Source organism: Perca fluviatilis, chromosome 11, assembly GCF_010015445.1.
Source record: "Perca fluviatilis chromosome 11, GENO_Pfluv_1.0, whole genome shotgun sequence".
Classification (NCBI taxonomy): Eukaryota; Metazoa; Chordata; class Actinopteri; order Perciformes; family Percidae; genus Perca; species Perca fluviatilis.
In genome coordinates this window covers 28131011-28201918 of record NC_053122.1, presented here as the reverse complement: position 1 = coordinate 28201918, position 70908 = coordinate 28131011, and the positions used below count along the sequence as shown (strand labels likewise).

Below are 70908 nucleotides of genomic sequence, written 5' to 3'. Positions count from 1 at the left end.
CTAAGTAAGATTGGGCATCAAAAATTACGATTCCAGTAGAATCGTTTTCTTTATTGGAATCGTTTGGAGGATGTGGTTTCAAATCCGATCGCCGCTTCCCAATTTAACATGCGCAAGTTTTGGTTTCCGTAGCGGCCAGGCGCCTTGGAGCACAGTAAGCAGCGCTCTAGTCTGGCTTTATTTTACATTGAAAAAGCCCTTGTAAAACGGCAAACCACAACTGAATTAAAACGAAAACGTTCCTCTTATTTGTGAAAATAGGCATGTGACCCGTTTCAACTCAACTCATTCAAAGAATCTGAATCGAGAATCGAATTGTTAAAATCCCAACGATGCTCATAAGTTGTTGCAGCACTGTTTGGGTTGATGCCATTTGTAACACAGATCAAGCTGTAACATTTAACCAGATTTGACCACTCAAGAATTGATCAAAATGGTCAGAAAACCCTCCAAAATACCTTAAGACACCAAGGGGTCTCAGGTGTGCCTTGGTAGGTTATTACTTGTCTGTTATTGTTATTACATGTTTGTCACTAGGTGAACATGTCTGTTATTGTTATTACACGTTTGTCACTAAGTGAACATGTCTGTTATTGTTATTACACGTTTGTCACTAAGTGAACATGTCTGTTATTGTTATTACATGTTTGTCACTAAGTGAACATGTCTGTTATTGTTATTACATGTTTGTCACTAAGTGAACATGTCTGTTATTGTTATTACACGTTTGTCACTAAGTGAACATGTCTGTTATTGTTATTTCACGTTTGTCACTAAGTGAACATGTCTGTTATTGTTATTACACGTTTGTCACTAAGTGAACATGTCTGTTATTGTTATTACACGTTTGTCACTAAGTGAACATGTCTGTTATTGTTATTACATGTTTGTCACTAAGTGAACATGTCTGTTATTGTTATTGCATGTTTGTCACTAAGTGACAGTACTAGAGGATAGATTACAGATATTTAGAAATGATGTTTGGGTTCGGGTCGGGCTCGGTCACATCAGCGCGATAAGGCATTGAACATTTTAAATTTAAAAAAAGCTTATTATTTAGGTGCGCGCGTAACGATACACTAAAATTAGTGATATTAGTGAATGGATTTAGTGATTCTAAACATCTGAAATGCAGAATTTAGTGGGTTACAACATTGTTGTTTAGACACTGATGGCTAGCGCTGTATCGTGCCTCTTTAAATAGCAAGGTTTTTTTTTTCTTCTTCTACCAAAAATGTTTTGTGCTGGTCAGGAGGTACTTGGATGAAAAGAAAATTCAAAAAGGAGCACATTATTGTTAAACATTTGAGAAAACACTGTCATAGATAGTCATGCTGCCCGATAAAAGACGTCCTCACCAGAGCTCCCTCGGGGCCAAACATCTGCAGGAAGTTGCCGATGAACTCCCTGGACTTCTCCTCCCATTTCTGGATGAGGTCGATGCTCTTCTCCTCCACCTTCTGGACAAACTCTTTGCTCTTCTCTTCCACGTCACGGACCTTTCTCTTCACCTTGTCCACGCGCTCCTGCAGGTGGTACTTCTTCTCCTGATGAAGGGCGGGGGACAACAAACCGGTTAGAAAAGGAGACGAGGTGCGTCACCCCGACACTCACACACGTTACTCCAAAGCTGAGTTTCGTACGTTAATGAAGCTGACGTTGAGCTCCTTGGCGGTGTATCCTCTCTGCAGGTTGCGTCTGACGTACACGTCGTAGTCCCGGACTATGCGTGTGATGATGTCAGAGGTGGAGATGCCCTCGGTCCGCTGGGTGGGAGCAAACATACCTGTGGAGGGCAGAGGGGGGATGAAAAGGTCAGTAGTCACCGGATAGAGATGTATGAATAGTTAGCCCTTCCATTATAGGACAGACTACGTTTACACGCACGTAATATTCCGGTTTTTGCCCTTATTCCGAAAATAGACAATATCCCGACTAAGCTGTTTACATGTAGTCTGGCTATCACCAGACCCAGCTCAATCTGTTAAGGTTGAACATTAGTCTGGGGAGTCTGCTCTGTATTTTCTACTGCACATGAGGTGTTTATCAACGGGCGTAGCTCAAATGACTCTGTACGCAATTGGACAGTCCTTCAACCAATCAGACCAGCGATCAACGGGTTGCTACGCTTCGGTGGTCGGCTTGTTGAATGTAAACAAAATGCTGCTTGGCCGCTTCTCTATCGCCATCGTGTTAAACCCGCCGATAGCGCGCCAGGTGGATAAGCCAGTTTGTGATTGGTCCCCGCAAAATTGTGAGCGGAGGCAGGATAGATAAACGTACAGGTTTCCAGCCTGAGCTGCAGGGCGAACTCAAATCGCCGGCAGTTTGGGCGGCGTTTACCCAGTCTAGTTTACATGGCTAATGAAAGTGAATATTACAATACAACCCAGACTCCCGCTTTCATTCCTTCAACCCGCTTCTTGAAAAGGTCGGCGTAGCGATGTTCGTGCACATCCAAAAACCTGTTGATATCCAAGTCTTTCATTATGTTTAAAAGTAGCTGTGTTTCTCCTTCTTATCCCAGCCCTGCAAACTGTCGGCTGGTTGGTTTGTCTACAGCAACCATAGCAACGCACAGAGCTGGCCGTAAGCCGTAAACAGGCAAGTGGCCGTAAACTGTCACAAACTGCTGTAAAACCCCCCGATTGAGACGCATATATTGCCAATGTACTGTACACATGTCCAAAGAATGCTTATAAAACCCAAATAATACCGGCATATCCCACGTCTAAATTGGAAAATGCTGAATTCGGAGAAAGGCCTTATTTGGAATATCCAAACGGAATATGCCATGTACATGACATGTATCAAATTGGGAATACTGTCATAGTCGGAATAATAGTGGAATATTAGTGTGCATGTAAATGTACTCAGTGTGTGCACGTGTGTCTGCATGCATTGGTTTATGTTCTTAATAGTGCACAAGGTTTGTGCAAACTATTACATGTGGACACATTACACATTTGGGAGGATACATCATTAGTACGACTATATACACTGTACTATATTCCACTGACCGATGTTCCATTTTATTTAAAGTTACATAAAACAACAAAACATGGGATCAAAATATTTTTATATACAGTATATATATTTTTATAGTTTAACATTCAGTACTTTACAGTACCATATGTGCATTGGAAGCAGCAGTAGTAAATACTGAACTGTATCCCATATCCTCCTTAGCCGCTTTCCGACCGGAGGGATTTTTGCAGTTCCTAGAACCCTGTTTTCTCGGGTTCCGACTGGACCAATTTGGGGATTTTTAAGTTCCTCTGGCCACAGGTCCTGTAACTCTTTCAGCTCCTACTTCAGGGCAGGGTCTTTTCCCTTTTCTGCATAATGGTGGTTAGATGGCTGTGTTATAATAACAAAAGGTCAGTTCGATTGGCCACTTGGCCAGCGTGAATGAAAATGGCAAACCGATTTTGGGGGAGAGTAGTTAGTAGAACTGTTTAGAAATGGACTGTTCCTAATAACTATGTTCCTGTAACTACTTGGTCTTGAGTACCCCCCCCCCCCCACCACCACTCTTGGTTCCTTTGCCACTCACCAGCTTCCTTGATGTGCTTGTAGACGTCATCACTGCCTGCTGAGGAGTATGGGATGTCGTCGTGGGCCACAAAGTCAATCTGGAGAGGTCATCAAACGGCAGGGAAAAAGGTCACAGAGGATCAGGGGACGGCGGCTTGCCAACTCCTTCTTTTAAGATTATTTGATTTGCTCAACAGTTCTTGGTCTCTCTAACTCAAGATTTCAATGAATTAACCAGACAGTATCTCTGAATATTGTTGGTTTGTGCGTTTCTCGGTTTCAACCACTCACGCGATGTTTTGTGAGGAACTCTGGCGTCAGCGTCCAGGGAGCGTTTCGCACCACTTCGTCCACGTAGCGACAGTGACTGATGGCGTCGTATCGCTCATCCTCATTCATCACGGTGAAGCCCTTGTATTTGTGGGTCAAGTCATCACTGCACACTTTGAATGGTTAAAAGAAAGAGCGCAAAAATTATTGTTGGAAATAGGGCTGCACGATATGAGGAAAATGCCAAATTGCGATTATTTTGTACGATGTTGCGATATGATTCACGATATTGGAGGGAATGATCCATTTTTGGGATCATCCTTTTCACTGAAACACAAGTAAAAATGTACTATAGTCATGTAGTGTGATTTTTGCAAGAATCTGTACCAAACAAAGATTTTTTCTTTAGTCTGTAGGATGGGATCTGTAGGCCCAGGACGTCTCTGCAGCCCCACAATACTTCATTCAGAATGCTTAGACACATATTTTGCCTTTAACAAATATTGCGCCCCCTGCGATTTGGATATTGCACTAGTCCATATTGCAATTTCCATAAAATTGCGATTAATTGTGCAGCCCCTGTTTGAAATGCATTAATAAAATGATTTAAATTCAAAACTAAACATTTGAGTAAAGAATGAAGTTTATATGATGGCGAGAGGGAAAGCACTCTGATCTAATGTTACTTCAGCTTACTATCTTTTACTGTATTGCAATGAAAAAGAGCTCCGTTTATCCTTCCCATTTTTATAAGAGAGACATAAAACAGTATATACACAGTCACAAGAAGCAGGTGGTGGACGACACTCATAAGATGTATAAAATAGACCTACAGATGAAGCCACCTAGGGCGCCCGGACAGCTCAGTTGTTAGAGCGGGCGCCCATATATAGAGGTGTACTCCTCAACGCAGCAGGCCCGGGTTTGACTCCGACCTGCGGCCCTTTGCTGCATGTCATTCCCCCTCTCTCTCCCCTTTCATTTCTTCAGCTGTCCTGTCAATAAAAGCCTAAAAATGCCCAAAAATTAATGTGAAAAAAAAAAAAAGTTATCTATCCTTTTCCCAGTTGTGTGACTTCATCAGACTTTGCACTGTCTCGATTGTCTTTCGGTTTTATTTCAGTCTTACGCTTACGAAAGAAGGAGAGGTCTCCTGCTGTGAAAGCCTATACGGACACAGACATTCACAGACTTACCTCCTACGATGAGGTGTGTATTTGGGAAGAGGCATTTAGCCTGCATGAGTGCCCTGGCGTGACCTGAGTGGAAAACGTCAAAGATGCCGTCTGCATACACGCGCACCGGTCTGTTAGCTGAACGAAAGAGAGAGAAAAAAAAAAAAAAAGAGACAAGACATAAAGAGAAAGGAAGATTGATTGATTTGTTTTGTACAGAGGGGATCTAAAATGTACTCGTTTGTTCACATGTACAGCATGACTGTACTCAAGACGGAGAGGAAATGTACTGATATACATAAAAAGGTGAGTGGTTTCGTGAGACCAAGAGGCATCAACCCGACTATGAAATTGTCACCGAAAGATATATCAACTGACGGACTGAAAGAAACAGACTCACGATGTGTTCCCCTCTTAGCCTCCTCCATGCTGACTCTTACGTAGGGTTTATCATCAGCTGGCACCAGCTCATCTGCAAAAGGTGCAGGGTGCTTCAATCCCTAAAAGACGCCATGGCGACAAAAGTTAAAGATTTCAGTGATTATGGAAGTTTTCTATTTATTCACACACAAAAGTATAGCTGGACACCACAGTGGATACATCTTACTTGCCCTGGTTGGATAAAGTTATATTATCACGCTCTAATTTTGTAATATTCCTTCCTGAAACAATCCAATGTGGAAATCAAGGGTGTTGCTGTTGTGGTTACACAGCTGATGACATTTTTTTTTTAAGCTAACTTACAGCCAACATAAAAGGTCTAACACATGACACAGGAGATAACTGAAAATAAGTTTAAAAAAGATTTTGTATGATTATGGTGAATACTTGTTGAACATTAAGTTCTACCTTTTCATCCTTGTAACTGTAAATCATGCACATAACGTGCATATATAAACCAGAGTGGCTTGCACATGCAGAGAGCCTGTAGAAACTGCTGGAGAGACACGCGGCTCAATGACAGCCAAAGAAACCAGCTGACTCACCACGGTACATCTGGGGATTTTCCCGAGCTTCTCTCCCTCCTCGGCCTCCCGACTGGAGGCCTCTCTTCTCCTCTTTCTGGACAGCAGCAGCCCGCTGGAGCTTTGGGCCTCCATCTGGGTCAAATGCCAAGACAAACGCAATTAACGACACCATACGTCGCTTACACTATTACACCGTTTTGCCATTTTCTAGTAGGACTGAAAATGGGACACCGATGCAGACACTCCGTTTTACTCTGTAAAATGTGCCCACGTTTTGAACAGTATGTTACATAATTATGGTAACGATACTGTATATAGCATACAGTACTGTAAATCTAGACAGCAGTGAGGTTACGACAGGTGACATATTCGGAGTCAACTTTGACACAGTAACGGGGGCCGAACACAGTGTGTGCCTTCGGGCTCAACCAACGGGAAGCATTGGATCACAAATAGCAGATTTCACGGAGACTCATTTGAAGGGTCAACTGAGATGAAAATAAGCCCACCTGTTTCAACAAAGAACAGTTTTGTTCCGAAACACACAGGAAACTAAATACGTCCAGCCTGCTGTTATTTCCTAAAAATAAACGGTGACTAAGAGTAAGTTCACGAGGCATCAGGAGATCCAGCCCTGCTTCACCAGAGTCAGCAGTCCACCACAAGTGGGGGAAAGTTTATATTAGATGTGGACCGATTTCAGCTGACTATATTCTGTACATAACAGCCAGCTGGGAGACTTCTTTAAAAAAAATGTAAAGTAAAAAAAATAATTTATAGGATTTTAACAGATCAGTTATTATAAGTAGGCCTGAAAATGAAAATAACTAATCACTTTGATCATTGCTTGATCTGCTGATTATTCTCCATTCATCTATTAATTGTTGGGTCTATGAAACACTAGAGAACAGTAAAATATAGCCCAAGGTTAACATTGACATATCTTGTTTTGGCCAAACAACACTCAAAAACCCCAACAATATTCTATTTAATAATATAGAAAACAAAGAAAAGCATTAACTTCTCACACTGTAGAAGCTGGAACCATCACGTTAGTGATTTGGGCTTAAAAAAAAACGACTTCATGATTAATCAATTATCCAAATAGTTGCTATGCAGAACGAAATAAACCTGGAAGAGTCTAAGTTCAATGATCAGTGTCTGAAAAGAGTCTATAACTCTACTCTCTTTGAATTTTAACACCACATTAAGTTCTCCAAACAGAGTTTCAAACACCTTTAAAGATCCCACCCACAATGACGATAGGACATCCACCCTGTCTGTCTTTATTTTAGTGGAACAACAGAAAACTACTGCTGATATCCTATTACAAGGGCTCCTGTGTTATGGGTTAAGGCTCTGCCCCATTCCACACATTCCAACACGCCAACAAAAATGATGCCACGGGTCACTGAAGAATGGATTTATTATTTTGAAATGTCTAGCCTTGTCACTTCTTTCGCTCGCTATTACGTCTTAACAACTCATGGCTGGACTGTTGCTGCCGTGTCCGTTATGAAAGTGTGACTCAGTAAAACGGACGTTGCAGTGCAGGATCCTGGTGGTGACAGCTACCTGATCCAACACTGGGCACTTGCACAAGCAAGCCTCTGCAACAGCTTTGGCAACAGCTGAGCTCAGAGTGAGAAGCCCTGCAGGGCTCTCACACACTGAAAGAGGAGATTCAAATGAACAGCACAATGTCATCATAACTGAAATAGGCTGCTATTATAAGAAAGTAACAAAAGGACAGTGCCAAGTCTTGTTTAACTAGATGCTTTGTAAAAGAGGTCCATGATAGCCCCTGTAACCTTGCATAAGTAAGACACTGCATCTAAAAAAAATAAAAACAGTCTGAGAGATTTTTTAAGTGTGAACAAGACTTATATTTAGAGCAGCTACCAGTATTCAGGGCTGTCACGAACACAGATTTGCATTACTGATTAATCTGTTGATTATTATACTACTATATAAGTACTGAAAAATGCCCATAACAATTTACAAGAGGCCAGGGTGAAGTTTTCAAATTGCTTCTTTAGTTCAACCAATTCCCAAATCCCAAAAGATAGTCTATTTACAATCATATAAAAGCAAATCACAACATTTTGAGAAGGTTGGGACCAGAAAATTATTTAAATGTCGCATGATAAAAGACTTGATGATTAAATGATTAGTGATATAAAATACTACTACTAATTGTTTCAGCTTTCGAGTACTTCATGTTACTCACAGTGTGGACACGGTTATTGTACTTTCAGTAGTTAAAATGCAGAAATCAAACGTCCATTTTGCTGAGGTCACTGGAATGCTTTGCTGGCTTTTCCACGGTCCCCGGACCACACTTTGAGAACCAAAGTCTTCAACTGCATTTCACACAATGTTCCCGATGTCTGCTATTTCGCTTACTTTAATAGGTCACTTAAAACACGTCACGCAGACATGCCAAACGTTAACCTGAGTTAGCACAATATGCATACGCATTACTGCACTAATGCCAGAAGTTATTAAACCAGTGACTCGGCTGAGAGGAGTTGTACTGGTGACTCTGGCTGTGCAGCTCAATTGTCAAAAATCCTGGCTTACTGGACGTTTTCGCCTCAGGCAAAAATCCTTAAAATCAATATGCTAACTACCCTAGATATTAATGTTAGCTAACGCATGACAGTTTATTTAAGTTTCTGCTTACTTACTGTTTAGTCTTTTGTCCGGAATGCTGCTTTGCAGCAGTGGGCAGCTTCCTAGCCTCGTAATGCCAGCAGGCAAGATAGCTAACGCTGCTAGCTACCGTCTAATTCTAGCTAGCAAGCTAGCTGTAAAGCTGGTTGGCTTGTTAGCTAACTTTAGCAGTTAGCTCGCTGGTTAGCTGACACCAGCAACAACGGTGATTACGAACAACCCTGTGAGTCCGACGCCCTCCTGGAGCTCGCTGTGTTGCTGACCGAAAAGTGCAACTACCAGAAGGAAAGACAGATTATCAGCAATGACAGCTTGTACTACAATGCTGACAGGTCAACAACCCAGGAACTACAAAACTTTGATAGGAATTAATTAGTCGGACATTTCCGGTGTTGTACCGTGTTGCCACCTAGTGGAGAGTATACGACATGGTTGTATAAAGAGTACGTTATACGACATACGGACACTTCATTTGATAATTTCCACAAATGCTACAAAGGTAATTATGTAGTAAATAGTGAAGTAGCTATCTAGTGTGTGTGTGTGTGTGTGTGTGTGTGTCTGTGGTTTGTGGTGTGTGTGTGTGTGTGTGTGTGTGTGTGTGTGTGTGTGTGTGTGTGTGTGTGTGTGTGTGTGTGTGTGTGTGTGTGTGTGTGTGTGTGTGTACAGAGCCGTTACAGCATTTTTAAATAATTATTTTTGACATTATTCCCACAGACTGTATATTAATTATTCCACATTAATTATATTATTTACACCTGTACTTTTCCTGCTGTGACATGACACGTCCTGTAGTTTTGGACTTTATTTTTAAAGCATTTTTATACAGATTCTATCCATGTTTTAGAAATCTGTTACTGCTGCACACTAAAGTTAAGTTATAATTTTCAAATAAAATAACACTATACAGGCTTGTTGAAATCCACCACATGCTTTCCATATTAGGCCCAGATTGAAGTCTTGGTGGAATGTAACTAAGTAGCCTACATTTACTCAAATACTCTACTTAATAGACATTATCTAATTATTTTTCACAAAACCGTCTCCATTCAAACAATGTTCATAGTGCTGATGCATACTTAAAGCTATAGTGCATAGTTTCTGTCTTCCCCATGAGGAATTGTAAGTAATGACAACAACACTCACCCCTCCTCCAAGCAGCTGCTAGTAGCCGAGGAGGACAAGGAGGATTAGAAAAACAAACATGATGGACCCTTCAGAAGAGGTTATTATCTTCACTTGAGTTTCTGCGGGGGAAAGTCACCGGACGACTCAATCTTCTGAACATCGCCATACTGAGAAATACAGAGAGAGTTGTGTGGAGCTGATAGTCTTAATTAGTAGCAACTCATTTGGCAATGGCTTGAATGTAACTGACGTTCATTAATATCAAAAAGTTACACACTAAAGCTTTAATGTACTGCCACGTTAGGTTGTAGAATTGTTCTTTGGCCACTTGGGGGCAGCAAACATCCAGTTTATCGACAGCACTCATATACGTAAAGTTCAGGTGTATTGATATAAGAGCTGTAGAGTAACAAGAGCAAATGGAGAAATTACCAAATGTGATTTGTTTTTAATTAAACAACACTATTACAGCTTTTAATTTAGTTAAATAATGAATTACTTTTTACTGTTCCATAGTAGCTATAACCAATTTTCTGAAGAATGAGTATTTTTGATACTTTAAGTAGATCTTGCTGATAATACTTACATAATGTATTGTAATTTTATTTATACAGGGCCAGTGTACAATTAAACATTAACATTTTATAAAAACAAGGAGAGATGCATTGCACCAGGTTGTAGCACAATTGCTATTTAGATAGATAGATAGATAGATAGATAGATAGATAGATAGATAGATAGATAGATAGATAGATAGATAGATAGATAGATAGATAGCACTTTATTGTCCGTGAACACGGAAATTTGTCTTGCAATACAAGCTCCAACAATTACAACACCCACCGTATAGTCCCTGGGCAGGTAGATAAAACGATAAATATTCAAAACAAAACATCAGATCATGCAATTTTACAGACATTAGCATTCACATTCACACCCAATTACAATAATTCACATACAGAAAGTTGCAGCAATAAAATTATCATGGGTTCAGTCATTTCCACATCCAAAAAAGTCCCTCAACCCTTCCCATTCACAAATATGTGCAAAGTATAGTGTAATAAAATATCATAGGAACAAAGCTGCTCAATCAAAATCCTAACCCCACTTCTTCCACCACTGATGGAAAGTGTGGTTGATATGTGGCGTAGCTGAGGATAAGCTCAGGCTTATACCAGTGATAAACCTTGTCTGGCCCTACACTGTACCAATACCACCTTAGAGCCAGCTGTGTTAATACAATCAGCTGAGAGATGGCTTTATCATGGCCCATACACAATCCTGCTCTGGCAACTGTTATCTTCACCACCCACAGATCGTCTTTCTTGTGTGGGCTGAGTAAAAGAAGTGGACTATGTGGGCCGTCACTGGCCCAGACCAAATTTGCTACTCTTTTCAGCCCATTTGACTCTGCAAATCTTCTTCTGCAGCAAGCAAGAGAGACGTTTCATCTGCAAAGTTACATAATTTTACAACAGGAAAACAAAGCACCACCCTTTAACATGCATAGTGGTAATCTGGCCCAAGCACAGAGGTTAGCATAGCTGTGGAATGAATGGTATAGAGCTAAAAGCATTACTCTTGAGCTGACCCTCTTGTGTCCTGCAGAGAGCTCCAGGACAAGGTGCAATTTCACTTGAAGATCAGAGGGCCACAAGTTACGATAATTGATACCCTGAAGGTGGTGTTAAAGTTGTGCAACAAAAGCTGCTGTACATTGCAGTAATGCAGATATTCTGTGAGCTATTCTTCATAATTGCTTTGACTTAAAATAAAAAATAGTCGAGCGACAAGGTGATTCACTGCTATTAAAAAGTGTTTAATGCCACCAAGGAGAATGATTTCGGGTCGCGGGTAATCATGTCTTAATATAGTGTAACTAACAGCCTGGATGTTACATATTTACATTTTTCCATCTCAAAACAATGGAGATATGATTTAGAATCTCATTCAACATTGTAAACATTTTGTAACATGTACTGTTTTGTCACTTTTTTAAATATTGCAGCATGATATCTCATTCTTCAGGGAGTTTATCTCTTCAATTTACTGTCAAACTGCCACAAGGCTTATCCAGATTCACTGTATCCATTGGTAACAAGTGCTACACTAATGGCTCAATTTGTTTATTAAATATTGCCAATATATAGAAGTTATAAACAAGTGCTACAATGTCAAATTCCTGAGTGCATTATATGTTGTTGTTTTTCACCCTACTTACACCTTCTGTAAAACAGGTTGATTTATTTTGTGAGGCGTACAGGTAAAATAAATGTATATCATTTTAAGGTAACAGGTGCCCTACCCTTCCATTTTTGTCATGTGCACAGAGCAATTACAGTATGATGTTCACCATTAGCCACCTGGCAGAGCCCCTATAGACTCCCTGGCTCCTTCTTGAACTCTTTGATCGCAGTTTTACCTGCTGGTTTGAAGGATAGAATTTCCTTCACTGTTGAAATGACAAACACTGAGCAGGCGGGCAATCCCTGAGGAAAAAATGAAAATGAGGAAAGTTAAAAGATGACTTGAACATGTAATAAAATCACTGTGCTAAAAATATAGGACCTGGCTGAGCTGGGATAGGTGTTTGGCTTTCAATTCTGACAGAACACCTCCACTGCGTGTTCTAGCCAGTGGGGCAGCTGAAACAAACACACACACACACACACAAAGCATTTGACTCTAATGGATTACATCATATATCATCAATTACTACCATCAGTAATCCAAGTTCACATTTGAAATGTGTGGTTGTTTCTATAACATGGCCCCACCACATTATATTCTGGATCACACTGGTATCCCATTTTTTTTAAATATTTTTTTTTTAATTCCAAACATTTGAATATTGTTTGTTTTTGTCTTGATTGTGAAATCAGTTTCCCAACATTTTGTCTCCAATTGAGACGGGAAGGAGACAAAGTATAATACAAGGGAAAAGAGCTTTTGGTCAGAAATAATAATAATAATAATATAATTTCTAAATGTATTTGTATAATGTATGTGTATTTTTAATATCTAGGCATTTAGAAATATGTGTAAAACAAAATAAAAAAGATGTCTGAAGTCTCTAAACAACAATTTCCCAGGCTGTGTTACAGTGACTTGGTGTTTGGACAAGCTAGCCCATAATTCCTGCATATTTCTAGGGGATTTAAACAGCAGTTGACTTGGCTCACCCTCTATTTTTTGACTTCCCAAGACCAAAGTTAAAAGGACATATCCAGCTGTTTTGGGACAGAGGGTTAATTTTTACCTTCCAGGCATGTTTTTGTCAAGAATTAGTCTACAGTTGCATGTCGCCATCTTTGCATATTTGGTCCATAAATTCAAGAGAAATTCAGAACATGTTGTTTGTTTGGCAGCTATAGATTTAGAAAGACATAATGTTTTTTAATTGATAAAGGCTACCTCCACTGATGGCTTCATCCAATCCAAGACTATGACTCCATAGAAAGAGCTAAGAAACTGGACTGCATGTGCACCCAGAAGGTGACCTGCTGTTACAGGACTGTGCCTTGTGGCTTTACAAGGAGTCCCATTTTGTTTGAAGTTGGTCTTTTACTGCTTGTTCATCCTCAGTGTGCTAATGAGCTCGTCCACGTCTCAACAGAAAATGCATGAGGGGTGGAGTCAAGCCTACTCGCAGCTCAGTGGCCAATGGAAGGGCCCCGGTATTAACAGCAGTATTTATGAACAGTTATGTTGTGCAGTGGATTAGAACAGGACTGGGTGAGATGCAACAACAGGTGAGCAGGTTTCTTTTTTCACTCTAGTAGCCCAGCCAAGTTTAAAAGTAGAACTGTACAAATAAGGCAACCCTTGCTTTGCATTGCTTATGCTGTGTAGAAAATGTCCGCGAAGAAGAATTTTGAAATTGTTATAAATGAATATCAGACATGAAATCATGGAAGGTCCAGTAGCAACTTCACAGGAAATGTAATCTTATTGGCAGGTGATTTGTTTCTATTCAGGTAGTTTTTGCTTTGCCAGCAATATCTTCATATAGTGGTTAGTGTCTGTGATACTTTTGAGTGTCCCTGCATATCGATTTATTTTGTAACCTTTTTTGTGCTTTCAATATGCATTTACTTGCATATACATGCTTAATAGGCTTTTGTGAATAACAGCAGCGATGTAAGGCAGAATACTAAATAATGAAGGTTGTTTGTGATATTGCAGTTGCAGATGTCCAGGATGATTTCCCAGGTGTCCCTGTTGAGGGCACTATGCTATGTGCTATTGATGCCAGGTTTGTCTATGTAAAATTAATGAAATTCTTATTCCATCTGACCTTTGGGAGAACCATACCAATAAAAAGTTAAAATGACAATTGTAGCTCTTGACAGCACTGTTGACATAGTCACAAGTTGTCTCTTTTAGTTGCTGTGTAATGCTTTGCAGAGTTAGTGTTATTTTGTTTGGGGGTGTCTAATATATTCTCTGCCTCCCTCCAGGTTTGCTAGAAGCAACATCTCTGATGAAAGTAAAGAATCCTGGAGGTAATTAATCTGCCACCTTCTTGCAGATTGTAATCACATTATGATACAAGTGTATTTTTATATGTATATTGAAGTTATGATTTAAGAAAAAAAATACTGTACTTAATGTATAAGTGAATGTATTTCAAGACATAAAAGTAGTACATTAAATTGCAGCTGTTTCTGGAAAAACACTGGCACTCTGCTTTTAAGACTATTATAGCTGGCACTAACTTTCTTCATACAAATAATAGTTATCCTGCTAATGTTTCAATAATCAATAATACTGGTACTATGAGACTTTAAATGCTAATCTTAAAAATAAAAAAAAATAAAAATATTGTTTCCCCCATATAATTATTGACCAGGACTCCCTGGAAGAACAGATCTAGTCTCTATGTCACCTGGGTTATGGCTAAAAAACCGAATAAGTAAAATAAAAAAGACTTATTCTGTGTTCTTCCACAGGAAATCCGGTTAACATTGGCTTTGCTCAGGCACATAATTTCTTGACTAATTCTCGACCTAAGAGGAACATTGACCCAAAGTGGTACAGAGGCACTCCTGATTTCCAGTCCTACTACCGATACTACAACAGTATTGGGCACATTGAAGGGGTAAGTTGAGGTAGATTGGAGATTCCGACGTATGTGATACTTCTTGGATTATTCAGCCAAAAAAAAAAACTTGTTTTCATTTTCTATGATATGTTTTTGTGTTTTATCAGCTCTACGAGATCGACAGGATCAGGATGTTGTATCAGCAGATGCGTCACTTGGAGTTGACCTATGGCCCGGATGCCTCCAGTTACCAAAGTGTTATGGGTGTACTGACTACCACCGCAGCACCATCTACTACCTCTACTACCACTCAGCCTCCTCCCCCTCCCACCACCCCTGCTCCTACACCCGACCCTCTGGAGAAAGCCCAGAGAGTCTATCTGTGTAACCCCAAAGATCCACTGTGCAAACCTCAGATCGTCTACCTGCCAACGGGGGCTGTTCCGGTACTGTGTGACCCACGAGTCAACCCCGCCTGCAGGCCCAAAACAGGGGAGGAGGTAAAAGCTGCTGCTCTTCCCCAACTACCCCCGGCTCCTCCTGCTCCCAAAAAGTCTGTCCCGGTCCCCCCTCCTGCTATCACTGTTAAAGCTATGGAGTACGACTGTGACCCATACTGGGACCCTGACTGCCTCATCGATCACCCTCCCCGCCCCATCCAGGAAACTACCACGCCAGAGGCCCCCACTGAAGAGAAAGTAGAGAAAGAGGAAGTAGCAAAAGCCGAAGAAAGTGTCCCTGAAGCACCAGCCACCCAGAAAGCCCCTTACTTTGACCCTTATGATTTCACACGTGACCTGTATGACCCCTTTCGTTATGCCGATCCAGCTCCCGAACCAGAGTAAAAACAAATGAGAACCTTCTATGCAGCATAAGACTACCACATTAAATCACAAGACCAAACCAAGGCAGGACTGTGAGCAAATCCACGTTAAAAACAAAGGCTACAATTCAAATCATGCAAATGATCCAATGTTGTACAGGACAGACATGTAGACAATGCTTTTACAGTATGCTCGGTTTTTCCACATGAAAAACCACACTTTGACTCATCTTTTCATGGGTGTTCATAAGAAATGCACAAACAATTTTGTATTGAATAAAATCAATAGAAAAAGAAGAAGAATTGATTGACTACTGGTAATAAATATGTGTGAATTTATATTTTATTTAGTGTGTTATTATTTGCATGGGTTTGAAAACTAAATGCACTTTATTCCCTGCTAACATTTGATTGTTTCCCCCCCACATATTCGACAGTTATAGTTGGTAGTTACTTTGAAGATTAAGGTTTTTCTTGAAATAAGTTAATAAAATCGGAAGACATATTTGAAACAACCAAACACTACTATATAAAGTGGCTAAAATTGGCTCCAGTACAGGAAGCTGCAACATTAAAATGCTGCATACGTGTTAACACATTAGTAATAATTATCCAGTAGTATAATCATTCGACACTCTGGAATTGGACATTCTGCATAATCAATACTTAGCTAGCCCATTATTCTCTCTTCTATATTTTTCTCTAATAAAGCATGTAGGCCTACTTTTACTTTCAGCTTTTAATGCAGGACTTTATGTGTGATGGATTATTTTTGTAGAATAATATTTTTTCTTAAATAAAGGATTGAAATACTTTTTCCATGACTGCCGCCAACAAACAGTGGATGGTTATATAATAGATTAACACAACTCATCAAACAGAGAGAAATTCTCCAGGAAAATGTATCTCCTCCTGTCAGTAGGGGGACTCTACTTTAACGGTTGTTCTTCTTCGCGGCGGAGTAAACTACTGGCCTGGCTCTCTTCTTCCAGCATCATCAGTCTCCACCACCATCCCTTCCCTTCAGACCGTAGACTGTTAATATTAATACAGTCTACGCTTCGGACCTAACGCATACAAAACTGGATTATATCGTCATCTGTCTACCTAAATCTAACGTCTGATATCAGGTATTTTATCATGCCTCCATAACTGTGTTGCTTGTATAGCTACGTGCCAGTAGACGGACAGTAAAGCAGAGAGGCTCGGGCGTTGGTTTAAGACTCTACCGTTAGTCGCTCATTGTGACAGTTAGGCCCGCCGGGTGCCATGGAGATTACCGTTAGCATGCTAACGTTAGCTCTCTGTGCTGACAGACAGTGTAGCCATTAATTAGCTAGATTATACAAATGTGTGACAAATAATTGACCCAGTTGACGTTCACTAAATAAGCGATTTATGATGAAGAATAGCTAGTTTTTTTTAGTTTTTTTTTTTTTATCTGCGGTTGATGACAGCGGTTGGAGCGTCTCGGTTGTCCATCTGTTCTGAACACTCACGGCACAAATCTAACAACATAATAGGATTAGCATTAGCACATCATTATGACCGGTTTGTAACGACGCTGAAGTTAGCTTCCGATTCGCAGCTTCCCTATTGGACAGTTAGCTAAGGTTAAGAGGAAAGTTAAGGGAAACGTAACTTACTTTGCTGAACGACTGACCCTCTGTTTTTTTGCACCTCTTACTTTCGTGAAAGCTTGTTAAGACATTTTAGGTAGCTATAGCATTTAAGATGTCTGAAACCCACTTTGAGATTTGTGAAAGCTTTATTCTATTTGTGAAAATGCAAAAAGGGAGATGCCACTGCTTCCCCCGCCCCCCGCATCAATTTCACAATAAAGGGAATTGAATCATCTTTAGCCTCTCTAGGATAATGTAGTCTTGATCTGGATCTGGCCCAATGTGGTCTTGATGCAAAACAAGCATTGAACTCTCCATTTTATTGCATTTCACAAATAGAATAAAGCTTTCACAAATCTGAAACAGTGATTTAAAGAGTGTGTGTGCGTGTGTGTGTGCGTGTGCGTGTGCGTGTGTGTGTGTGTGTGTGTGTGTGTGTGTGTGTGTGCGTGTGTGTGTGTGTGTGTGTGTGTGTGCTGGCATGACTATCTACACCATCATTTAAAACGCTGCTTGCTCTGACTTTTAATATGTAACTCATAGAGTCTAATAAACTGAGAATATTTATTTGTAAATACAACTGAGGAATTCATAATAAATTACCTAGCCTAATAGCTTAAATTTAGTCTTTATATTTTTTGGAATAATACACCCCCTCAGTCATTCGCGGTTAGGTGTGTCATTATGGAGAAAACAGATAAAGAGAACATTGTTATCAACAGCTGGCTGGTGTTCACATGTTACCAGTATGATAGGCCCAGGGCTGCGGTGTAATACTGCAAAACTACTGGTCCAAACATCAGAGTCTGGGTATTGCAGCGCTGATAGGCCTATGTGGAGTTTGCAGCTTTGCATACTGGAAAAACTGATTCTGGTGCTAATGTTTAATTAAAAAGTGTTTTTGACCAGCTTGGTAAATAAAGATAAAATTGCATCAGATAGAGTAGGGCTGCGACCAATTATTACTATTTTATTTGTTTTCTCCATTTTTGGTTAATTGACTGATCAGCTAATCATTTTGGCTCTAAAATAGATCTGCAGTAGCCTGAGAAAACCCTGACGAACTTCCGGCAAATTTGAGATGTGCTCTGCAAGTCAGTCTGGCCAGGAGTCCATTGAAGCCCATTTCCAATGTTTCCAAACCGAGGCACCAATCACAGCCGCTGATTCGGGCTTTACACGATGACGACAGCGCAGCGACGGCGAGCAGCTTTTTGTTTACATTCAACATTACGGCCGCCGAAGCGCAACAACCCATAGATGCCCATGTCGCTGCTACGTCACCCAGATCGTTGGTCTGATTGGTTGAAGGACTATCCACTTGCGCCCAGAGGCATTTGAGCGGCGTCCGTTGGTGACGCCCCCTCTGGAAATGGGCTGTGAATGAACCTTCCCCAGACCCACTCTCAGTTACAACTGAGAAGGGTCTGGTGTCAACCAGGCTAGATCTGCCGTGTAGTTTTGAAGCATTTGCAATTGAAGTGAATTTTTTTGTGTGGCTTAAACGTAGAGCTGGGCAATATATCGATATTATATCGATATCGTGATATGAGACTAGATATCGTCTTAGATTTTGGATATCGTAATATGGCATAAGTGTTGTCTTTTCCTGGTTTTAAAGGCTGCATTACAGTAAAGTGATGTCATTTTCTGAACTTACCAGACTGTTGTAACTGTTCTATTATTTATCTTTGCCCACTTAGTCATTATATCCACATTACTGATGATTATTTATCAAAAATCTCATTGTGTAAATATTTTGTGAAAGCACCAATAGTCAACACTACACTATCGTTGTGGTATCGATATTGAGGTATTTGGTCAAAAATATCGTGATATTTGACGGTCGCAGGGCTGATTCATAAATTAGTTTATAGATACTATGCACCTCAATGCTCACATGGACTCACAGGGCACTTAGGGAGGTCATATGATCATAATAATGTCATACTTCAAGGATCCCTTAAAATGGATTTATTATCCCACTTGCAAGATATTTAGTTGAGGGTTCTGGTCAGGGTTTATTATAAGTGAAGCAAATAAATGAACTGTAATTAAATAACTCATAAGAAGTCAAAGCGAAAAAACAAAAGGTAGGAGTGATGTGTTTCTTGAAGAGTCTCTTATGTCCTGTAACGTCTTCTCTTCCTCCTGCAGTATGTCTGACAAGAGTGAGCTGAAGGCTGAACTGGAGAGGAAGAAGCAACGGATCGCCCAGATTCGAGAGGAGAAGAAGAGAAAAGAAGAGGAGAAGAAAAAGAAGGATGTAAGCGGTGGAAACAATAACTTAAAACGCCTAATTTCATTTTTCACCGAAGAACCTGCTGGGCTGCTGCTTTGTTTTTAGCGTGTTCTGTACTCTGTAGGGAGACTCGAAGCGTGGCGCCGAGGCGGGGTCCTCAGCTGGTCATGAAGACTCTGACCTCGAGAGGAAGAGGAGGGAGGCAGAGGCGCTGCTGCAGAGTGTCGGTATCACCCCTGACATAGCCCACGGTAAACACACAATGCCTGCTTGCTTCTGTTTTTTAGCTTTCACCCTCACTTATCTCCCATAATGTTCTGGTTGTTTGCTGGATGGAATTTGCAGTGTTTATAAAAGGCTCCTCTAACTTGTTGGACTAGCTTGGTGTCTGTCACTGCCACTTCTGCACACCTCTCACTCTCTCAATATCTCAACATTTTACATGTTAACTGTTGTTTGTGCATGCCACCTAAAACCTGCCTGCCATTTATTTTCATTCTCTCTTCTCTCCCCTTTGTCTGTCTTTTTGTCCTCCTTACTGCATGCAAACTCATTCACACACACTTCCATACCTCCCTCCCACCCTCCTTTCCTCACTCACTCACTCACTCACTCACTCACTCACTCACTCACTCACTCACTCACTCACTCACTCACTCACCTGTTGACTCACACACTTGCAAACATGCACTTACAGCTCAGCCCCTGAGGGTAGTAACAGAAGATACGTGTCTGTTTCACTACCTAGTCCCCGCCCCCATGTCTCCCTCCAACAAATCAGTGGGCAGCGATGCAGGAAGCCAAGATTCTGGGGACGGAAACGCAGGACCAAGGTGTGTGTGTGTGTGTGTGTGTTTGTGTGTTTGTGTGTGTGTGTGTGTGTGTGTGTGTGTGTGTGTGTGTGTGTGTGTGTGTGTGTGTGTGTGTGGGGTTTGTACCTGCATGCCAAGTGTGTGTATTACCATGGTAAATATACTTGATGAATTCTGACCTGTCTCCTCTTTTGCCTTTTTAACGGCACGCTGACGTTTCTCAATTAACACGCACTCCGTTCTTTTCTCTCTCTGTCTTTCCCATCTCTTGATTGGCTTCCCTTTTGCCTGTCTTTTGTGATTGGTTTCATCCTCTTTTTTTTCCCCTTTTCTTTCTTTCTTTCTTTCTTTCTGTCTGTCTGTCTGTCTGTCCTGTCTTTCTCTAACTAACACCATCTGGTGGTTTGGCTGTATTAGGACATTGCATTGGGATCCTGACCCCTCTACTCTGCAACTCCACTCCGACTCTGAGCTGATGGGGTACTGCTCCTCCTCTCTCCTTTAGCTTGTCTTCCAACTTTATTCAGTTTTTTGTGGTTTCATCTTAGATTTGTCTAAATGTGTTAATATTATGTCTGTACATCATTATTTATGTCTCTACATGTAAATATTGCATTCAGATCTGCTTCGTATTGCAAACCTTTGTACGTGTGTGCTTATTTTTACTATTGTGTGTGTGTGTGTGTGTGTGTGTGTGTGTGTGTGTGTGTGTGTGTGTGTGTGTGTGTATATAGACGTGGAGCAGTGAGGCTGGGAATGTCCAAAGTGACCCAGGTGGACTTTGTCCCAAAGGAAATGGTGTCCTACTCCAAAGAAACACAGACATCCACCACCGAGGCAGTGACACACACCGATCAAAAAGCAGGTAAACAAACATACACATATAGGTGTTTTCCCAACCTTTAACCTTGACTTAATCAAAATGGAAAAATAAACTAATTCAAGTGTGTGTGTCTGTGTCTGTGTGTGTGTGTGTGTCTTCAAGATGAGGAAGAGGATGAGGATACAACTGCTCCCCCAACAGCAGAGGATACCCAGGATGAGAAAGATGAACACAAAGAGCAGGAGGAAGGTAAGGACAGAAGTTTGTAACCTGTAATCTCTCAGAGTGTGAGCTGGCTGTTGATGCCACAGATCCCAATAAGAGTGCCAGCAGTCCACTGTGCTGTGCTAGATTAATGGGAAATAATAGTCTCAATTTACCAGTACTGATTTTTATTTTTGCATATTTCTGTCTATCCAGCACAATGTTACCAGTAAGCAAGCTAATTTCTGTTCTGTATCTCTATATTGAATTCTCGGTGTATAGACACTCCCAAAGAGCTGACAGAAGAAGAGAAGCTGCAGGTCCTGCACTCCGAGGAATTCCTGTCGTTTTTCGAGCGAGGCAGCAGAATTGTGGAGAGAGCTCTGGCTGAGCACGTGGACGTCTGCTTCGACTACAGCGGCAGAGACCTAGAGGATAAGGAGGGGTGAGGCACATGAAAGAAAAAATGTGTAAATAATGGAGATCGAAGTTAAATGACAGATAGATGGTTAGGTAGGGTTGATAATCGTTTTTTTTTTTTCTTCTTCTTCTTTTGGTCCCTCGCAGTGATTTGCAGGCAGGTGCAAAGCTGGTTCTGAACAGACAGTTTGCAGATGAGCGCTGGACTAAAAACAGAGTGGTCACCTGTCTGGACTGGTCACCTCAGGTGGGTTTTTTGTTTGTTACTGATTCCTACAGAGAAATTCATCCTATTACAACGTCCAACACCGCACCCTCGGTAGGGGTTCAGTGAAAACGGACTGACTGAAAGTCATCTGTGAATACTAAACTGATTAGGGATTAGCTTTGGAGCAGGAGAACCAGGAAATGAGTAGAGGGAAATGCAACGCTACCAAGCCACGGCCGAGCGGACCAATCACAGTTGTTGCGGTCTGCGTCGCCGCGAGTTAAATGTTTTGAGAGGTGCACGTCAGGCTACGGAGTAGGGTCCAGCATAGGGTCCGTATCTCCCCGTACCTCCTTGTGTACCTACGGCCTTGATTTAACGCAGAAGAATGAATTGGACTTTAAATGATTCTTTCGTTGCTTCACTGCTTCTTCTACTGTAATCGGCTGCTATGTTCTAGGGCTGTTGGAATGAATACCGAAATTCGAATAGTAAAAATATCAATACTATTCAAATGCTGAAATTACTATTCGAATGTGACTTTTTTTTTATAAATACAGTACAGGCCAAAAGTTTGGACACAGTTTCTCATTCAATGCGTTTTTTATTTTTTATTTTCATGACTATTTACATTGTAGATTCTCACTGAAGTCATCAAAACTATGAATGAACACATATGGAATTTTGTACTTTACAAAAAAGTGTGAAATAACTGAAAACATGTCTTATATTTTAGATTCTTCAAAGTAGCCACCCTTTGCTTTTTTATTAATAAGGGACAAAATTCCACTAATTAACCCTGACAAAGCACACCTGTGAAGTGAAAACCATTTCAGGTGACTACCTCATGAAGCTCATTGAGAGAACACCAAGGGTTTGCAGCGCTATCAAATAAAATATTTTTAACATGACTTTAAAATCGCCATCCACCGAGCCAAAATGCTAATGTTATCAATAGTTAGCTCGTTCTGGTTTCCTAACTGCGTTGGGAGGTAACATTAGCGTAGCTGGGAGCTTCATGGAGAAAGCTAAAGTTTATGTTCGCTCCCCTACTGCTGTCAGAGTTAGCTTCCACGTCATATTATCTTCTTACAGCTGTATTCTCAGTAACGTGACAATCTGCTGGGAACAGGTTGCTTATAAATCACTAAAATAGTAGTGAGTCAGCACCGTTTGGCATTGGTTATTAATGCAGTTAGCATCGTTTGTTACTTACCTAGTTTATGACCAATGGTTTCGGCTGTGCTTCCTAACATGATGTCATTGTGCTAACTGAGCACCGTTCGACTTTACAACAGAGCTCCTTCACTTGTTAGATCATGTTTCATTCCAGAGTTCTCTGTTGATTTGTGTTTGTCGCTGTGTGCTCGTGGTGGAAAATGAATGTAAACAAAGCTGCATGTCCCTCTAGTGGACAGACATGTAACAACAACCACATGCTTGTAGTGGCATTGACAATGCATAAGCCTGAGTAGTGTAGAACATATTTAACAGGCTGCAATTGAGCATTAAATATTCGAATATTATTTGAATATTAAAAAAAATCTCAAATGGAATTTGAATAGTATTATAGAGGAAGATTGACAGCGCTACTATGTTCCTCTCAGTATCCAGAGCTGCTGGTGGCTTCATATAATAACAACGAGGACGCTCCCCATGAGCCTGATGGAGTGGCACTGGTCTGGAACCTGAAGTACAAGAAGGCCACACCTGAGTACATCTTCCACTGCCAGGTAAGGAACGAATTCACATGCAATTGTGCTACAAACCACTGGCATAAAGACATTCTTCTTAAAGGAGAATTCCGGTCCATTTTCAACACGTAGCTCTGTTTGTGGTCACGGTCAGTAGCGAGTGCGGTCAGTAGCGAGAAACATACAATCCAATAGTCCAAAACGTAGCAGGAGCATAACTCGGTGTAGGATACACTGATTATTTCCGTTTTTCTCGCTACTGACCGCACTCCGTGACCACAAACACGTATAACACGTGTGTTGAAATCGACCGGAATTCTCTTTTTTTAAAGACCGCTCACATCACAAAATATATTGTTTTAAGATTATTACAACTAAATGCTTAGGCAGAAGTGGATGTATTTAAATTGCATTATTTGCTTCCTCCAGTCAGAGGTGATGTCAGCCGGGTTTGCAAAGTTCCACCCCAACCTGGTGGTGGGTGGGACGTACTCCGGACAGATTGTCTTATGGGACAACAGGAGCAACAAGCGCACCCCTGTCCAGAGAACCCCCCTGTCCGCAGCTGCACACACAGTAAGGCACTGGAACTCACACACCTTTTATGTCCACTAGGGTTGGGTATCAAACTTGGTACCTTTTAGGGTACCGACCGGATATGTCGGTACTACGGAGTACCAATTTACGTTAAATCAATCGGTGCCGGGTGCCTGGTTAGCTCACCTGGTAGAGCGGGCGCCCATATATAGAGGTTTACTCCTCGGCCGCAGGTTCGATGCCGACCTGCGGCCCTTTGCTGCATGTCATTCCCCTTCTCTCTCCCCTTTCAAGTATAAGCTGTCCTATCCAAATAAAGGTCTAAAATGCCCCAAAAATTTTATATATATATATAAAATAATAATAATAATAAAAATATATATATATATATATATATATATATAAAATTAAAAAGAATAATCAATTGGTGCCAAATTTCGGTACATGAGAGAGTGTAAGCGCGAGTTTCTCTATCCTCTGTGCATGTTTTGACAGAGTAAGGGGTTCAGCTCTGACACACACACGCAGAGGTGCTTGTTAAAGCTGTCGCAAGTGTCGTTACACTTTTCAAAACTCCACGCAGACGCCGCTCGCCGCAAGATCATGTAATGGCGAGCCGAAAGCGGCCGCGCTGCGGTTACACTTCCTCTGGCACAACAGCAACATTTTTTTCGTTAGCACATTTTAGCAACAAGGCAATTCAAAGTGCTTTACATAAAACATTAAAGAGCAACTAAAAACAGTCCTTAAAGAGATAGAAACTAAAAGCAGGCTAAAATAGAATAAGATACAAATACAAGAATGAAAAGCTGCAGTGCAGTGTAAGAAATAAACAATTATTTGATTTAATGATTCAGGGTTGTAGGGACAGGTTTGGGAAGGGAGAGGGAGGGGTTTTATTTTGTCTAGTGTGTAAAATTTCTAAATAAAAAAAATTGCAATTCAGAGGTCTTTGGACTTTTATTTCCCCACTGAAATAAATGTTTTTGTTATTACACAAGTACCGGAAAATTGTGAACGCCACCCAACCATAATGTCTCACAAACAATATTCTTCTAATATGTGTATTTTTTAGTTATTTAGTTTTCCAGCCAGCGTTTTTTCCTCTTTACATCTGGCTGACTTTTCCTGGTAAATGTATGTTGTCTAACTCCTCTAACTGTGCTCTGCTGTGTCCAGCACCCAGTCTACTGCGTGAACGTGGTAGGAACCCAAAACGCTAACAACCTGATCAGCATTTCCACTGATGGCAAAATGTGCTCCTGGAGCCTGGACATGCTCTCCCAGCCCCAGGTACGTCGAACTATTATGGATGACGTACAGACATGCTGTCCTAAATATCAGACGGCAGAGTCTGAGTCTGCGTGTTGATCCTCCCTGCAGGACAGTCTGGAGCTGGTGTTCAAACAGAGCAAAGCGGTGGCCGTCACCTCCATGGCCTTCCCTCTGGGCGACGTGAACAACTTTGTGGTGGGGAGCGAGGACGGCTCGGTCTACACGGCCTGTCGCCACGGGAGGTGAGGGACCTCTGTCCTCTGTCCTCTGTCCTCATTAGCACCAACTGTCTTGTTTGGTTTACAACCAGGATGTGAAAGCAACACTGTGACTTCCAACACATGCTCAGTGTTTCCCACAGTTTAGAAAGCAATTTTTGGCGCAGTGGGTGTCAGACGCTCCGTGTCAGACTGAGGAGGACACGCTGTTGGATGCTGTCCTCCTCTCCTACTCTTTCTTCAATGCCTAACAAATCCATCTTTCTTTCTCTCCCAGTGTGTCTTTCTGCGTGAGCAGCACTGGTTGAAGCCTGAAAATATTGTAAACAAATTAATAACATAACTAATTCCACTGGTCGGACTGTTGAGCTCCGTTTCAGAGTGATAGCTCCGGTTCAGGCTGGTCCTCATCCTCAACACGGGCCTTTTTCAGTCGTTGGAAAATACTTTTCAATACTCCTCTGGATTGTAGCAGCGAACATTCAGTGTAAGAGTAAAAAATGACATAACATTATTTATAATAAGTTTATTTGATTCACAGCTGCTACATATAGTGTTTTGACCTCGACAACCAAAGTGCATTTTACCGCAAACTTGCGACTAGTTAACTTTCTAAAGCGGGCGCAATCGCTTGTTTGCTAAGAGTCGGGTCGGGACTCCAACGTTAACACACTGACAACATCGTGTGTGTGTGTGTGTGTGTGTGTGTGTGTGTGTGTGTGTGTGTGTGTGTGTGTGTGTGTGTGTGTGAGAGCGACAGAGAGACTGGGGAGAGCAGGGAAAGGAAATGCAGCTGAACGAATACTCTGCGTGTTTTAAATAGCATTTAAAAAAAAATAATAATTATAGCGAAACACAATATGTGGTGGCCGGTGTTGATTGTGTGGCGCACCGCCACTAATTAGTCTATGTGTGGGAAACGCTGCACGCTGGAAAAGCCTTTGGGAGAAATCAAGTAATTAGTAGAACTCCTCACAGTTATTATTTTAATTGATTTGTTATTGAACTTTTTAAGTCAACATGTACAGAGTAAAGCCCGACCGATAAAGGATTTTTAAGGCCGATATCGATACAAATATTTGGTGATTTAAAAATCCGATATTCCGATATATATATATATATATATATATTTATTATTATTATTATTATTATTATTATTATTATTTATTTATTTTTTAATTCAGAAACGCGTAACAAAACATAAACAGATTTCCCTAACATTAGTTATTTATGAGTCCTCACTAAAATAATATGATAATGCAGTTTAAAAATACACTTGTTTGTTTTATTGTCACAACAGAACACAGGAACATCAAATATTATTATTATATTAAAGTTCTGATAAATAAAATGTATAAAAATACAAACCTAAGATATGAAACTTAAAGTCCTTTGAACAAAGACACAAGAACAACAAAAAAAAATCAAAGAGTGTTGCCAACAGGGACGTTGTAGAGCGCCCTCTGGTGGACAAACTATGCAACGCCAACACTCAGAACATGGTTGAAGGGTGTTTCGTCTATTTTTATTTTATATTTTTTAATATTAATTTATCAGAATCATTTATTTGTCATTATAAATGATTCTGATAATATTATAAATGCTGATACCGATAGTACCATCTACTTCACCAATGGACCATTATATACCTAAAATAGAAGTATTTTAAACTAAGTAAAGCGCTGTAACATGAACAGTCTGTAGTGCCATAGAGTGCCAGCAGTTGCTGGTTGTATTTAGCCGCTACAGAGCTCCGGGACGCCGGCTACCTGCGGCAGTTGTTTTTTTTTTAGCCGCCAATAGGGGACTGCGAGCCGGGTACAGGCACCGCCAGATGACGGTCCTTTCGAGGAGCCGTGGTAGTGGAGTTTAGCCAGAAAAAGTGAGCATCATGCGGCGATGATGCTAAAACATTCCCGAGGAACGAACAGAAACGTTTCCTGGGTGAAAGTATTTTGTTTCCGCCGCCGAAGTGAACTTGAAAGCGCTGTGTTTTCCATCGAATATTGAAGTGCATATTGACATGTTTGGCATGCCTGGCACTATATCCATGGTATTGCAAGGGGGATTTAATTCTTGCATGTTTTGTTATTGTTGTTGTTGTTGTGCATGATCAAGAAACACCATGGAATCGCACCATGGATATTTCTATATATTGTTTTTAAACAATTAACACAATACAGTTCAAATTAATCCTACAAAAAAGGACGTAAGAGAAAAAGGGAACAGTGGGGGTTACGTTACGCCTTCCAGTTATTTGGATGTGTGTGTGTGTGTGTGTGTGTGTGTGTTACAGTAAAGCAGGCATCACTGAGGTGTTTGAGGGCCATCACGGCCCTGTCACCGGGCTGAGCTGTCACAGTGCCGGAGGACCCGTTGACTTCTCGCATCTCTTCATCTCCTCCTCTTTTGACTGGACCGTCAAACTCTGGAGCACTAAGGTGAGACGCTCCCAAGCTGCTCTACTACAAGATGCACCGTTGGTCCCGTTTCTTATTCATGAATCCATTTCTGCCTCTGTTCTCCTTCCCGTTCCTCCACACAGAGCACCCGTCCGTTGTACTCGTTCGAGGACAGTTGTGACTACGTCTACGATGCCATGTGGTCTCCGACACACCCTGCTCTGTTTGCTTGCGTGGACCTGGCTGGACGTCTGGACCTGTGGAACCTCAACAATGACACAGAAGTACGCACACACGCAATGCACTGAAACCCAAGACCTTCACTTCACCCTTTTAAAGCACACGTGTCAAATCCGGCCCCTTGTTAATTTTGATCCGGCCCCTTATATACATGTAGGTTCACGATACATTTTGGCCCACCTACCTTTTTGTCACTTTTCGCAACGTTTTTTCCCCCGACATGTTTGATGCTTTTCCCAAACGTTTTTGGCATTTACTTCGACCTTTTTGTCGACCAAACTGTAAGTGAGAAGACCCCTTGATGCGATTCTCATTTTCTAGTGTGGCCCTTAGGGAAGTTGAGTTTGACACCCCTGCTTTAAAGGAATAGTTTGCCAATTTGGGAAATATGCATTTTCCGAGCTCTTTTTAAAGATCGATCCCACTACTTAATCAAACTAATAAAGCTAATAAGCATATTTCTTTTTAAATGTCCTTCAAGCACAGATGAATCATAGCATTATGAGCTAAAATCCCTAACATTATTCCATGAGCTACATGAACATGTGGTGGGAACACTGCTGACCATCCGTGAATCTGCCTTTTTGTAAGCTGGTGTGTGTTTATTTATTTTTATTTTTTTTTAAGGTTCCCACCGCGAGTGTGTGTGTGGAGGGGGCTGCAGCACTGAACCGTGTGAGATGGGCTCACTCTGGTAAAGAGATTGCCACCGGGGACTCGGAGGGACAGGTGCAGGTCTACGACGTAGGGGAGGTGAGACGTCATCCCGTGTTATGTTGTTATATGGGATTTACTTAGCCGAGTTTTCCCTTGGTTTGTGGAAGACGTACAGTACAGGCCAAAAGTTTGGACACACCTTCTCATTCAATGCGTTTTTTTATTTATTTTCATGACTATTTACATTGTAGATTCTCACTGAAGTCATCAAAACTATGAATGAACACATATGGAATTATGTACTTAACAAAAAAGTGTGAAATAACTGAAAACGTCTTATATTTTAGATTCTTCAAAGTAGCCACCCTTTGCTTTTTTATTAATAAGGGACAAAATTCCACTAATTAACCCTGACAAAGCACACCTGTGAAGTGAAAACCATTTCAGGTGACTACCTCATGAAGCTCATTGAGAGAACACCAAGGGTTTGCAGAGTTATCAAAAAAAACAAAGGGTGGCTACTTTGAGGAATCTAAAATATAAGACATGTTTTCAGTTATTTCACACTTTTTTGTTAAGTACATAATTCCATATGTGTTCATTCATAGTTTTGATGCCTTCAGTGAGAATCTACTATGTAAATAGTCATGAAAATAAAGGAAATGCATTGAATGAGAAGGTGTGTCCAAACTTTTGGCCTGTACTGTAGGTGCACTTATTTGGCATGGGACTTAGGGGTCCTCCCTCAAGAAAATATTACCTTTTTGAATTAAAAAAATGCAATGCAAAATGCAATTTTGGACCATTATTCTTACCATATCTGTATCTAGGTCTGCACCATATGAGGAAAATATGTGATATGCGATAACTTTGTTGAATATCGCGATAAAGATATTACTTGCCATAAATAAACCGATATTAAAGGGTTTCTTACTTACGCCTTTCTGCTGGTTACAGTCTTCTTCTAAAATACAACAAATTGCTTGTTGAATTTAAAACAAATGAAAGGAAATCATTTCCAACATTCTTCTATGGAACAAATTGAACATTGAATTGAATATAAATTGGAACCACTGAAAACATTACATTTTAAAGTGCAGTTTTCTACTGCTTTGTCCTTTCAGCTAACACAGAACATCAATGCGTGTCTTGTGCGATATGTTGCAGCCTTTTGCGATTTGTATATTGCGGCAGTTGATATTGCGATGAGGATTAAAAAAAACAAAAACATATATTGTGCAGCCCTATCTGTGTCTAACACGGTGGAAAAGCTAGAGCAGATAATACAAATGAACACTCAAAAAGCTTGACAAAACTTGCTCAAGAAATCCACTGGGGGCCAACTACAACCATTTAGATGTGAGGAAAAAGTATTTTGGTCGCATTTATTTGGCTTAGGTGGTGCCCAAAACGGCTCGGGTGCTGCACCTAAGCCTTATAATGGAAGGGAAACCCCCTGGGGTTACACTTCAGTTATCTTCTGATGCTTTTTGAGGTCCGTCTCTCCAAGTCGTCGCCGGCGTGCCGACTGTGTGCTTTGTCTTTCTGCAGCAAATCTGCGTGCCGAAGGCTGACGAGTGGACGCGCTTCGTCAGGACGCTGGCTGAGATCAACGAGAACCGCGATGAAGCTGAGGAACTGGCCAACGTCTGATGTTACAAACCCTCACGCTGGCTACTGCGCATACATTTCTCTCCAGTACACTACACAGCACCTACAGCACACTACACTACACTGCCTCTCTCTGGCTTCCAGCTTTTTCCACCTACAACAACATGAGTTGGCCTGAGGAGATTTGCAGAGCTAGAATGGATAGAAAAAGACGGTTTTAGACAAGTTTTAGACGTGTTTCTTTGAGTTTTAGAGTACAGTTGTAGGGACAGTGAATGTCACGTGTAGCAGTACAGAAACCACAGTGAAGTGGGTTGAAAGTGTAACTGACAGAGGACTACAGCGAGGTGATTTTCAGCACAGATGTGACTTCTAGCTTTGGTTAACATCCTCAGGGCTCCAGAAACTGCTCTTCTCCCGAGGCCTCTAGCAACTCAGCCCTTTTTTTAAATATGCAAACCTTTGTACTTGCACCTTTTTATTACCATTTGAGTGTTTTTTTTACATGTTTTAATATTTTCCGGACACGCTTTTGCACATGGCTGACAAAAAAACAAAAAAAACCCAGAAAAGCTGACATATCACTATCAGATCCTCTTTTGTCCTCAGCGGCACTCGCATTTGATGACAAATTTAAAAAAAAAACATCTCATACATGCACAGTCGGGGCCTGTACAGAAGTGTGTCATTCTTACATTTCAACCACTACAATATTTAATATTTATTCTGGTGGTTGGACTTATTTATTTTGTGTATTGTTTAAAAAAAAAAAATGCTGCTTTGTACTAAAAGCTTGAGTACATTCCTAAGATTAGCACTACGAGCTTTTTAACCAGGCAAAATCTGTCCCTATACTTGCCTTGAATTTATTGACACTAGTACAGTTGAAAAGTGATTTCTGTACCAAAGGCGACTGTTTGATAGTCCTGTTTGATGTACCTCTGTAACGAGGAGTAGAAACAGTTTCCTGACGCGTCCTCTTTACGAGGATCTAAATCAACTACGTTAAGGTTTAAATGGAGGTGTAAAGCTGAGGTTGGAAACTCATTTTTACCACGGTAAATTAATTGATTTTCATTATTTTACCATTTTTCCATCCAACGTCTTAATTCCTTTCAGGATGCAGCAGTCCAACCTCAGCAGACTGGTATGAATTTCAGCTTCAAACGCTTTCTCTTTAATGTTTAAAATGAGCTTTAAAAAACAAACAAAAAAAAAACACTGTAGCAACCATATTTGATATAACATATGAACAAGATCAGTATTCTGCATAGACTAATTGTACTGTATTCTTTCCTGTTACTGTTCCTGATACAGTTGATGGTTGCACTTTTCCATTGGAATAAAACTCAGACATATTGGTAAAATGAAAACCATATGGATGATTTATTTCAATAAAATAACATGACTGAATTGAGATACATTTAATTTATTAATATCTAATTTCTCTTCTCATGATTCTTGTTTTATCGAGAAAACACAATTGAAAAGTTCTGTACATCAGTAAGAGTGATTCTCAGAGACCGGAACTGCATTGCCATAACATTACAGTTACTGTTTAAGGATCCAGACTCAACGTTACAGAGCTGGGCCTTGTAACATTTCCCTTCCCTGTCAATGTGCTGTCTCAGTACAGTTATACAATATGTACAGTATCTAGCCTCCAGTGGGAGGACCAATCGAGAGTGAAGCCCCACGCACCATGCTGACCAATCTAATATATCCTACGCCCAGCGGCCAATAAGAGAAGTCCTACTCGCACTGAGTATCAGACAGAAAAACGCAATAAAAATCAAATCGGCTACTCATGAGAGAAAAAAAAAAAAAAAAAAAAAAGGAGTGGCGGAGGCTTCGTTTTATACGAATGCTGGAGTGAAACACAAAAGATGGAGATGCCAGGAGTGTTCAGCTACTGAAGATGCAACACAGTCAGCGCTCCGGTCCCACCGCTGTCTGCTCGCTTCCATCCACAGCTGCAGCCTGCCTGCCCTCCACCTCCACCTCCGGCTGGGGACCAGTGGAGCCACACCGTTACTCTGGTGTAGTTTGTTCCTAAATGAATGGCCCCTATGTGTGGAGTGTGTTTTAAAATATGTGTGTGTTTTGTTTGTGTATCTATCTAAGTGTCTGGCTCCTGGTAGGAGGAGGAGGAGGAGAGGGATGGCAAAGTGAAATGGAGATTCAGGCCTCTACGGGGCCTGAGCAGGCGTGGAAGCGACTGGCTCTGGGTGATGTATGGAGACCACGCCGGAGGACTTGAATTTGGGAAGGTGGAGGCCAAATTTGTTCTCCACCCCGGCAAAGGTAGCTGCGGCCAGGCGGTAGCCTCCGACGTGGTCGGCGTTAATGGGAGGAAGCTCCAAGATGCGAGACTTGGGTGTGGGCTCGGATCCTGACGGACGACTGCAGAGAGGAGAGAGGTGGACCGGAGTGACCATTACACAAACCTACTTACATTTATATACATGTATGTTATGACATAAGTCCTTTTCATTTTATAAAAAAAGAACTTTTCTAAGGCGTCATGATGGAAAATAGGCCAGTATAGTGTATCCTGATGTCAACCTGTAAAGTTGCATGTCAAGCCACTGCTGCTGTGTTGGTCTACCAGTAGTCTAGTCTAGTCAAAATATTGCAAAACATATTAGCATCAATAGGCAGTTGAAGAGTTTTATTTCCTGCCTCTAAAGCCATATGTTCTGTATTTCCATACTGGCCATGAATCTTTATATTGCATCTTCACATGTGCTTCCCCAACCTCCCTCCTCTACTTCACAGCTGTCTGTAAGTAAAGTTAATAAAAACTAAAAGCTACAAAAGGTGACTTCACTGCTCACTCTCCTTTTAACAAAAAGAGAAAATCAACTTACTGTCCTCCAAAGTCAATGTAGAACCACCGCTGTAAGAGCTCATAAGTCACCAGAGTCACACCAAACTGAGGAGAAGACCGGCACATACGAGCTGGAGAAAACGGAGACATCGTTTAATACGGTTTTCATGCAAAAATCCATCTTAGGCAAACACTGCAGCGGTGCATGCAGGAGAACACACACACACACACACACACACACACACACACACACACACACACACACACACACACACACACACACACACACACACACACACACACACACACACACACACACACACACACACACACACACAAACACACACAACACACACACACACACACACACACACACACACAACACACACACACACACACACACACACACACACACACACACACACACACCTCCAGCTCCCTTCCACAAAGCTCTGAACCCCTCCTCTCTCATAATCTTCCTGAAGCAGTCGATGACGCCGCTGTAAGTGGTCTGTCCTGCCCTCGCTGCGACTTGCAGACGCGTCTTGATGACATCGGCAGGCGTCACGAGGGAGGCCGCAGGGATACCTTGGAAACAGAGTTAACAGCAAGTCAGATTCAAACCTGTGTAAGATGTGGTCTCCATGACAGTAATAATTTAGTATTTACTGATTCTGCTCCCTCTGTCCCGTGCAGTATTTCATCAAATGCGTTGCAGGTACAGCGCCGACTGGCTGACTGACTGACTGGCTGACTGGCTGACTGACTGGCTGGCTGGCTGACTGACTGGCTGGCTGACTGGCTGGCTGACTGACTGACTGGCTGGCTGACTGCTTCTGCTGCTCTAGGTCAGAATCAGAGCTTACCTGCGATCGCTCCGGCAGTGAGAAGCTGCAGAGCTCCCAGCCTGCCTTGATCGTCGGCAAACTGGGTCTTGAGGTGGGCATACGCGGGGAAGTAGATGGCAGAGAAGGGGATGTCTCTCAGGAAACATGCTTTAGCACCCTAGAGAGAACACACAAAGAAGAGACAGATGTATGAGACCATGAAAGAGTGAGGCAAAGAGAAAGCGTGCATAAATGCCAGACATAATGAGTGCCAGTAAATTAAATAGGGGATCTCTCCCTCTCCCCTTCCTCTACCAACTACTTATTCAACCATCATTGGGGCAGCCTGAGAGGAGACTGCGCTACACTGAAAAGACACCTTACCTTGTACAGGCCGAAGAAGCCCAGGTCACGAACCACGCTGAGCGCGCTGACTCGAGGCCCGGTGGTGATCTCGCCTGCCACCTGCAGGCGAATCTTCACAATCTCCAGAGGGTTGGTAAAGATCACCTGGGAGCCTCCAGCCTGGATGTATGTGGAGAAGGAGAGCTTGTTCACACATTTACATAAAAAAAAAAAAAAAAATAAATAGACAAAAAGATCACTGCTCCTGCATCTCATATGTACGCAGCTGTGGGATGTGGTAAAAGTAAGAATGAAATCCTGATCAATCATTTACTTTGCCATTTCCTCAGACGATAAAGGTGTGCTGGGCCAATGTGTGTAAGGATGAACAACGCTATCAAAAACAAAAACAGAAGAAGAAAAAAAAAAAAAAAACATGTTGCATTGGACAATGACAATTTATCTCTGGATGTAAATAAGCAGTCCGCTGTTAGTGTTGCCATTTGGAAGTCCGCAAGCAAGTTAATACAACAAACAAAAAGCTGCTCATGCATGCAGTCTAACTGCCTTTAACCACTAAGCAGGCACACACCCTCGGGTATAACTGACCGGTTCTTCTTTTCTAGTGTTCATTTATGATGGGGCAGGATACAAAAGTGTTTGGGATCTAGGACTTACACAGCCGCCAGCCATAACCTCAGCCCAAAAAGGAATCTCGTCGCCCTTGCCGGTGAACTTGTCTCTTACAAAGTCATTCACCTGTGGGACACAAACGCAAGCAAAGACCATTCAGAGTAATTCAGTGTCAACTTGCCTTTTGAAATTTCCCCTAATGCGGTGGTTCTCAAACATTTTCTGTCATTCCCCTCTTTGGAGGAAGAACATATCTCATATATTCAATTTGACATTGATTTTAAGCTTCTTCTCACTGTATTTGTCATTTTGTGGACCCCTTTTGTATCATTTTGTTTTAATTCTTCTTTTTTTTTTTTTCATGTGTTGTGTATGATTTCATTGTCAAACATGCAGTAAATATAAAATAAAATCATTAAAATTACAAATGTAACATAAGGGTGTCTGCAACGTGAATATGGAGTGGTGGGCAAGTATGTGTTGTGTTATGCGAGGGGAGGTACTCACTGTGAGTTTGATAGCCTTCTCAGGTGCTACACCTATAAGCTGGGGTACCAGGCCTGTGGGGCATCATGGGAGATTGAGTGAGGAGAATCCCATTTGATTAGTATTACTGAGCACACAGGAGCAACAGAGGAGACATCAGAAAGAAATAAGAAAATGGAAAATAAGACTCCATGTCAAAAACATGAAGGCGGAGACAGAGAAAGACATACAGAGCGGTTACTAAGGACATGAAAGCTGAGGAAGCCTGAGAGAGGGATGGAAGAACATGCATCAAAGCTGCTCACAACAGGAGTTTGTTGCAATTAGTATGATGCAACACAGCCCAAAATAAAGTACAGCAATAGCAATTCTGCTACTATTAGACAAAGAAGGATGCTGCATCAACAAGAAAAAATAGAAAAACATTTAAATTCATTTACCAAAATAAGTTGAAGTCTTAATTTTAGAAACACTCTGGGGAGTCTGGCTCATATTTTTAAAGAGTGTATCAGTTACGTGTATGATGGCTTTATGGTGTTGTCATTTATACACGTTTATTCGGTCTCTAGTTTATTGTCTATTTTGTTATTATTTTGTTGTATGGTCTTGAATATTGTACCATCTCCTCTTGATTTTTGTCTGGGTGGGTGGTGATGACGAGGGGGGGGGGGGATATGTTCAGGTTCATGTTGCAAATTGTATGTTTTGTGTTAAATATTTAAATTTAAAACAATAAAAAAAATTAAATAAAATAACTGTTAATGACAAAGAGTGTAGCAGTTGTGAAAAAGAAAAAGCTTCAACTGAGCAAATGTATATCTTAAATTCAAACAGGGCAGTGAGGAACAAAGGCCCAGAGGAGCAACACTTCAGGAGCTGATGGTCAATAAGGATATAGGAAAAAGACTAACCTGTCCCTCTGCTTAAACCCTCCCAGGACAACACCTCCTGAAGGCTGACAGACCCCAGACGGGAAGAATCCTAAGTTACCACTACCCTTTTCCCGAGCGACTTTATTAAAGAACACTTTATGTTTAAGCCAACTGTCTCTGAGTTTCCTATGTTCATTGTGAATCTGGCTCTCAAGTCCCCTGGGTTGCCACAGCAGCCGCTGTATAAATATTTTATTAACAAAATGTGTGTATGTGCTCATCGTAAAAGAGCTGCGTTAGTCATTGAGGAAGTGGTTCAAATTCCTCCGGGTGACCTCTGATGCACAGAAAGTTGGGCTTAAGTCATAAACCTAGTTTAGGCTTTAATGGCAACGGAAGAGGAAGTTGCACCACACGGAAGGCCCCGACCTTGGCATGTGCGTCTGTGAAGATACCAGTTTCTGTCTAGAAAAAAGAAGGACTCCTCCTCCTATGAGGATAGGGCTCACGACTCTGACTTGATGTCTGTTGCTAGGGAAACTTTGTCTCCGTTTGTGAACCCACAGCTGTGTTGTAACTTGCTTAACTGAACTCTTCGTCTCAGACTGATCCTTGTGTTCTGGTAAACTTAAGTCCGATGTAAGAAGGCGCGGGAATTCATAAATTGGGAGTCAGATTTGACAGGCCTTAGTTTAGACATAATCCCCTACACCACACACAGTTGACTCCATGCTGAAGGCTTTTTCAGCAAAAATAACATACAAGTGGAGAAAGATGAAACATGGCTAAAGCTCTATTCACACTGAACTACTACCAGGGGGCCTCATGTGATTTAGGAATGACCCCCATCTCCCCCACACCTGTGTTTTTTTTATTTAACTTAAGGCCCTGTTTACACGATGACGCTCTCGGGTGAAAACGAAAAAATATGTTATCGGATGTGCCTTTCGTTTATACGGCGACGGCGTTTTTGGGGCTTAAAAACGCAAAAAAGTGAAACCACCCTCCAGAGTGGAAATCTTAAAAACGCTCCACCGTCGCGTTACCGTCTAAAGGGTAAAAACGCAAAAGTCTGAAGACAGCGGTGTGGAGAGAACGAGAAAAAGGCGTCTGTTGTTACGGATTAGGCTACAGAAATTATAGGCTCCTGTTACAATTTCAATGTAATGGCTCAATATTTAAATGATTTCAACAATGTGGATAAGGTTGTTATAGTTCGATGACGATATGTAGGCTATTCATTTGAGCCAGAGCAGGCGACATACGATTTAAAAATGAAAAGTGAAGCAGCGGCCAGCGGGCAGAGGAGGGTCTGCTTCAGCCTCTTCTGGCCGCTGCCTCTCGCTCTCAAGCAGCGGCTGAAGGGCCGCGAGGCTCAGGGTATTGGTAGTGCTCCCGTGGGTGCTGTGTTGTGGCTTATCACGGTCAACTGTGCCGGTCATCATCAGACAAACATGCAACTCCACCTCCTCGTCTTTCCAGACGAGCTTTTGTTGTTCGCTTCAGCATGTTTTGGTTTCGCGCTACTAAGGAGAGAAGTAGAATGAATGTTCTACGCAGGCGGGTGCCTTGGTGGTGTTGTGTGGCAGTGCCACCTAGTCACCTGGAGTGACTACTACATCGAATTTCACACACTTTTGCGTCACCATATGCACGCAGATTTCCCCTCCATAACGCTCGTCTAAACGCAGAATAAAAAGTGATAACGCAACGCCACTTTTGCGTTTTCTCTTCAGATCGTTTCCATGTAAACATAGCCTAAATTTCCTGACATTATCCCACAGATATGATGTCAAGGCTCTGTCAAAACTTTCATTTATAATTGGAAACGCAGCCAATACGACCCAATATCACAGGGATGGCGGCGATTTGTGGTGGAATTTTTCCTTGACAATCGACGTGCAAATTCACACAGATTTAAGATCACAGACTACCTCAGTTATTATTACAAATTACTAGGAGGTCCCCAGGTCACACTAGTCCCTTAAGATGATGAAACAAAATAAAAGCCAAATCACTGGTGTTGTGACTGCAGACGGGAGAAGACATGTGCCTTTGTGGCCTACCTCTATAGAAGCCAAAGAAGCCCTCGTAGCGAAGCACCTTCTTAGCGCAGTCAAAGCTGTTCTTGTACATCAGCTCTCCGACAAAGGAGCCCGTGGACCTCTGGTTCTGCATACGAGTCTTCACCAAGTCGATGGGGTACACAGCCGTCGCTCCCGTAGCTGTGTAAACACACACAAACTCAGACGAAGATAATAGCCATGGAATTAGATACAACAGACGCTGCGGTGCGTCCGTCAGACGGCCATCTGCCTCTGGCCGCAGGGTAGCTCACCTCCAGCGATGGAGCCCAGGCTGAACCTGTAGGAGGACTCCGCAACCTGGAGCAACACAGACCTGGAACCATCCCCATGGGCCTGATGGGAAATCACACATGGGACCATGCATTTGAATTACTTTATTTTGCACAATAAAATCAAGACAATAAAATAAAGTAATAGAAAATAAAGATTGTGTAGGTGAGATTAATAAACCCCCTAGGGGCTTATAGAAGGAATCTCACCTAAGGAAGAGAAGAAGAAAAATATATAATGAGCAATTACAAGAGTCCTAAACAAACAAACAAATTGAACGCAAGTAAGCACTGAATAAAAAAAAATAAAAAAAACAAGCATAAGGTTGGCTACTTAAACAACAAAGGCATAAAACAAATTAAAAGAATATAGATAAAATGAGGATATGTGGACTTATGTGTGTATGTGCGAGTACTAGTAGTAATGAATTTACATTATGATTTTTTATGGCAATGACGCCATCGCTGTGAATTGCTCGTGGCGTGAATACAGAAAGTGTGATACATTATAAGTAGCTCTGGTGTTTATAGATATTTTACAGATGGACAGTTAACTGCGGATCAGATTGTATGCAAATGACGACAATTTTACCATCAATTAGGAGTTGCACATACACACTGCTACAGGCATCCTACCTGCTTTTGGGTTTCAGCCAGGTGATGGGGCAGGCATCCTTCCTCTAATGGAGCTATCCTCTCAATGTCAGAAAGATTCAGGCGCCTGATAACACAGGTGTTTATTTACGTCACTGTCACCATACAGATCTGAATAGTTTTCAGTAATTGTCAGTAAAGTACAGAAAAATGTAAGGGGATTTAGGGATTTGGGCCTGACAGATTATATAACAGACTTTAACTGAATATCAGAATGAGTGTTTACCCAGAGGGGGAGAACAGGCCTGACAATTGGTACAGGATGTCAATTTCCATGGGAGTGATCTGCCCAAACTTGTTGGCAGCATGAACAAACTCCTCTGCAGAGAGAGAGAGAGAGAGAGAGAGAGAGAGAGAGAGAGAGATAAGAGAAAGTTACCTTCTATAATAACAAGGATATTTCTGACACACTCGTGTAACATCTTCAGCTAAATGGCAAAGATACAACATCAGAGTAATGTGAGCACGGGAAACTATTTGTGCACCTTTGGTCACGAGTGTGTCCTTCCGCGTGCCAGCCAGTGTGCTGTAGATCTTGCGAATCAGCTCCATGTTGTTCAGGAGGGAGTTGAAGGCATTGAAGTAAGAGAAGCTGACCAAGTGAGAGGTGCTGCCACCTGCAGCCTGGTACAAGTGCATATTTATATTTAACTCTTAATGAGAAAGACAAGACGCACAGTTTCAAATTTGACCCAATACTGCATTATTTAAATTGAAGCTACCTTCTTTTTCTTTTTTCATTCATTTTAATGGCAGGGGCTAAGCAGTAACTACTTTACTTGAATTGTCATATTGTAGGGACGTTCTTTTTTTTTTTATTATAGCCTGAGCTTGTGCCTTTATAATTAAGCTCTTGACAGTGTAGAAACAACATGTAACTACACCGAAATGTATTCCAACAGAGCAAATCTTAGCAGGCTATCTAACTTCATGTGACAAGAATGTCAGGTAACAGAGGACAACACCACATTTAGCCCTGTCAAGAAGTGTCAGAGATTAGAAGAGCCTGAGCTGAGCTTATCATTAAAATTAGAAATGCACCAGGCCCAAGTTGAAAAATGACTAGTATTATCCTTTACAGTTAATAACCCTAGTTGCAAAGCGGATGAGGATTTACCTCTGCTGAGTGTGGAGACTTTCATAACCCCACAGGTCAGAGTGGATTTTATTGCCACTAGCCAGTGATCAAAACATTGTATTGTATTGTTTGAATAGTTTGGGGCAAATGAAAAGTGTTATGTCCCTGTTCACCTTGGAATATTAACAGTTTGCTACCCAAAAAGTGGGAGATGACTGAGCTTCCAGCTATGGAAATTAATTTAGAACAGGCTGTGGTTATCTGAAAATAACATCCTCCAGTCAATCAGAACGGAGTATTCTCTGTGGCCACGGTGAATAATTATACAAACTACTGACATTAAGCTCTTCATTGCATGCACACACAAACACTCACGGAGACAAGGTTCTCCTCCACAAAGGGTGTGAGCATGTGGTGTCTGATGGTGGCCATAATGTCACTGAAGTCCATGGCGGAGATGACGCCATTCTTCCCATTGTCCTTCTGGGCGAACGCCTGGCGTGCATGCTCCAACTGCAGCTCCTAAAAACATGACACACACAAGTGTAAATATAGTCTTTAGTAAAGGAGATAAAGTGAAAAAAGAGAGTCAAGCTAAAAAACTATAATCTGTGTGTGTGTGTGTGTGTGTGTGTGTGTGTGTGTGTGTGTGTGTGTGTGTGTGTGTGTGTGTGTGTGTGTGTGTGTTTGTTTAATTGGCACACCTGCAGGAACTGGGTGAACTCGAGGTAGCTGATGCGTTTCTTGCGGTCGTGCCCAAAGTGCAGACGGATGAACTCACAGTCCCAGTTGAAGGGAATGTGGTGGTGCACTGTGGTCTGGCTGAAGATGTCCCGCACATTGTCTGAAGCACAAATGTACATTCCAACAAAAGGAATCAATAATCATAAGGAAGTAAGTAGAGGTAGGAAGGAAAGCGAAAACGATTATGCAAGTCCATCCTTGTGTAATGACTTAGGCCGAGGAGTAATCTGGTTAACAATGTCATGTTAGGAAATTCTTTCTACACAAAATGCCCTGATGATGGAGCACACAAACACATCAGGAATGGATTCAGTGCTACGGCACATAAGCTAGAGAATTTCCTTTAAATCCTGATTAAAAATACTCGACACAGGTCTACATAGCTACATTTACGTATACTGCCATTTTTTTCCCCATTGAAATCACGTGAACTGAACTCAAAGCGAAAATACAGAAAACACATGAATCCGTACCAAAGGAAATGTTTCCAGTTCCATTCTTGTCAAACAGCTGAAAAGAGGGGGGGGACAAAAAAAGCTATGAACTGAACACTTCTAAACGTATAATCAAACCCCCCAAACTCCTGGAGCGAGGCCTGCCATTGTGGGTGTATATGTGGTGGAAGAAAAAAAATAAATGTATATATATTGTTAAACAAACGTATTAAAGACTTTGGAATAAAGCTAAGCTAAGATCATCCTGTATTCCTTAAAGGACTAGTACACATAAATCACACGCACAAAAAAACATTTCTCTGTTCTTTGGGGCAGTTTTCAATATTTTTCACCTTTGATATAAATGTGTATATATATATATATATATATATATATATATATATATATATATATATATATATATATATATAAAATTAGTATATGCAAACAAATACTATGAAATGTTTTTGTAATAAGTGAAAGGCTAGACAGCAAATGACCCTAGGGCTGACAGATAAACAGTCTGAGTAAAAAACAAATCAGAAATATTACTAAGATTTTCCAAACAGATCCAAACACTAAGTCACTTGATCAACTTTCATGCGCAAACAGTCTGGGAAACGGGAGTCATTGGGACTATCTTATCTGCAAGTGGCTGATAGTGGCAACTACTGATCAGACATGGCTCAATAAACTGTCAATTAGTAACGATAAGCTGTGTGTTCATGTGTTCTTGCACGCCGTTTCCGATCAGTACGTACCCGTCCTTGGTGGTGTCGGCCACAGCAGCGATGAGCTGTACCGTTTTGGGGTTGTGGTGGATCTGCGTGTGTAGTCCTAGATACCTCTGGACAAAGTCTCCCGGGGTCATGAACTTCTCTCCATCCTTGTCCGCTACACTGGCGTACTGAGTAGAGAAACAAAACATAACATCGGCATGGATACCTTACACTTTACAGGCGCCAACCTCTTTTCCCTTAGCTCGAAAATGAGCTACCCAGCAGTGTATTTATTTAATAAGCAATTACAACAATTGGTTCTTGTAAACAAATAAATACCCCCCCAAAAAACAGGTGGTTGTATCCAATCTACAGAGCGAACAGTGCTTGTACACCTCCAGTTATCTCTGGAAGTTGTGTGGTCCACTTACATAACCTAGAGTATATCCGTCTCAATAGCTTAGCATGACTTGACCTTCACAGCACCCTAGCAAATTACCTCCCGTTTGACCTTTACTAAATCGGCCCAGCTGATTCATGCTGCACCTGAATAACCGAGTCATTTATGTCAGAATGACAGCGGCCCACACTTGCGCATGCGTGATCAGGAACACGTGCAGCGATGTTTTTAGCTTCAGCTTGCAAGCTATTTGGCCTTTGTATAGCCGGGTACTGACAAGTATCACACACTCACCATGCAGAACACAGTGGAGCAAGGTGAAGGTTAACCAAATCCACTCTTATTACAGTCTCTCAGTACATATATCATGGTCATACAGAGGCCAGTCTGCCTTCATATCCTCAGACACGCAACACCCTGCACTCTGACTTAAAATGTTTTGTATACATAACGTAATAACATGAGCACTGGTGTGACGCTGTGCTCTCTGATCCATTAAACAGGACATGCAGGTCCTTGCTTAGGCTGTACTGGAGACAGTGAAACAAAATGTAACAATTAGCACCTAAATAAATAAAAAAAAAAGTGATGCTCTACTGACTAAAGCTACCCTATCAACGACACCAACCTCTGCCTTATACCAATCCAACACGTTCCTTTAACATGTCATGACAATCAAAGCAGGCTGAGATTGAGAAAAGCAGCATTTCTTTTTCCAGCACTGAACCTAAAAACCCATTCCACTCACAACAGGTGCTGCTGACTCAACAGCTATGAACCACAATTGTTTAGGCTTCAACTTCTGTCAGGAAAACACAGTCATGTTTAGGCCAAGCGATGAATATGACCACGACAAGCTATTCAGATACGGTTATGTATGCTTTAATGTAACAACAGGAGTCTGTGTTGGACTTTTAACTGTGGCTAATGCTGTAATTCAAACCCCATGACAAACCTACAAGCTCATTCCCCATGTGAAAACAGTCCTGGGTGAGCGGTTTTCTACAGACAGAGCTGTTTCCCAAAAACATCTGATAGACACGTGTGCACGCATATCATCTATGCGTAATCTGACACTGACCATGAAAACATTCAAGATGTTGTGCAAAGTAAACCTTACCTTTTGGAAGATTGATTTCAGCTCACTCGGGTCCCCGCGTTTGGTAGATTGCACCTAAAACAATACACATTAAAATAACATTATTCGACCATGCGAGTGTGCGTGTTCACATTGCCAAATAAGATGCTGTTTACAACAGGTTTTGCAGGCGGTGCACTGGATAGAAGATGAAGCAAAACAAGCCTTTGAGTTGTCTCCTTGAAACGTCCACTGTTGTTGTGAAGGAGAAACCCAACCTACTGCGACAGACACGGCACACAGTCAAAGCTCACGACTAGCTTACACCCTTGGTATGCTCTCAAGTTGAAGAAGTTAGGCAGCTAGCTAAACAATCGACCAGGCAAACAATCTAAACACAAGCTCAAAAACTACCGTTACCACTGGGTAGGCGGCTAGCAAGCACAAACTATTCGTTTGAAGAGGACACAAACCGTTTGAGTTGCAATGACATTTTAAGCTTTAAATCGGCAAAGTGACAAAACGTCGACTGCTGCGAAAAGATGCGACGCAAGCTGGCATTTGTTGGTCTTATTACGGCATTATGTTTAGCATTATCTCGCTAACTTCGAGGTTGTGGATGTCTCATCAAGGCCAGAACACTGGGCAGCCGCTAGCCCGGTGATGCTACCGCCTCAGAGTACACCGCATCAGAGACACCCTACCCGGGCAGGAGCTAGAAGTCTGTCTTTGATCATTTCTACACAAGAAAACGAACAGAAGGCATGCAGACATGTTAAAGTAGAGGTTTGAAAATCGCTACGAGAGCGATGCCGAAGTCACCTTGGCCGCCATGCTGGTTTGACGTCACGTACAGTGAGCGAGCAGCGAGAAAGAGCGTAGCTAGTACGCCCTCGGCTCGGCTCGGACTCGTAACGTTGTAGTCCGAACGTGAAAAGCGAACAGCGCAGCCTTTCAGAAATATGAACCGATAAATCACTCAACTAATAACTAATAGTCAACTATTCACTCACTCTCACCAAATTACTTGAGAGTAACTATATGAACGATTTTACTGTGATGAGAGAACTGTATCCTGCCCCACATGAAAGATGCCCGCGTGCACTCTCTCTCTCTTTTTTTTTTTTTTTTTTTTTTTCTCTCTCTGCTGTTCATGCGCTGATATGAAGAGACAGGTTCACAAACGTCTTTGTTTTTGGAACCGGCCAGCTCTCAGTGGTGGAAGAATTAAGTAGCCTACTTAGATCTTTTATTTAAGTAAACGTAATAATGCCACAGTGTAAAACTACTCTGTAAAAGTCCTGTATTTAAAATCTTCCATAATAGCATCAACATATACTTGAAAAGTAAAAGTAGTCGTTATGCAAAATGGCCCATTTTAGAATAATAGATTTTGTATCACTGGATGATTTAATGTGTAAGCATCACTAATTATGCAGCTGTTAAGAGGGCCTAATTTGAGCTATTTTATATACTGCTGGGTAGCTTAATAATAATAATAATTAAATAAAATTTTATTTATAGTATCAAATCATAACAAGAGTTATCTCGAGACACTTTACAGATAGAGTAGGTCTAGACCACACTTTATAATTTACAAAGCCCCAACAATTCAATTCCCCCAAGAGCAAGCATTAGCAGTAGCTATTGCGACAGTGGCGAGGAGAAACTCCCTTTTAGGAAGAAACCTCGGCAGACCCAGGCTCTTGGTAGGCGGTGTCTGATGGGGCCGGTTGGGGGTGTGATGAACAGTGGCAATAATAGTCATAATAAAGATAATGGAACAGTGACTACAATGGTAGTCGTTGTAGTTCATGTCATAGCCGGGCACAGCAGGGCGTTACAGGATGTAACGTGGCACAGCAGAGCATTGGTGACGCAATGGACATCATATATCATCATTTATTGTGTATTAATGATCTAAATCTGTAAAGTAAAAAATGTTGCCAAATAAATGTAGTGGAGTAAAAAGTACAATATTAGCTATAGTGTAGTAGAAGTAGGTATAAAATTATATGTATTTTCTTTTAATAAAATGGAACTACTCATATGTAGGCCTACAAGTAACCCAAAATTGTACTTACGGTAAATACAGTGAATGTACTTTGTTACATTCTATCACTAATTACTACTACTACTACTACTACTACTACTACTATTACTTATAGTATATTACTACCTCTGCTCCTACTACTAGTACAGTATATGCTAGTGCAACTTCATTAGTAGGCTACTAATGGCTACTACTGCTGTGAAAACAGTCTACTGTTCCTGTAGACTCTTCTTTATAGCTCACCTCTATCCCTTGGTCCATACTCGCTGTGTTCCAACAATTCCAGGAATATAGCAATAGTTAATGTTTGTGCTGAGGGATGTTTTCAGTTGACTTTATTTCAACCATGCAGATCTCAAGACTTGTTCTCCCCAATTTCCACACCCTGGACTTGGTTTACACCTTAAAATGTGCATACCAGCCATTCCCCCTCCCCCACATCGGCCCTTCTGACCACATCAGTGTCATGCTAATACCTGTATACAGACCAAAGGTGAATGTCACAAAACCAGTTCTGAAGCAGGTACGTGTGTACGCACTGGAGGGGGAAAAGGGGACTGAGCACCCAAAGCCTTAATAGCCGCTTTCTGACCAAGTAGTTGAACAAGTCTCCCAAAGAGAAACAGGTATCTCTCTCTCCCCCGCCTCTGCCTGCTGCGCTGTGGACGTGTGTGTGTGTGTGTGTGTGTGTGTGTGTGTGTGTGTGTGTGTGTGTGTGTGTGTGTGTGTCCACGCTTGTGGAGTTTAACTCCGAAAAGACAGTTAACCACATGGTTCCCGTTAATCTTATGATGATCATCATAAGATTAACGGGAACCACAACTTATATTTAAACAAACAAACCGTCAATGGCGAAATAAAAGCCTCTTATTTACGAGACCGGTCTGAGAGACCTCCAGCTTACAGCGGGGTCTCTGAGCAGGACTGGCCGAGCGACGAGCTAGCGGCCGGGGCAGGCGCCTGCTGGCTATCGCCTCACTTCATGGCGCTTCTCAACTCCGAAAACTTTGAAGCAAATTGTCAATTCGGCATCAATTTTCGCAAGAATGCCTATATTCAAAATCTAAACTAAAGCCAGGTGTGTAGCACAAAATCCTGGACCCTGAGAAAGGCATTCTCTACAGCACCCTGCATCCACAGCTATTCATTCTAGCATCTTTTTGGGCCCTCCTCCCCTATTGTAGTCTATCCGTGCGTTCATGGACATTGGAAAAACGTTTTTCCAGGTGAAAACGTCACCATTCACGTAACGTCCTGTGGGAATCAGAGGTGGAAAACTTGGGCTGGATTTTGATAACCGAGTTCCCCAGTTGGTGACGCATTGTTGACAACTGACGTTTGATGGAGGCGACTTTGGTTCACTGAACATATTTTAATGACAATAAACTGTTTATTGTGGACAAATGCCTCTGCTACGAAACATACACAGACATAATATGTTTGAAATTATTCATAAATAGGCCTATGTATAAAAAAACAAAACATTATCCGTGTCTTTTCCCGTTCGTTGTCCTCCAGATAACACAAACTTATATTATATATTATTATATTTGTTCTGCAGAAAGAACAAATATAAACACTCATTTGTTCCTCTGTCAATATCTCTGTTGAATCAACACAGGAAAGTAAAGAAGTTGTTGACACAATTATCAACAACACCAACATTCGGGGGATTGTTTCTAGAAGCCCCCCGAAACCCAGGGAGAAGTTTCAGCCCAACAGAACTCTATGGGGTTTTGACAGAATTAAGTGTAAAAGTACCACCATTACGTTTATTACAGCATAATGATCCACTTGATTTATTGAAACATTTATTGTTCTGGTTAAATCAGTGTGGGATACAACTATTCAGGTACAAGAAATAGGCAGGTGTGACGAATGTAGGCCTACATGGGCAACATTTAGCATCTCAAGCCTAGGTTCTTTTTTACCACTACCAAGACAAGGCAAGATTTTCTCTCTTTTCCAACGAGCTATCGATCAGAGCACAGGGCCTTGTGTGAATTGTGGTTCCATAGTAGAGAGACAAAAAGTTTGGAATGACCCTGACATTGGAACCCTTTATCTGTCTCGAGCGGCCGATAACGGATCGGTACTTAGAAACTCTGTGACTCCATTTCGATTTATAGATTTTCCTGTGGGAGAAAACAAAACACAGTTATACTCCCTGTCCTCTGTCAGATAGCCAATGAACCATCCAGAGGGCACATTTTGTCATATTTGTTGTCTGAGTTTATTACCATTGAAGCTTGCGATTATCGCATTTCAGTCATATCAAAAGGCGTGCTAGCTGACATATACCGACATGGGATAATTTACCTCTATGTAAAGCTGCATGCGTCCGGTAAGCATCATTGGTTAGCACTGGTGAGTCAGAAAAGAACAGAAACGTGAAAGCCACACGGTCCCTCCTCTACCTCATAAATGATTTATGGATAGAAGAGGGCACACGCCAGGCTCAAGAATGTCAAAATGTGTGCATACATTTCTTCACAGGGAAAAATAAATAAAACATTGATTCAAGTGACAGTTTTTAATTATGATAATATGAATGATGTAACTTAAACAAGGTAAGGTTGTCATATCAAAATTTCAATAAAGGCATGACACATTCTGGAAATTACTAAGCAAATAGATCCTTCCAAAAACATCTACAGCACTATCAGCTCCAAAATAAATCAGTGACAGTATACATAACTATTTTACCTCATTCCTCTCTTCATTCTATTGCAATTATAGCATACACACACACACATATATATATATATATATATGTATATATATATATATATATATATATATATATATATATATATATATATATATATATATATATATATATATATATATATATATCTTCTTTACATATATATGTAATATAATAGAAAGAAGAGAGGACTGAGGGAAAATAAATAAGAAAATTAATTAAAAAAACGACACTAATAGTTCATATTAATTGGAGAGTGCAAAGTAGTCTACTCTGTATTTCAATCATAGACTATATTAGTCTATGATTTCAATCAACGAATGTAAACTTTTTAAGACGTCATGCATCACGTGACTTCCAATCCACACCACGTGACCACCAATACAACTCCATGGCGGCGCACTGTTCTGTAGGACTTGCAACAAGATCAGGTACTGCGCTACGAACACTGTCCAAACGGTCCACACTCAGATAGACTGCGAGCATTAGCGTCTGCACGTAACGCAAACCAAATACATAAAACATGACGGCACCTCTTGACATTTTGTAAGTAAAGGGGCGGTGTTTTCCCGACCGCTGTTAGCTTGCTAGCTAGGTCTAGCTTACTAATGTAACGTGAAGCTAACCTGTGTACCCTGGGGCTAAGTCTATTGACTGATTCCACATCCAACCGAATATTAGAAACACCTCTGAATAGCACGCTGTCCAGTGCAACACCACCGCTAACTATGACCTCGGTGCTAAAACATAGACATCATAAGACTATGGCAAAACAGTTGTCATTGGACTGTACAGGGGTGCCTATTAAAGTGGCCACTGAGTGTGCGTTGCATATGATTTCACCCCCACCTTGTGGCCTCCAAGTTCCCAGTGCACACACAGCAGACTGTACATTGCAGCTTCGCTAACCAGCACTGCTATGCTGGAATAATAAACACTGACCCCAGGTTTTTATAATAATGGTGGATTTTAGTATGTACAAGGTCTTATTCATTAACATGCATAGCAAAACTGATTTAAATAGAAATACTGGTGCACTGACTGCAACATTTGTTATGGGTGAAAGTTTGTTGTGTGGCAAAGATATGTCATGAACTGCTCAATATTATTTTCGGTAGTCAAACAGTACAGTAAATAATTACAATAAAAAAAATTAAACAAAGCAGCTTGTGGTCTTCATGTAATGCCTGTGGCCCTTACTTAGTGACATATGTTATTTTGTTCTATTCCCATATCATTTTGAGCTTTTATTGGATAGTGAAAGAGGGGGATTACATGCTAAATTCCCCGGCCCAAAGACTCAAACTGGTAAAGTTGCAATTACATGGTCGGTGATAGTATCACACCTCTAGGTCACCATGGGTGCATCCAAGGTTCTTAAATTGCATCCCTGCTTCCTCCACTTGCTTGCATCGGCGGAGTTAGCAACGTTCACCTGCACAGCTTCCGGGAAGGCTGCTCTTGTGTATCTTCGCTCATAGCTCCTCTGTGATCCTTCCTCACACATTTGTCACTGCTCAGTTGACTTAAAGGAGAGCACTTTCTACCAATGACGATTCTACGCACAAAAGCTTTGTAAAAGAGAACACTTTCTCCTTCATTGTGTTGCTTTCCTGTTCTCTAGGACTGGGTGGTTTCCTGCGAAGAGTTTGTTTTTTAAGAAGCTGTGGCCCCCCCACAGCCGTACTGTGTCAGCAACATCGCCGCTTCTTTTGGAGGAAGTGGAAAAGTTGTCACAGTGTAGTTCGCCCAGCTACTGTCAGACCTGCTTATGCAGTACCCAAGGTACAGTGCCTCAGGTGTTTCTAGCCTTTCTCAGGCAAGTCAGCTCCCCCTACTGGACATCATTTTATATTGTAGCTTGGTCTCTATCTCTACATAATTCATCTGATTTTTATATGAAGCCTCGGGACAACAATATGACCCACCCTTCGTATCCTGTCTCTCCTCCCTAACTGTAGCACATTGTGCGGCCTGACTATGTAGGCGACCGGCTGATCCCAGAATGGCCAGACTACATAGAGATCAAAGACCAAGAGCAGATCCAAGGCCTTGCCAGAGCATGTCAGCTAGCCAGACATGTGCTGCTACTAGCTGGACGCAGTCTGAAGGTAAACACCTAATCAGTACAAGTAGGGGCTAGGCTGGGCTAGATATTAGCTTAGATTTTGGATATCGTAATATGTCATACGTGTTGTCTTTTCCTGGTTTTAAAGGCTGCATTACAATAAAGCGATGTCATTTTCAGAACTGACCAGACTTTTCTAGCAGTTCTATTATTTGCCTGACATTATTGATGATGATTTATCACAAATGTCATTGTGTAAATATTTTGTCAAAGCACCAATTGTCAACCCTACAATATCGTCACAATATTGACATCAAGGTATTTGGTCAAAAATATAGTGATATTTTCTTCACATCGCCCAGCCCTATTTACAAGTTTGTTTATTTGTGACTTCCAGGTAGGTATGACAACCGATGAAATAGACTTTATCGTGCACCAGGAGACAATCAAGCACAACGCATACCCATCCCCTCTCAGATACGGGGGTTTCCCCAAGTCAGTCTGTACATCTGTGAACAACGTGGTCTGCCACGGCATACCTGACAGGTAAATGGGCAGAACATTCACTCATCATTTAGATTTATATTTTATTTTATTTTTTAGGTTTTTTTTAATAGGGACCATGCATATTTATGAACATTGTTGTATAAAAAAACACCATGTATATATGCCAGAATTAGTAAAAATAACTACTTTTCATCTGCAGTCCCTAGGCAGGTAACATAGGACTAACATAGAGACAGCCAGCAGTCATACAGCAGTCATTCACTATAAATTAAAAGGTACACACCACTTCTATACTGCATTCAATTTAATTAATGTAATTAATTTAGATGAGGAGTGTCTGAACTTTTCATGCCACGGGCTCCATGGAGAAAAAGGTTTTGTCCTGAGCCACGAGCCTCTTCATTTGAGAGACTATCATACAGTGAGTTTTAAACTCTTTGTGATGTACACAACTGCATTTGAATACAGCAAGATGTTCTAATGAAACCCTTTATTTAGATAAATTTGGGCTAAATATATATTTTTAACTGTACTGTTGTTAAAATGTTTAATATAATGGTATGCCATTTTTCTCTTGACATTTGTTTCCTTCCAAAATGAGACTCTACATATGGGAAAATAAAACCTGGCCACTGAGAAAATTCATTTTAATCTCAAAAGTAAAACACACTAACCACATTCAAATGAATCATGGCAACTTACATCTTTAAATGTTGGACATTTTTTATAAAAAGTTTGGATGATGAACTTGGTTGAGAAGTTTAGAAACGACCGTATCATTTTGGAGAAACAGAATTCATTATGGGACAATATGTCTTCTTAGATAAATCTAATAACCACAAACTATAGATATACTGTATATACGCTATGTTTAAAAGGGGAGGTACTATGGTGACGCCCAGTATCAATCGTATTAACGTAAAAGTTGTACATTATTGAACATGTAAGGGATTGTGTTTGTATGCACCATTCAGTTTTTGCCCTATACCGAAATGGGATAATTTACTTAATTTAATTTTTGTCCTGCAGTCGGCAACTTCAGGACGGAGATATCATCAACGTTGATGTCACTGTGAGTTGATGCCTTGACAGACACGCAGACAAACTCAAATGACATCACTGTAAACGCTAACCAGTCAGAACAACACTGCTCCTAGCACTGACGTCTGCCTATTCGTGATAGGTGTATTTGGATGGTTACCATGGCGACACCTCAGAGACCTTCTTGATTGGCCAGGTGGATGAGGTTGGGCAGCGATTGGTAGAAGCAGCCAGGCGCTGCCGAGATGAGGCCATCGCTGCCTGCAAGCCGGGTGCACCGCTCTGTGTAATAGGAAACACTATCAGGTACACACACACACACAAAATATACACACAATGTATACTCATTAAAACACGTGTACTTTGTAATCACATTCACTGTTTCTAAAATGCCAACTGATATTTTTTGTTCCTCTGACAGTGAAGTTGCTCACGCCAGTGGCTTCCAGGTGTGTCCCTATTTCATTGGACATGGGATAGGTTCCTACTTTCACTGCCATCCTGAGATCTGGCATCATGGTAAGTCTGCGTCTGTGGTCAGCAGAGACGTCAACAGGAGCACCTGCCCTTGCGTGTGTTTGTGTCCTTGTAATCAAGTATAGGCTGTCTGGATATGTTGTGTATAGCGTACTGTAATAGTCATTCTACTGTTAATCTCCTTCAACTCTGGGATATTGATAGCTTAGATAGCAGATGACTTTTAGAAGAGACTCTTAAGACTTGTTTAGTTTGCGAGGCAAGCTGGGATTTCACTTGAGCAGCCTGCCAACTTGTCTCTGGCTGTGCTTTGTTGAATATTAGTTGAATGTCAAAAACTTGCCATGTCTTAAGATTGAGGTGCTTTGTTGTAAGACCTACCGAGGAGACGTTTGTAGATACTTTATGTTAGATACGCTAGTTTTAGGGGTGTGTTTGTTCTGAAATGATAAGTGAGCTTTTGTTTCTAGGTTCATTTGTGTAGTTAGTGGTTAAGAGTCCTCTTTTGGTTGTATTTGTTTCTTATTTTAAACTGCATCCACAGGCCTTTTTCCCCTGATTTTTGTCAATTAATTTCAAACTTATTTCACAAATAAATAACTTAAGTTTTACCAGGTTGTATGTTGTTTCCCCATCCCCTCAAGAGCTGGGTGGTAACACAATTGAAATTGATAACTGAAATAGGGAAAATAAAAAAAGTAAAACGAAAACCATGCCCACGTTGCCAAAAGGTGTTTTTATTTAATGAAGAGAATCCTCTCCTACTCTTTATTTTCAGCTAATGACAATGGCTTGACCATGGACGAAGGGATGTCTTTCACAATAGGCAAGTTACCTTTTTCACTTTCTGTGTGCACAATAAGCTGCCGCTGTGTATGAGCTTGGGGCTGATAGTGTCTGTTCATGTGTAGAGCCCATACTGATGGAGGGGTCTGCAGAGTTTAGAATCCTGAAGGACAAGTGGACCGCAGTGTCTGCAGACGATAAAAGGTACGTGGTCGAATATCTTGGCTGCGCATTTGTTAGCAAAACACTTTTTCACGACTTAAAGGAACACGCCGACTTAATGCGACTTGAGCTTATTCACCGTATCCCCAGAGTTAGATAAGTCCATACTTACCCTTCGCAACACCTGAAAAGCGCCGTTTTTACTCTCTGCTCCTCACCACGGGGCTTCTCCGGTGCTGCGAGCAAATCACTCCGCCCCAAGTAGCAGTGCTTCGCCTTCTGAGAATATAGTTCCCAGTATGTATACAGTTAGAAGATGGCTGTGTCTCATGTGACCTTGTTATTTGTACACGTTGTGACTATACAAATCACAACATGTAAATAGGAAGATGTTGGCGTTATTCTGTCACTTATTGGGAGCAGTAGCCTAGTTGGAGCCGGTTACCTCCAGGATCTGTGCTAAGCTAGGCTAGCGGTGGGGGCCCCAGACAGAGTTAGGACACGCACGGAGATGAGAAGGGTATGTATGGACTTATCTAACTCTGGGGGTTACGGTGAATAAGCTTAAGTCCCAATAAGTTGGCGTGTTCCTTTTAATTGTTTCCCAGCCGGCATCATTAGAGCACTTAAAAACCACAAGTGGTTGTTTCTACATTACTGTTTTGTGTGTGAATTTTACCCAAATGAGATACAACGTTGATGCATCTATGCTCTAGATGTGCTGTTAGGCCCATTTTTAAACTTTAGAGGGATCTGGACTAGCTGTTTCCCCCTGCCTCCAGTGTTAATGCTTACATTAAGATAATCGCCTCTAAGCTCCATACTTCCACACAGACAAGAGTGGTACAGTATAAGCGAAAGCGAGCAAGTATAGCTCCCCAAATGTTGAACTATTCCTCTAAAATCTTACACGTATGCATTGCATTTTCTTAATTTGACATTCGTGCAGGTCGGCTCAGTTTGAACACACGGTGGTCATCACACCTGACGGAGTGGATATTCTCACCAAACTGCCAGAAGAGAGCAATCTGCGACCTGAAGGAAATCTAACGGCTGACCCCCACATCAACTGTTAGAAGGCTCTTTACCTCAAAAAGGATCTAAACTACCAGAGATACCAAAACATTGTTACAAGAACTTGAATGGTGATTCACCGAGACACAACACGTGTGTAATTCCTAGATGTAAAGTGAAATGGAAATACATTTTCTTATTTTGCTTATAAATATTAACTAGGGATTACACAGACATTGTCTATTGTATATTCAGTTTGACTGAGGTGTTTTTTCACCCTTGATTGAAACATACAGAAAAAAAGTGGCTGCTGGTATCTAAATGCTTGAATAATTAAGTAGAGATCTATGCATGCAATGAGTGTTTCTATTGTCATTATAGGAGAGCCCAATCTTCTCCAAATTTCAGTCTGTTCTTTCCCTAACCCATCAGCAGCTGACCATTTTTAGCCAGTTTAAAGTTTTTTTTGAGCGAACACTCAGATTTGTGTGATCCTTTATGACAGCTAGTTAGTTCAATGGGGCCCCACGAAGTTAAATGTAGTGTGTGACATTCGAGTGGGACTTGAAACAGTTAAATGGAAGCAACACGAGTCGGGCCTCGGCCAGGATTTTAGAAATACCGAGTCATCACGAGTCCAAATTCCCCTAGCACAACCCCATCCACCTACAGTAAAAATTAAACACTTGCCATCAACCAAAAACTATGAAATCAGAATTATTTCACTTGTATGTATTAAATTTGCTGTTTGATTTTATTTTCTGTAATATATTTCTCACTTCATCATTGTCTAAGTGTTTCAAAGCTTTCTACGGAGCCCCTAAGGGGACATGAGCAAAAAAATGTGCTCACTCGAAACCTTCATGTGAGCACATGAAACTTTTTCGTGTGAGCACACAAAACGTTTGTGTGAGCACATGAAAGCCATATATATTGATGTCGCCTGGGCCATACTGGAGACAGCGACAGCTTGAGAAATGACTACAGTACAGGAGTTAGTTGCACTATATTTTAATCTAGTCTTCCATTATAAGGACATTGCTGCCTTGCCTGCAAGTAGTCACCATTATATTGTTTCGATACCACATTTAAAACGGATTTTAAAGTCTTGTAATCTGTTCCGATGCAAGGGGATACAGCGATTTGGATCGGGCAGTTACTTTCATTTATGAACAGTTACAAACATCTGGCCAACTCCACGGATATAGGTGGATGTACACCGGCACTGTTCATAACAGCGCGAAATGGCTTTCAAAGCGCGCGTTGTCGGCGCACATGAAAACAAATCTAAAGTTTAGTTTCATGTGCTCACGTGAAACTTTCATGGAAGTTTTGTGTGAGCACATGAAACTAAACTTTTAGATTTCTTTTTTGCTCTTGTCCCCTTAGGGGCTCCGTAGCTTTCTCTACACTGCAAGATATGAAAATGTGTTATAGAAGATCAAACCCTTTTTTATTGTTATTTTCATTTAGTTCAGGGTTTTTTTTGTGCCAAAAAACAATCACATTTTAGATTTCTTTTGGTCTAAATTATTGTCTGAATCGTCCATACATTTATGAATTCATATTCATTTATTCATAAATATTTATGGAACTCTAGAATACAATCGTCTTTATGTCATTAAACCCCACAAAATTCCCAGAAAGATTACAGAGGACGTGACTCGGTGTCCTCAGTGGTAGCTGTAGCCCGGGACACGAGCTCGGCGGGAGTGGTGTTCATGTGGTCAGGATGTTTTGAGCACCGTTTTTTGTTTTAAAGATATTTTTGGGCATTTTTAGGACTATTGTTGATGGGACAGCTTAGACTTAAAAGGGGAGAGAGAGAGAGAGAGAGAGAGAGAGAGAGAGAGAGGGAATGACATGCAGCAAAGGGTCAGAACCGAACCCGCGGCCGCTGCGTCGAAGACTGAGCCTCAGCATATGGGCGCGTGCTCTACCAGGTGTGCTACCCAGGCGCCCTTTTGTGCACCCTTGGTAGGTGACATACTGTGTCATCACATATCGCCAGTAGGTGGCAGCACACACTAATAAATGGAAGTTTGAGCATGTAGCAAGCATAGACTGTTAATATGAATTTTACAGTCAATGGTAGCAAGCACATCCTTCACATTCTCCCTCATGTCACTCCTGATGGGCAGCGGCACAACACACCACATCAGACCATCTCAAATTTGTGTGTGGCCCATAACGATAAGGGGAAAGCACTATAGATTCATGTATTACTGTAATAATTCATCACTGTTGAATGTCTACCCCCAGGGCCTAAGGCCCTGCCAGACGAGGGTTTTTCATAGTATCACCAGGTGTAGTTGACAGATTGATTCAGCTCTTTTCCAGTTTATGTGCTGAATAATAAAATCTGCACAAACTAGAGGGCAAAAATCCTAGACTGGGTTAAACCCAGCCCGATCTGCCGGTGATTTGATTTCACCCTGTTCAATCTTAAAAGACTGAGCTTGGTCTGGTGATAGCCAGACTACAAAAATGCTGCATTGGGGTTGTACATTCCACTCACACAGCATCCCTTTGTTCTAGTTTTCCAATTCCTCTCAACTATCCATCTCGTTCGTCTACAGGTGGGTTTAATAAAGAAAAGAACGTGATTAAATATCTCACAAGGTTCATTCTCTCTTTACCTCACCACCTCCCCCTAACCCCTTGTACTATTTTTAGGCAACACTGTTGCACATTATCTGTCTCACCTAAGAGCTCCAGTTACAGGTTTGTTAATTGGCATAGAAGGTGGATTACAGTGTGCAGTATGAGAGTGATTAAAAGCTTCTCCTACAACCTCATCAAGTCCTCAAAGAGTTCATCTGTCCATAACGCTTTGTGGACAAATGCTAATTTGATGCGTCTGTAACTGAGGACAGAGAATTTGGGTGTGTTTTCACTTCCTGCCTATGTGTGTGTGTGTGTGTGTGTGCGTGTGTGTGTGCGCGTGTGCGTGTGTGCGTGTGTGTGCTCAAGCCATTGCCAGTTTGTGGGTGGGGCAGGAAGGATTAGACACATGAAGGTGGGTCAGCTAATCAGAAGTCTAGTCATGTCCAGCCCGGAAATGATTCACAAACTATAATTTGATTTGAAGACCTACACTATAATGATAAGGCTTATTTGAACATTTGCTTAGCTTTTATTAAAATTGATGGACAAAATCAGAATTCAGAACTGTAAAGAAAGACCTAAAATGTATAACTAAGTGCACAATCTATGATCTAGTTATTTCTTGAAGCAATACAGTACGTCCCTTTTAATTTGAGGGCAGGGTGTGGCGTGTGTGTGTGTGTGTGTGTGTGTGTGTGTGTGTGTGTGTGTGTGTGGCTGCCTGAAGGAGTGTGAGCTTCCTGTGAATCAGGATAGGAGTCATGTAAACAATGTAAACAATTCTTAATTGACTCCCACCAGCATATGATTCATAAAATTTGAATCATGAAACAATCTGAAAAGATAGAAGACGTTTGTCAGCAGGAAGGAGAGAAAGTGAAGGCCAAGAGCAGAGGGGGGAGTAGAGGTGGGTAAGAGGGTAAGTTTTAGGGAGGAGCAGGGAATGGCGGGGTGGGGTGTTGGACTGTGGATATGAATTCTCTCCTGCGTGTCGGGACTCATTCCTGCGCTCTCCTCTTGCTCTGCAGATCGCCTGTGAATCACCGCCTGTTCTTTGGTATTCTATCTTGTAATAACACTTCCACTATTTCACAAAAAATGTGATATGCTTCTATTGCCTATGATTGAAACCTTGTGGGTTACCATGACCTCTGCAAAAGGAGGTTATGTTTTTGTTCCTGTTTGATAGCAAGGTATCTTACAATCTATTCCAGTGAAATTTGGTGAAAAGTTAGGCTATGAGCCAAGGTCTTTCTGACATTATTGCAAGACTACTTTTTAAGTCTTGCTATTTTACTATTAATTCCTACAATATTAATATAATCTTGCGTATCATCATAACACATTTGGATGAGCCAAAAAAGTTTCTTTTTTTATATAGTGTACTGTGTGTTATTGTTCCAAATATAAAAAAAAGATCAGCTGGCCAACGGGCCTTTGCCTTTCGTGCACCCTCCCTCTGGAATGGTCTCCCATCCAACATTAGGGAGGCAGGCTCAGTGGATATTTTTAAATCAAGACTTAAAACATTTCTTTTTTCAAAGTATTATGGACCTGTTTAAAATCCATAATTTTTGAACCATTGTTTTATTGTTTATTTTTTATGCATTATCATTCGTTTTATTTCATGTTAATAATTTTAACTTGTGGTATTCCATTTACATCCTTTTGTGTTGTTGATTTTATATTTTATATTTAATTCCGCCTTTATATTGGCAAAATTGTAAATTTTCAATTTTGTTGTGAAGTGTTCTGAGACCATGGTCCATGGTGATAATTCACTATAAATAACAATAAATTGAATTGAATTGAATTGTGTCCTTGTGATCAGTTGCCAAATTCATCTGCGTGTAGCATTTGACATAAATTGCCATAATGAATGCATTGTATGTGTCTAAGCATTAGGTCTGACACAAAATAAATCAAAAAGCCTGTGACTCCATTTCAAAGGTTTACTATGAAAAATGTCTCAGGTGAAAGTGTCTTGCTCTTAAAGACTAATTAGCAACAGCAATTATTCAATTTAAAAATTTCAAGAACACAATAATTCACATAATACCACCATCTAATATTAATTATTATCATACTATATTACAAAATGGTTTCATGTTGCTTTTCTTATCATTACTCTTACAGCAGCATGATCAATTTAAATGAGCATAACTGCTGGTCATCTTTTGTTGTTGTAAAAGCCCAATATATCCCAACAGGGTTTACGTATCTCCACCATCAGCCAATCGGCATGCATGGTTGTCTTTAACTGTGTTTTTTTTTATTATTATTCACAAGCAGATTAACAGTTTCTAAAAATGTTTTTGTTGTTAAAATTGTTTGACAAAAAGTGGTGCAACATTCGCTTAAGGCCGACGTGGCACATTCAGTATATTAAAACTAATAAAGCATCTTGTTTCAGAGTTGAAGTCCTGCATCAAACCTGATGGTTTTGACTAGTTTTGAACCAATGTTTTCAGATCAGCTGTTTATTCAGTCTGCAGCTCCTCCAGATGTTGTTCTACATACAGTTTTTTGTTATTGTTATTGTTGAAATTTTGTACAGCCTTTCTCCCATGTTCTCACATTCCAGGTGTGCATACCTACATCACTGTACGTGTGTGTGTGTGTGTGTGTGTGTGAGACTGTGATATATCACACTTACCTGGGATCTCACTGAGAAACGCCACAGGAATTCTCGGTTTCCTTGGTGACCTGTAAAAGTGTGGCATGAACAAAGTGAGGCATCATTTTCAGACTTGTGGAGGCAGATCTCTCTGACACACATGCACAGATGGCATGTACTGCCTTTGACTGAGTAACCCGCTCTGTAGGGGCTTAGTCAAAACACCTGAAGGCCAAGCAAAAACAGCTGAGTTTGATAGTTGGAATCAAACATGCACTGTGCAGGGACATGTAGCTGCAGGGTGATGTAGGGTGAGTAGCCTATAGACATTCCTACAGTGACAGTTTTTTTTTTGTTTTTTTTTAAATCATGGGACTGTAGGAAAGGGGAAATGAGGGAAACCACAGAAAAGTTACTTAAAATGACTACCCTTGGGGCCTCCTCTAGCTTACAGAGAGTGCGTGCACCCCCATGTACGCATAGTCCTTCGCAGCAGCCTTGGTTTGAATCCGACCCGAGTCCCTTTACTGCATGTCATCCCCTCTCTCTCTCTCCCCCGTTTCCTATCTTTCTTCAGCTGCTCTCATAAAGGAAAAGAACCCTGAAAAATATCTTTAAAACGCCTGAGCATCAAGCAATGAATTCATGCTGTTATTTGATATCTTTGTTTTTAGTTTCATTGCCTTTATTCGTTGTACTTATTTTCCTTTATTTTGCCCCTTTAAGTTGGGAGTTTGGTGTCAAATTAGGCCACATAGAGTAGGCTATATGTGTGTCACAAGTTACAGTTAATCTGCAAGAATGCATTTGTGTGTGTGTGTGTGTGTGTGTGTGTGTGTGTGTGTGTGTGTGTGTGTGTGTGTGTGTGTGTGTGTGTGTGTGTGTGTGTGTGTGTGTGGCAGAAGAAGACAGCTGTAAACTCGAGTCACCAGACTGGCGCAGGGAGGGTTCCCTCTTGATTGACACCGAAAAGACGGAAAACTTTCTCTTTTGACCTTTTGACTCTTTCGCTGCAAGGAATGCTTTTTTTTGTGTTTTTAACACAGTGGAAATATTTTTGGAGGCGTGATCTGATGCTCCCAGACCACAGATTAGGAAGCTAGAATCCACACATCCCAGTGTGTTGCCTTGATTCCTGGGTGTGTCTCTTTGTTCCTTTGACACCCTTTCTGTGTCTAACAACAAACGAAGATAAAAAATAAGGGTATGTGTGTGTGTGTGTGTGTGTGTGTGTGTGTGTGTGTGTGTGTGTGTGGACATGGTATGCATCGCCTGAGGCAGCTCTAAAAGGTCTCAGATAAATGGTAACTGTGTGCCCTACCCTGCACAATGCCCTCTCTTTACAGTGTTCGGACCAGAGGAAAACCGGTTATGCAGCAATACCCTTTTAGCTGTGTGTGTGTGTGTGTGTGTGTGTTCATGCATTGGCCTCACTGGGAGATGTGCAGCCATTTGGATAGGATCAGATACGCTTCAAAGGAGAACAAGTGTTTTATTTCTTCATTCCTCAGAATAAAACTTGTTTTCTTTGATCTATTTCAGAAAGGTTTCAGCAAAAAAAAAAAAAGACAGGCAGAGCCCACACGGTGCCAATAATATTAATATCAATGTCACCGATAGACAATACAATCATATGATATATGTGATACTATTTATATTAGAGTGTCCTGTCTTGAGGAGTGGACAGAGAAGTAGATGAGTGACAGACATTGCATTAAGCTTTCCTGCTTTGACTAAACTCCTTCCTACAGAACAAAGATATTGTCAACAATAGTAACTGAGCTCCGTCTGTGTGTGTGCGTGTGTGTGTGTGTATGTATGTGCACATGGGTTTAAATAACACACAAACAGAGGAAAGGAAGTTCGCTCTGTGGAGCCAAAGGGAATGGTGGAGGAATTTGTAAAACAATCCTAACAAGTTGGAAGGTCCCTGCCAGAATCCTCAAAGTGCCATTAAAACAGCTCAGTGTGTGTGTGTGTGTGTGGGTGCGCGTGCTTGCGCACATTACCTAAATAAACTTGAAGATTTTAACGATTAAGTATCACACCAAATACAAGGATGAGACATGTATGATTTATTAGAATTGAAATGCTATGTATAAATGCTAACATCAGCATGCTAACATGTTCACAATGACAATGCTAACATTAGCAAGTTAACATGCTGACATTTTTGCTAATTAGCACTAAAAACAAAGTACAGCTGATGGAATGTCATTAGTTTTGCAGGTGTTTCTTAATAACCCCTCATTTAAAAAAAACTTAACCTGGGTGGCGTTGTTTATGTTGGCATTCTAAACTCCGGTGGATATCAGAGGACTATGGTTAACTGCTCCTCAGATCTCTGCAGGGTAAATCCAGACAGCTAGCTAGACTATCTGTCCAATCTGAGTTTTCTGTTGCACGACTAAAACAACTTTTGGACGTACACATGTTCCACCAAAACAAGTTCCTTCCCGAGGCTATTTTGCAGAGGCGCCGTGGCTTTACCCGCTGCCTAGCACCACCCATGACGATTGTCATTGGTTTAAAGAAATGCCAATGAACCAGAGCACGTTTTTCTCCCATCCTGGAATGCTGTGTGGACTAGCCAGACCTTCCTCCGCATTGCTGTGGAGGATGGTCTGGCAAAGCAATCCGTCAACTGAGATTTTCCAGTCTGGATTAAGCGGTAGACACAACAATAAAAATGTGTGAGATAATAAAGTTAATAATAATAAAAAAATCTTGTATTAATTGCCGGTTAGCAATCAGGTTGTTTCAGCACCTTGTTATATTTTCCAGCTGCTACACCCTGACGGGGGGCGCCACACAGTACTGTCACAGTCTTTGATTGATTGCCACTGAGCTGCTTTACTGGAGCAATTTGGACTTTCCTGTCTCTCTCAAAAGAGTGGGGACAGCGATATTTACAGCCATGCCCATATTTTCCCAGCTAGTCCAGGGGACGGCGCTCTCAACTTTTGTTGTATTGCCTGGTCAACATGGCATTTAGAAAATAAATAAAAATCTATCATCACATATACGTTACAGTTTCACAGTTGTCAGAGAGAGATACTGAAGTTGTCTGCGGTGAGTTGAAATGCGACTTCCGACTTTAACGGACTATCAGACACACAATCTTACCACTGGAAGACTGACAAGATGTTTTTATCAGCTGAGACATCTGCCACCAACATGAATCAGTCAGGGGGGGGAAAACTGAACAGAATAAAAGTCGACTTTTCTCACTCTGCACCTCCCTCAGGTTAGCTGACAGCTTTTTGTAGCGCACCTGGACCGACTGACACTGGGACCCCTCCTATAGCTACTGTCGTCTCACATTACATCCTCTGGCCAGGTCTGACACACACACACACACACACACACACACACACAGCCCTCGCTCAGGAGGTAAATGTACAAAGGGGAGTTGCAATTGTCCCGAGGGTGTACAGCACTGCTGGACAAGAGAATACATCATTACTCCTTATTGACTGTAATCAATACACTCATCAGGAAGGGTAAAGGATCTGTTAGAGCCTGCACTGTGTGTGTGTGTCTCTTTATGTTTTAACCATGAGTAAAAGTTCTACTAAGAAATAGGATCAATACTATGAATAAGAGACACCCCCATAGGGGAATGTAAATAAGACGTTTGTCCCCACAATGTCACTCGCCTGCTAACCGACAGCTTTGCTTTCTTTCTGTTTTGCAGGACATTATACACACAGCGTCCTCACCACATTTATATGTTCTTAATGTTTATGTCAGCAACGTGCTATGACCTCGCTCTCATGAAGGACGGCTCCTCTGAAATTAGAGCATTACAATTGTGATTTTTATGGGTATTAGACTTTCACGTGATGTTAAGAATGCATTCGACTAGGAAATCTCTTTGTTTTTGATTGGTGTTATTTCAACATGACTGGGTCATGTAGCTTCACTTTCGTAGCTTATGTTTTCTCATGATCACTTTGGCTACAGAAATTTAGAAAAACTAGTACAGTGCCCGTTGAAAATGTGCCCGTTTGGAACGGGCTGATTGCTTGGCCTGTGGTGTTGCTGCTTGTAGAATTCTCCAAAACCAAATTGTAACCCAAAATTACTTACAGAAGGACCCCAAAACCACTTAAAGTGCTCATATTATGCTTTTTGGCTTTCCCCCTTTCCTTTATTGTGTCATATATCTTTTTTTGTGCACGTTATAGGTTTACAAAGTGAAAAAGCCCAAAGTCCACCCCAAAGGGACTTAACATCTCCAACAGAAAACACAAGAAAGCCGTGTGTTTTCCAAAATGTGGAAGTATTCCTCTAAGGTATGCTACACCATGTATACTCAAACCCAACCGGCCTGCTGGTACTTGAGAAGAGCTGCGTCAACAATCAGTAATCTTCTGTCTGTCCTGTACTTTTCTTAAAGCTGTTCTAGGTTTTCAGCCAGAAAACGTTTCATAAATGTCTCTGCTCTGAATCAGTCATAAAGTAATTCGGAGATGATCTGCTGTGAACATAATGACAGGCTAAGTGCTCAGGGAAAGTGCATTAACGTGTTGCAGTTGTGAAATATTTCGGGTTTGGAGTTGTGAAACAGATTTTGTGTGTGTGTGTGTATTTGTCTGTATCCCAAGGCTACGTGTTTCTACAGTGTCATAAAGACAAACACACACACACACCCGTACCACTCAGCACATTGCGCCACACCCTGAGGTGAGTGTGCGTTTGCTCTCCCTTAGTGTACCTGGGGCTGCAGCTTTAAGAACAAATACAGGGATGTGGCTCGGGCGAGTCTGGGCTCTGAATTTTAGACACGTGTGTGTGTGTCAGAGAACATTGCTTCCACTGTCGTTCCTCTCCTTTAGCACCCAAGGCGAGGTTTGTGCTCCTCTGGTCTCGTAATACTGAACATGCTGTACGCAGATCACACAAACACACAAACACACACACACACACACACACACAACTTAATTCTGTGTAGAGGTAATTCCTGCATATTTTGGTCAAGATTGATTAAAGCCTTTCAAATTATGAACCCGATAAAATAAGCAGTGGCTAGCAAACATGTATGTAACTAATGATTCATTATGGTTATGTGCCATTCAGCTCCTGACTCAGAGCAATGATTCATTAATAAAGTGATCAGACATATGTATCCAAGCAATCGTTTGATACTGGTCTGTTCATAAGAATCTTGTCAATATTTAGCCTACTATATATTTGTTTATTCAGAGTTGGGAACTACTTACTTACTTTTCGTTCATTCACAGTCAGTTCCTGATCTGCTCATTGCTATCTATGCAGGATTTTGTGTGCCTAAAATCACGACTGAATGTCAATAGATGGATGCTCACAGTAGCTGCAGCGGCCTTTCAGGCTGTTTATGTGTTGACAAGATGTGTGACCTGTATTTCCCTGGAGGATAGTAGAGGAGAAGAAGAAGAAAAGGGGGGGGGATAATGATGTCAGGGTGCGGTGTGTGTTGCGTTGAGGTTAGACGATTGAAAAAAGAACAGCAACAAAATAAAGAATGTTTTTTTTGGCTGTCACTACAACACAGCAGTAGCCGTCCAACAGAGGAAGTGTCATATGTCTGTTAACTAAATGAGGGGTCCTTCCGTTGCCCCTGTGTCAATACGTTACCATACACACACACACACACACACACACACACACACACACACACACACACACACACACACACACACACACACACACACACACACACACACACACACACACACACACACACACACACTTTGGGCACGGACGTTTATTGTGAAAGAACTTCACAAGCCAAGGGCAAGCTAACACACCTTACCTCACTCACTCACACTGCTGTTCTTATCAGGGATATCGCAGATTCCTGTTTCTGACCTTCTGCAGACAGAATCATAAATCACTGGTGATCGTCCAGCTGGCTGCTGCTCTTACCTGGAACTGGAACAGCCTAAACTGGACAGGAAAAACCACACAGATGCAAAACAGGCGGATGGTCAAATCCACTACTTTCAAGAGGGAGATTTTTTTTATAAGATAGAGTAATTTTATTAGGACTTGGATTTGCCAAACTTGTGACTGACCAGACTTTATTTTTGAAACTCTGATTCAATAAGCCTTTCCTTAAATACAATATACAATATAAAAGATCAAGAGTAAACTTCTCCTTTTTGTTTAATTCCATGTAATGCCGAATCACAGAGCTGATCCTCACTGCAGATCATGAAGACTTAATAACAGACCTGCACAGGAACCACATTCTTCCCTTTGCCCTTTTCCCTTTCAGCATTCCCCTCTTCCACCATTATTTGTGCCTTTTATACTGTAAGTGGGTAGTTTCCTTCTCCCTCTCCCTTTCTGTTTGCCCTCTTTCTCAACGTGCAGACAAAGCCGGCGTTGTCTGCTAAAATGCTGTGTTGCAGCGACAGGCTTTAGGTCTCATGGAATGCCTTGAAAACCATCTAGAGAGGGAGTGTGTGAATGTGCTGGTTTTGTGCTCTGTGACTCATCTAACGAGCCATTACAGGACCTGTGGTGATAGCATGTAATGATCTGAGGGAGAACGCAGAAAGGATTGCATTTCTAAAATCGGACTAATTTCAAGCTTTGGATTTCTGGGCTGTGGCTTCTAGAGGCCTAGCATGCTACTGTAACTGTATTGCAAACACACTGCTGCATCAGCTCTAGTTCTTGACTCACTTCTGTGCCGGCATGATTCTCCCTCTTCTCTCTCCCAGCCTATTGTCTCTGCTTCTACTTGTTAACTGCAAAGATGTCAGCAAACACAATTTACTGTGAGAGCGTGGAGCAAGGGTGCAGATTGCACTCACATGTTACTGGGTATTTTGCCAATATTTTCCCTCTTGTGGGACTTTAGCGTACAGTATGTTTTATCAACCCCTTAGAGAGATCTACCTTCAGAAGCTGCTAGGAGTGGGGAAAAAAATCGATACAGCATAGTATCGCGATATTTTTCATGGCAATACTGTATCGATACACAGACGCCAAGTATCGATCTTTTATGATATATGTCTTGGTCAGTTTGTCTGCTTGACAATCCCATTTTGCACCAATACAATTGAAGTGAGATGAACAAACAAAGAAATGTATCTTTTTAGATAAAACAGATGTTGACAAAATTGTCCTTTCGGGACATCATTTGAAATTGGGAAAAATCTGAAGTTGGGAAAAAAGGTAATACATTGCAATATATCGCAGAAAATTGCAATATGTTTAAAATCGCAATAATATCGTATCGTGACATAAGTATCGGGATGATATCGTATCGTGAGGTCTCTGGTGATTCCCACCCCTAGAAGCTGCCAGCGTAGCCTGAATCACTGTTTTATTGCTGCAAACGTGTTTTGACAAAGCCGCAGGCATCATTGAGCTGCTTATATTACATTATTGATCTGCTGCAAACTAACAACAGACAAACAAGGCATTCATCTTTTCCCTCTAACATATACTTGACAATATAAGTTACATATCCAAGCAACTAGGTGGGTGTGGTACAGTAGGATGATGTGTGTGTGTGTGTGTGTGTGTGTGAAAGGCCACTGCAGCTACTGTGAGCATGTGTATTTGTGTGTGTGTGCCAGGAGAGGCCAGTGGGAGGGGCATCTGTAAAGTGTACAACATCCAAACCCCCCCCAGCAGTCAGTCAGTCAGTCGCACTCTGCACCTCCTTCAGTAAGGACTCACCTTTCCCCAGTTCAAGTGCAGTTCTGTATGTGCTTGTACCTCATGGAGGGCAGGGTCACCTGTGGACTGTGGATGGTCGCCTTTCTAATGGGATGTGGGCGACTGTCGGCGTTCAACCTGGACACCGAGAATGTCCTGCGGAAGAGCGGAGATCCAGGCAGTTTGTTCGGCTTCTCTCTCGCCATGCACTGGCAGCTTGCTCCGGTGGATAAGAGAATGTAAGAGCCACACTTCTTTTCTTCTTTTTCTTTTTTCCTTTTTTTTTTTTTTTTAAAGGGGCAAATGTTTGGAGGCAGTTAATGTTACTTGTGCACCGTCCTCGCCTCGGAAACAAGCTATATAGGTCTATATGTGATTAAAATAACTTCTGGGACCATGTCATTAAAATGTCACGGCAATGTAGACGCCTGTAGTTTTGGAGTGTTTCAGCTCTTACAGGAAGAAAGAGAGAGAGAAAAAAAATCCCTTCTAACCCACTTTTGAGAACCGCACCATTTAATAAGTTAGGCTACCGTCGAAATGTCACGGGTGCTAAATGCTAACGTTAATGATTTGAGCTCAGGTAACTTTAGCCTATATGTCGCAGGTAACGTTAGTTAGTTAGTTTCAAAGCATTAGGCTGTTTACCACCAGCTTTCAACAAACCATTGTCTTCAGCTTCTAAAAAGAATGCACTGTAGGCTACTGTATACACCTGCTGTAAGTTGAACCATAAGCCTACCCCCCTTGGCCATGCATCTTTGTTGAGTTTTTATTGGACCTCGGTCCACAGCGCGGCCACATCTCTCTCTCTCTCTCTCTCTCTCTCTCTCTCTCTCTCTCTCTCTCTCTCTGTCTTTTTTTTTCTCCCAGAGTGGTTTTATAGCTATATAAAGACCGAGCTTTGGCGTTTTGTTCCAAAACATCTCATTGGATCATTGTTGGCATTTGTATGGGCATTGATTCACAGGGATTTGTTACTGTGCATAAAGGCTAACTGCCGTCAAGTGGTCACTGGTTTGAATAGCCTGAATATTAACTGACCTGAGATCAGAGCAGTCCAATTCTTTAATCTGGGAGTTTATCTGTTTGATCATAATGGACCAGGCAGGATGTTTATGATTTAAAGAGTAATGTGCAGGTTGAATTCATAACTGAATTCTTTACATTTTTTTGCTGGTCCATAGTCGCTGGTGGAGGAAGTATTCAGATTAAAAGTAGGCTACATGTAGCAATACAACACTTTATAAATACTCAAGTCAAAGTACTGCATTGAAAATGTAACATAAACGATCGAAAGTAAAAGTAGTCAATGCAGAATCATTGGATTATTCATACTGATGCATGGATGTGTAAGCAGCATTTTAGGTTATGTCATTTAAAGTACCTTACAACAGAGATTCTCAAAGTGGGGCCAGCAGCACTCTGGGGTCCATGAAACGCTTTCAGATTCAGTCATTTAATTTACTATGCTATGAGAATTTGTGATGTCTTTTGATAAATGTAATTTATTTTTTACAAAAGAAAATCTTTATAGTTAATAAATAACTTTCGAATCTAATAAATCTATAACTCTTATCTGCAAACATGTTTAATACATGTCTAATATCTTTTTAATACATTTCTCTTGTGTTGTTGCGTCACATAACTAAGACTATAGGAGTCTAAAAATAAAAAAGGCTACGTTACATTATTCCAAAGGAATACAGGATACAAGAGGGGGTCCTTACTTACAGTACCAGCAACAGCATGAGTGCCTAAATCTAATACTGGTAATGATAAATGCAAACTATTTGTGCTGCTATTAACTGGCTTTTCACTCAGAACTGATCAATACACAACCTCTTTTTTGTAATTGGTCAACGGATGGGATGAAACTGTGCTCTAAAGTCGCCTAGCGGTTTGGATTGGGTTTGGAACTAATGCCAAAACGTCACAACAGTCTACACAGTGGAAGATATTCAAACTATTAAGGAATTCCCAGATCTATGACTTTCCCCACAGAGATTAAAACCTGTTCTTTAAACTTATTTACACACACACACACACAACACACACACACACACACACACACACACACACACACAAGAAAACAGAACACCGTTAGATTTTGTGAACTGGAAAGCAACAGACATCAGTGTAGATAATGTAGATTGAGTTGTCAGTGGAGGTGTCAGCTGCTGAAACAATTACGCAATTACTGTAACCGAGTAGTAGATAGACACAAAGTGAATCTGCAATTTTGAAAATCCATTAATCGTTCAAGTAATTTTTATACAAAAATGCCAAACATTTGCGTATTCTAGCTCTTTAAATGTGAAGCTACGCTGGTTTTCCTCGTTGTCTATGGTAGTAAACTGAATACTTTGAGTTTTGAACAGTTAGTCAAACAAAATGAGCTATTTCAATACAGCAATTGTGGCTCTGGGAAAGTGCCATTGGCATGTTTTTTTTTTGTTTGTTTTTTACTATTGTCTGACATTTTATGGAACTATTACTGTAATTGATTCATTTAGAGAGTAATTTTCGGGTTTATTTACCATCATGCAGAGATATTTGCCCTAATCTGTTGTCAAGTACAATAATACTCCACCTAACTGAATAATTTTTGGAACTAGTCTTTTGCAATGTAGTCTTGTCCTTAATCAGTAATGGTTCAGTCCAAGCTCATCATAACGAATGAGCTGTTTGAGATGAGATGTTTGTTTTGCAAGTGATGGTGCCCATACTGCTGTTATAGAGGTGGAATGTGCTCTCACTGTGTGGACTGTGTATTTGTGTGTGTGCACATGTATTCATGTGCTGCCTGTGGATGTGTGTGTGTGTGTGTGTGTGTGTGTGTGTGTATTTATGCATGTTAGGGCTGTGCAATTAATTGAAATGTAATCGTGATCTAATGATCACAAAAACAGAATAATCGAGAAAAACTATTATTTAGCTCATTACGTTTTGCTAGTAAACTCTTATTTTTTCTTGTGTTCTGACTGAAAAAATAAAGTTTAAATAGGAAAAGTATTAAGGCAAATTTCACAGTTATGGGTTGATTTTTTTTTTTACTGTTGATTTATTTACCTCTGTCCACTGTTTTTTTAAGTTCAATAATTGCAACATCTTGCCAGAAGTCAACGAATAATCGTGTTAAATTATCGTGATTTCAATATTGACCGG

The 70908-nt window shown here is 41.2% G+C and overlaps 6 protein-coding genes across 10 annotated transcripts in view; 4 read left to right on the top strand and 2 right to left on the bottom strand.

Moving 5' to 3' along the window:
• The window catches only part of pcyt1aa (phosphate cytidylyltransferase 1, choline, alpha a), a 10815-nt gene extending 1811 nt beyond the window's left edge, over positions 1-9004 (bottom strand). Inside the window, exons 1-8 of one of the 2 annotated variants that reach the window (XM_039815282.1) lie at positions 8641-9004; positions 5969-6082; positions 5383-5482; positions 5004-5120; positions 3829-3980; positions 3557-3635; positions 1644-1786; positions 1359-1547 (exon numbers count right to left, since the gene is read on the bottom strand). In XM_039815282.1, the coding sequence (XP_039671216.1) occupies positions 1359-1547; positions 1644-1786; positions 3557-3635; positions 3829-3980; positions 5004-5120; positions 5383-5482; positions 5969-6082 (894 nt within the window). In that variant the 5' untranslated portion in view covers positions 8641-9004. Of the gene's footprint in view, positions 1-1358; positions 1548-1643; positions 1787-3556; positions 3636-3828; positions 3981-5003; positions 5121-5382; positions 5483-5968; positions 6083-8180; positions 8382-8640 lie in introns of those variants that run through there. The other variant, XM_039815283.1, reaches the window with a different exon arrangement.
• Positions 9005-13089: 4085 nt separating this feature from the next.
• Positions 13090-15960, top strand: LOC120568084 (arp2/3 complex-activating protein rickA-like). The gene is made up of 5 exons (XM_039815284.1): positions 13090-13506; positions 13940-14009; positions 14215-14259; positions 14707-14855; positions 14966-15960. Exons 1-5 carry the CDS (start codon positions 13378-13380, stop codon positions 15641-15643), a joined length of 1071 nt encoding a protein of 356 aa, XP_039671218.1. The 5' UTR covers positions 13090-13377; the 3' UTR covers positions 15644-15960.
• Positions 15961-16579: 619 nt separating this feature from the next.
• On the top strand, positions 16580-31959 carry LOC120568081 (dynein, cytoplasmic 1, intermediate chain 2a-like). Of its 4 annotated transcripts, none has more exons than XM_039815278.1 (17): positions 16580-16751; positions 19401-19509; positions 19610-19736; positions 20234-20318; positions 20715-20777; positions 21032-21162; positions 21283-21369; positions 21607-21769; positions 21892-21991; positions 23560-23685; positions 24076-24222; positions 25363-25476; positions 25567-25700; positions 27973-28117; positions 28222-28362; positions 28946-29071; positions 30527-31959. In XM_039815278.1, exons 2-17 carry the CDS (start codon positions 19402-19404, stop codon positions 30626-30628), a joined length of 1899 nt encoding a protein of 632 aa, XP_039671212.1. In that variant the 5' UTR covers positions 16580-16751; position 19401; the 3' UTR covers positions 30629-31959. The 4 variants fall into 4 exon arrangements, with proteins under 4 accessions (XP_039671212.1, XP_039671211.1, XP_039671214.1 ...); XM_039815277.1 differs by having other exon boundaries at positions 20183-20318; XM_039815280.1 differs by lacking the exon at positions 20715-20777.
• LOC120568082 (calcium-binding mitochondrial carrier protein Aralar1-like) lies at positions 31949-45118 on the bottom strand. The gene is made up of 18 exons (XM_039815281.1): positions 44865-45118; positions 44085-44138; positions 42555-42752; positions 41885-41948; positions 41372-41511; positions 41043-41189; positions 40075-40213; positions 39816-39909; positions 39572-39656; positions 38918-38999; positions 38646-38804; positions 35729-35781; positions 35267-35347; positions 34628-34768; positions 34283-34421; positions 33846-34004; positions 33457-33547; positions 31949-32989 (listed from the first exon to the last, which is right to left on the bottom strand). Exons 1-18 carry the CDS (start codon positions 44874-44876, stop codon positions 32776-32778), a joined length of 2052 nt encoding a protein of 683 aa, XP_039671215.1. The 5' UTR covers positions 44877-45118; the 3' UTR covers positions 31949-32775.
• A 4030-nt stretch (positions 45119-49148) lies between these two features.
• On the top strand, positions 49149-55648 carry metap1d (methionyl aminopeptidase type 1D (mitochondrial)). The gene is made up of 10 exons (XM_039815275.1): positions 49149-49233; positions 50427-50587; positions 50764-50913; positions 51268-51416; positions 52407-52449; positions 52561-52724; positions 52840-52937; positions 53674-53721; positions 53807-53885; positions 54793-55648. The coding sequence occupies exons 1-10, from the start codon at positions 49194-49196 to the stop codon at positions 54917-54919; spliced, it is 1059 nt and encodes a 352-aa protein (XP_039671209.1). The 5' UTR covers positions 49149-49193; the 3' UTR covers positions 54920-55648.
• Positions 55649-67714: 12066 nt separating this feature from the next.
• LOC120567660 (integrin alpha-6-like) overlaps positions 67715-70908 on the top strand; it is a 29750-nt gene continuing 26556 nt past the window's right edge. Inside the window, 1 exon segment of the mRNA XM_039814619.1 lies at positions 67715-67979. Coding sequence (XP_039670553.1) covers positions 67789-67979 — 191 coding nt within the window. The 5' untranslated portion in view covers positions 67715-67788.

What these genes read in the sequence shown, in the direction of transcription:
- LOC120568084 (XM_039815284.1), top strand. Translation starts at nt 13,378, where the DNA reads ATGAGGGGTGGAGTCAAGCCTACTCGCAGCTCAGTGGCCAATGGAAGG. An exon ending in TGGGTGAGATGCAACAACAG is followed by an intron (nt 13,507 to 13,939) that starts GTGAGCAGGTTT and finishes GTGATATTGCAG; the next exon opens with TTGCAGATGTCCAGGATGAT. An exon ending in GAAAGTAAAGAATCCTGGAG is followed by an intron (nt 14,260 to 14,706) that starts GTAATTAATCTG and finishes GTTCTTCCACAG; the next exon opens with GAAATCCGGTTAACATTGGC.
- LOC120568081 (XM_039815277.1), top strand. Translation starts at nt 19,402, where the DNA reads ATGTCTGACAAGAGTGAGCTGAAGGCTGAACTGGAGAGGAAGAAGCAA. An exon ending in GACGGAAACGCAGGACCAAG is followed by an intron (nt 20,319 to 20,714) that starts GTGTGTGTGTGT and finishes TGGCTGTATTAG; the next exon opens with GACATTGCATTGGGATCCTG. An exon ending in TCAAACTCTGGAGCACTAAG is followed by an intron (nt 28,118 to 28,221) that starts GTGAGACGCTCC and finishes TCCTCCACACAG; the next exon opens with AGCACCCGTCCGTTGTACTC.
- LOC120568082 (XM_039815281.1), bottom strand. An exon ending in AACTGGAAACATTTCCTTTG is followed by an intron (nt 41,512 to 41,884) that starts GTACGGATTCAT and finishes TTTGTGCTTCAG; the next exon opens with ACAATGTGCGGGACATCTTC. An exon ending in CCTGGGCTCCATCGCTGGAG is followed by an intron (nt 38,805 to 38,917) that starts GTGAGCTACCCT and finishes GTGTTTACACAG; the next exon opens with CTACGGGAGCGACGGCTGTG.
- metap1d (XM_039815275.1), top strand. Translation starts at nt 49,194, where the DNA reads ATGGCGGCGCACTGTTCTGTAGGACTTGCAACAAGATCAG. An exon ending in TGCCACGGCATACCTGACAG is followed by an intron (nt 51,417 to 52,406) that starts GTAAATGGGCAG and finishes TTTGTCCTGCAG; the next exon opens with TCGGCAACTTCAGGACGGAG. An exon ending in TCCTGAGATCTGGCATCATG is followed by an intron (nt 52,938 to 53,673) that starts GTAAGTCTGCGT and finishes CTTTATTTTCAG; the next exon opens with CTAATGACAATGGCTTGACC.